Source organism: Nicotiana tomentosiformis, chromosome 2, assembly GCF_000390325.3.
Source record: "Nicotiana tomentosiformis chromosome 2, ASM39032v3, whole genome shotgun sequence".
NCBI classification, from domain to species: domain Eukaryota; kingdom Viridiplantae; phylum Streptophyta; class Magnoliopsida; order Solanales; family Solanaceae; genus Nicotiana; species Nicotiana tomentosiformis.
The window spans coordinates 72,993,740-73,065,828 of record NC_090813.1 but is presented as its reverse complement, the minus strand read 5'-3'; the positions used below and the strand labels follow the sequence as shown (position 1 = coordinate 73,065,828).

The following is a 72,089-nucleotide window of genomic DNA, read 5'->3' as shown; positions in this document are numbered from 1 at the left end:
TCCATCAATCCTTGTTCCAAGTATTCCAATCTTTTTGTTGACTTAGTGGCAATCTCCATCCATTCTTTTATCACCTCCATGTTCACTTTGTGTTGTTCCAAATGTTTTGCTTCAGACTCAGACACTCTTTTTCGCATTCTCTTATACTTAACTTGTGCCTCATCCACCTTATCTATGATCATGTCCTTTAAATTGACTCCTAGCTTGACGTCCCCTGCTACATCATCCTCTTACTATTAGATAGATAGTAGTACATATGACCGGTGTGATACCTGTCTGGCTCAATGGTTTCTCTTTCCACAATGATCTTTTGGTTCCACATATGTTGCGCCTCGAACTTAAACGGAATAACATCCCCTTTGAAATCCACCTTGTACTGGACCATGTTGGAAACCCAAGGTATGGCTTGTTTTATTCCCGCTTGCCTCATTACCCTTATGGGAGCATAAGGATAGATGCCTCGCAACCCGATTAGTAATAGATGAGTAGTCCCCCTTGACCTGATGATGAAATCACTGCTAGGAAACTATTCAAACATCCAATGTACCTGCTCGTCTGTCAGATTACTGAAGAAACGCACCCAACTTACAGCATTTCCAGGCTGTGCAAACCTGTCTGGGATAAATGTCATTTTCTTTGGATGATGGTTAGATATGTAGTCATTCAGTGGCCTTCATAGAAGCTCTTGATGGTATTCGCCTCTCTGAAAGTGTTCCAGCACCCATACTTGTAGTAACAGATTGCAACCCTCAAAGTGTCCAAATATCCACTTGCACCGATCTAAAGCGCGGTACATCTCATCTAAGATCATAGGGATGATGGTATAAATTTGTCCCTTGATGCCCTCCATGAAGGTTCTGGCGACCATAGCTAAGCGAGTGTGAATCATTTCTCCTTTCATTGGAAATATCAACAATCCCAAGAAGCAGACGACGAACATATAAACCCGGCAGTGCGTCCAACCCAAGGAAGTAATGGCGAGTTTATCATGATGAAGACAAAACGACTTGATATGCCCATAATTCTCGTAAAGGAATTCAAAAGGGATGTATAATTTCTTTAGACAGAGCATTTCGTCATTCATTTTAAAACCTATCATTTTCAGAAAATTGCGGAGAATGCGATTCTCTGGTACCAGTAATCCCGGACTATCCCATGGCAGCTTGGCAAAACCTCTTATTTCTTCTAGGAGAGGAGTCATTTCTATATTGCCAAATCGGAAAATAGCTCTCTTCTCATCCCAGAACATGGTAGCGGCCTCAATCAATTCTCTATTTGGTTGAATGTTTAGCAGGGATAGCAGGTCACCAAGTACTCTTCTTACATGATTTTTGTCGCAAGGTGCAAGGTCTTTCCACCAGTCAAGTAGCAAGGGTGGGATGTTTTGGACCATACCGAACCTGGGGATTTCATGCTTCATTTTCTGCAAACAAATAAAGTTATCTTTTTCCCCCTCCAGATTTGACTACTTACACAATAAGGATCAATACGTTGGCACATTTTCTCCAAGTAATGCACATAATATGATAGTGTCCATTGGGATTGTTGAAATCCTGTCGGACTTTGGACAAGGTTCATCTTAGCGGGTTGTTACGTTAATAACGCTTCAGCCCGTACTAGGTTTAGCAGCCAACATCTGCACGCAAGGTGCAGAAGTGTAGTATGAGTACAGTCGATCCCATGTACTCAATAACTAACAAACATAACCTTAGGTTGAAAGTAGTGACGAGCTTGTACCAAGGTCGGGTCCCAACTTCAATAACCAACAATAGTTCATAACAACATAAAACAAGTAATACCAGAAGTAACTCAACAATCAAATGCTCAACAAAAAACATGATTTCTGAAATAGTTCTGCCTTTCAAGTACTTCAATGAAAACCCAAATCGTTTACCAGAGTTACCAAAAATATGAATAAGTTTGAAAATAGTAATTTTCCCAAAATCCTTTCCATAATAAATAAGATGTTTCATTTTCTTTCTAGATAACCAGTGTAAAACAAATGCATCATTATGCCCATCTGTCAACATGTGTGAGAAATCATGAATGATGTGATACCGTACAACATGAGAAAAATACATCTCTATGCCTGTATGTCATGTGTGCATGTCAATGCAATGTATCTCAGAGATAAACTCATGTACTCACACTCTCAGAGTACTCAATCTCACTGTCTCGCATTCTCTCTCACTATGCTCAAGGCTCAGCACATTCAATCACTCAGTGTTGTACAATGCATGTTGCGGCGTGCAGCCCGATCCATATATGACCATAAGTCCTGTTGCGGCGTGCAATCCGATCCACATATATATAGTCGACTGTGCTCACTGGGGGTGTGCAGACTCCAGAGGGGCTCCTTCAGCCCAAGAGCTATATTGTTGCGGCGTGCAGCCCGATCCAATATTATTGCGGCGCGCAACGCGATCCAATATTGTTGCGGCGTGCAACGCGATCCAATAATATATATATATATATATATATATATATATATATATATATATATATATAGAGAGAGAGAGAGAGAGAGAGAGAGAGAGAGCAAAGGCTCGTTGCAGCGTGCAACCCGATCCATATAAAATATAATCAATATAATATGTTGCGGCATGCAGCCCAATCCTAAAATGTCACTCTCACTCAGGCCATCGGCCTCACTCAGTCATCAATCTCTTCAGTCTCACTCACGGGCTCACAATATCATGAAACTAGCCCGACAACAATGATATGATGTGTCAATAAATAATATCTGAGACTGAGATATGGTATGAATGCATGAATATGACTGAGTACGAAATATCAATGAAATCAGTGAGTTGACAATAAGAAACGACCACTATGGGTCCAAACAATATCGGCATAAAGCCTAAACATGATATCCAGCATGATTGACAGCTCAATTACTTTATCATATGGTGAAAACACAGATATCAACAAAATAGGGCCACTATTCAGTGCCATGGAAACAACAGAGTCCCAATTCACATGGTGCATGCCCGCACGCCCGTTACCTAGCATGTGCGTCACCTCAACACAAATCACATAACACGTATTTCGGGGTTTCATACCCTCAGCACTAAGATTAGAATAGTCATTTACATCGAACAAGCCAATTCCAACATAGAGCAAGCCAAGCGATGCTCCAAAATGCCATCTCGTGCATTCCAACCTCCAAACAGCTCAAAAAACTAACCAAAAACAACTCAAATACATCAAATAGTGCTAAAGGGACCAATCCCGATCGAAAAGATCAAATCTTGAATCAAAATCCCTAAATCGGCCAAGAGCCCATCCCAGGCCTGCATCTCGAAACCCGACAAAATTTATAAAAATCCAACAAACCATTCAATTACGAGTCCAACCATACTAGTTTCACTGAAATCCGACTCCAATTCAATGTTCAAAACTCAAAAATTCATATTATGAAACTTTAGGCCAAAACCCACAATTTCCTCTATAAAATGCACAATCCAATTACAAAAAACGAAGGTAGATTCATGATATAAGATCAAAAATGAGTAGATAACACTTACCCCAATCTACAAGATGAAAATTGCTCCAAGAATCGCCTCAATCCGAGCTTGGAAATGTTAAAATGAAGCCAAAATCGCGAACCCTTGTATTCATCATTCTGCCCAGCACTTTCGCACATGCGGCACATTAGCCGCTTCTGCGGCGTCGCATTTGCGACCAAAAACATGCTTCTGTGGAGAAGCACTGGAGGTCTGCCTTCGCACCTGCAGTAAAATACCCGCATCTGCGCAAACGCAGGTGCACGCCCACTTGTCGCTTCTGCGTTTCCAATCTACTCATGCGCTCAACTCACCGCATCTACGCCTTCATAGATGCGAAGCAATCTCCGTTTTTGCGGAACCCTGCTCCCAGCAATATTTCCGCTCATGTGACCCCTTTGTCGCTTCTGCGACCCGCGCACCTGTGCAAACCAGCCGCAGGTGCGGTCACACCAGATCCAGCAATAGCAACATTGAAGAAAATGATCCGAAATCAATCTAAAACACGCCCGAGACTCTCGGGACCCCGTCCGAATATACCAACAAGTTCCAATACGAACCTACTCGAGGCCTCAAAACACACATAACAATATCAAATCGATGAACCACACCTCAAATCGAAATCTATGAACTTTGAACTTTCAAATTCAATAACTCGTGTCGAAACATAGCATCAATCCGGAATGACTTCAAATTTTGTGCACAAGTCCCAAATAACATAACGAAGCTATTCCAAATTCCCGGAATCACAATCCGAATCCGATATAAAAAAGTCCACTCCCGGTCAAATATTTTAAAATTTCAACTTTCGCCATTTTGAGCCAAATTCTACTACGGACCTCTGAATCACAATCCGGACTTGCTCCTAAGTCCGAAATCACCCAACGGAGCTAATGGAATAATCAAAACTCCGTTCCGGGTTTAAATTCACAAGAAGCCAAACTTGGTCGACTCTTTCAAATTTAAAGCTTCTAGCTGAGAATCATTCTTTCAAATCAATTCTGAATAATCTAAAAACCAAAACCGACGATCCACATAAATTATATTACATCTTACGGAGATACTCATGCCCTCAAACAACCGAGCAAAGTGTAAATGCTCAAAACGACTAGTCGGGTCGTTACAATAACTCTGTTTGACTAGTCAACACCACCAAAGACCGGGTAAGGGCTCAAATTATCTCAAAGAGAAGGTGTTAGGCGCTCTTCGAGGTCCACAACTGTGGGTCCCGACCGAACTTTAAACTATATGAATTATGTGATCAAACTAGGTGAGTAAACAAAGATATGAAAGTTGAAAGTCTTATTATGACAAACACCAATATAAAAATATATCGTGAAACTATATGAATAATTGATACAAGTCTTAAAGATCACAAGGATTACGGCCTATAACTAAATCCTTTAGCAAGTATAAAGGGAAATGAGGGGTACTAAGATTTTTAGCCTAAAGGATCACCCCGTGCAACATAAATAATACTCTGCAACTTCCCTTAGGTAGGAGTTGCTCATATTTTTCAGCGGACACAGACTATAATCTCCAGCTACCCGATTACTATGTTGAAGTTGTTTACCTAAAAGCATTCTAATTCAATTCTAGGTCGTGCCTTATGCGTGCGCTACCCGTCCCATGCCTAAGGTCCAGGAGGCTTTGGACCTACTATTTGGTAGTTCTAGACACAACTCAGTTGCTCAATTGATAAAACTAGGCGATAAGCAAAAACAGATAGGACTGCATATACTTGCAATAAAAGGCTCAAGTAACCTCCACACATAAGCATGAAAAGCATGCAAATAGATTTCTGATTAGGCAACATATAACATAAAGACATATTGGAATCGTTAAGTTTATAGACATGATTTCTAGGTGATTCTAGATTCCATTATTAAAGGCAGTGCTATAATTACTTGGCTGATGTATAAACAAATTGGAGCGTTGCAAGTCCTATAGACATGATATCTAATCATTTGTGTAAATAGGCAATGAAGTCGTCGATAAGCATCCTATAGGCAGGTCTTATAACGATTGACAATTGGGCTTGATTTTATAACAGTTTATTCCTATAGACATGTCATCTAGGCGGGGAAGTGTAATGAGAACAACGAAATATTCGATTAAAAGATTAGAATCCTATAGTCATGATTTCTAGGTAGGCAGTACACTTAAAATAATAGAAGCAATTGTCCAATTGATTATTTGAAGTCCTATAGGCATGGCATCTAGGTCATAGTTATGCATCCTATAGGCATGTTGTCCAAATGTACAATAGTAATATAGGAATGCACGTTTTTGAATAATATGCAAGTGAGGTATGCATAACTCCCTATAGGCATGATCTCTATTAGTGTGTGACAGACCAAATAAGATAATAAGCAAGGTATGTTGAACGAAACAACAAATATAACACACAGATCCTATAGGCAAGTTTTTTACCCTTTCATGCAAATATTAGAATTCCCCAGCCCCCTTTTATTAATACCCCCATTATTCGTTTACAAATTATTACAGGCCCAAGAATGAAATAATAAATACTTGAAAATAACAAAATATAGGCTTAAACGAATACAAGCCCACTAAAGCAATTACAGGCCCAATACAAAAATAACCCTGAGATATCCCAGGCCTTCAATTGTCTTACTCTCCGGACAACTAGCAGGCCCAAACCACAGGCTCATAAGACAACTAGGGTGCACCTGAATCCAGTGCCCAAGTAAAACAACAAACATGGCCCATTTCCAAGCCCAATGAATAACTTACTGACCCAAATGAATGCTAAGTTTAGCTATGCATGTAACACAATACTCATAAAACAACTTAAATACTTAGTTCTTAGAGCTTTGACCATCAACAACTCTAGCCAAGACATATAAATAGGATCATGCTAAATGGAAAGGCACACAAGACACATATGAGGCAAGCTTATGCTTTGTAATTCCAGAAACATAGTTTGACAGTGACAAGGTTGAGCATCATAGGACAGCAAACTATTTCAAAGAGTTTTGAAGTAAAGCATGATCCAGAAACAACCTAAAGACCTTTAGATAATAGTCTAGTAGAATAATGATCAAGAAGCAGGTAGTGTACAGTCTTTATATGAAAGTTTTAACATGAGAACCTAATGAGAATGTGGTTGCAAACAGCATAGCAACATGCTAGTGGGCACAATTTGGCAAACATATCAGTTAGTTGATCATGAAATTTAACATGATAGATATTAACTATAGCACAAAGATTCTAAAGAACTCATAATAGGTAAAATAACAGGACAAGCAAACATGGGGATTCATGTCAGTCGACCTCACATGAGAGCAAACTACACATTGGTATTTATCCTAGAATCAATGCTAAGAGTGCAGGATTGACATGTCAAGGGATATAATCATCAAAGTTACCGATCACAGACAAACATGCTTTGCTACATATTAAGACAATGCTATAACATGGGAGAGTCAAGAATTACTTTGCAGGAAATAGTAAATTAGTAGGAGGAGATTCATTAAAGCAGATTCTGAGCAAACAATTCTTACAAAGATCCCAGAAATCTGAGGCATGAATGTGACCTCATAACAAACAAAGGACATGACATTAAGGCTAACATGAGCATGACCAATCATGCAAAACTTAAGAAGGCCAGAAGCTACTTGAATCAAATACGCAGAGTGAAGGTCTACTACACATATTCAAACCTATCAAGTTCGATACTAGAGATCATGAAACTGCAGAACATCATCGAAATAATAGAAATACATAAAGCATACAACAGTGTTGAGAGTTCACAAATAACAAAGAAGCTTAAGGCATGCTTGTCTAGAAATTCAAACAGTGTTAGCATACAGAATACACATACATGAACAAGTAGAGGAGTAATAGTTAAGGCTATAAAGGGTCAAGATTGCTAACCAGTTGTGAAGATAAACAAGCAAAAGAGTGAGTAACTCAGAATCTCAGCAGCGATAGCAAAAGAAAGACAACAGTGGGAACCCCAGATCCTAGTACGTCAGAGTTCATATGAGCTTCAGTGATCCCCGAGCAGTGCTCGCATTAGAGAGGTTAATAGAGAGAAAAAATAATATAGAAGGTGAAAGTGAGAGAATAACAGTAGTTGTTAAGCGATTAGAGTCTGTTCAAAGGGAATTAGGGGAGGGGTTTATATAGTGGTAAAATCAGGCGGATAAACAAGGAAAGAAATCAAGTAAACATGAACAAAAAGAGTAAAATCTCTCATGCAAATCAGTAAAGCAACCCGAAAGGAAAGAAATCAAACTCCAAACCTTAGTTAGGGGTTAAAAACTCAAAATCAGCCAACTGGTATGAAGAATCAAGCTATTCTTCGTGTATATGGACGAAATTTTGTCCAAATCTCCAAGATTGAGTTGAACAGGCCCGATTCTGAGAGATAGTACTTGCCAAGTTTAGGCAAGTACTAAGTAACACCATTGTCGCATAGATACAGATGCGGTAACACAAATAAGGAAGGTGAATCACAAGGAGATTCCATTGTCTAGCCGCAATGGGAGAGTGATTGGAGATGGGGCGGTTAGGGCTTCTCAGAGGAGAGTAAGGTCCTAGGGATTTTAGAGGTGGCAGGTGGATAAAAATGGGTTAGGGTTTTTAGGTGAAGGGATATAAAGAGACGGGTAGGTTTATTATGGGCCGTTGATCATTTGAGATCATCGGCTAGGATCAAAAAGGGAAGCGGGGCGGGTTACTTGACGGGTCATGACCGGTTATGTAAAGGAGGGTTTAGTTTGGGATGCTGAGAGGTGAGATGGGGTGGGCTTAATGTTTTAGGCCTTGCATTTGTCCGAAAAATTGGCCTGTTTTAGGCCAGCTCTTGAAACCCTTTTAAATTAATTTAAAATAAATTATTATAACGTCTAATAATTGGTAAAAATACTTTTTATGCTGTAAAAATATTTAAAAATAATAACTCAATTATAAAAATAAAAAAATGCTACTTTGGCATACATAATATAATAAATTTAATTATTTATAGAATATAGGTTATTATTGTAAAATTATGTAAATAGCTCAAACAATACAAATATAATTATGTGAAATGAAGTAAAATATTTTAAAACATGTACGTAAGTGTAAATAACAAATTTGAGTGATTAAGTCATCACAAAATAATTTGAAAGGGTAATTAATAAATAATCAAGTATTTTAAATGCAAAGAAATCAATTTTCAAACTATAAAAAAAATTATGGAAAGTTATAGAAAATACTTGTATAAGTCTTGTAAATTAAGTAATGATACAAAACGATATTTTGAAAGTATATATGCTCATTTGAAAAATATGAGGGCAAAATTGGGTATCAACAGGCAGTATATAGATGCATCTATGATTCGTGCCGCTCGACCCTCGACAGTGTACACATTATTCTGGATCGGGCCGAATGACCTCGGCAGAATCGTGCATTATATCACTAGTAGTCCGAATATTTACGAGCTAATCTTTTCACCGATACCCGGCATTTATATGGTATTCCGTATTTATTTGATATCGACCCTTGGCATGTTCTGAGCTTTTAAGGTAGAATATAATATTTAGAATTTATGCTTTGAAAGAAGGAATCAGAAGATTTGTAACTTACAGAATTACCCCATCATTTTTGTATACCTCATATCTGTTTATGTTTTATTCTATTGCTTTATTGGACCTTTAGTAAGTGTCGATGTCGACCCCTCGTCACTACTTCTTCGGGGTTAGACTAAATACTTACTAGGTACGCGTTGATTTATGTACTCATGCTACACTTTTGCAGTAAATGTGCAGGATCTGACTGGTTCATTTGATGATCACCTTGACGCGTAGGCGCACCTGTGGAGGAGACTTTATGTGAGCTGCATTCCAAGCTACGCATCGCAGTCCACCGAGTCTCCATTGTACTATTTATTTTATTCTGTCTTATTACATTCGGGACAGAATTGTCCTATTATTGCACTCCTTATAAATTGCTCATGCACTCATGACACCGGGTTTTAGGGGTTTCTACTGGTTGTTCGTTATTGTAGATCACGTAATTATTATCATTTTACCCCTGTAAATTCCATTTTAATCTATTTAATTAATGGAGATTATGATCTCGAAAGTAATAAAATGAGTAATTAAATAAATAAATCACAGTTGACTTACATGACGGCGGCATTAGATGCCATCACGACCTATGGTAGATTTTGGGTGGTGACAACTAAAGCCAAGCCAGCAAGTTGATTACAGCTTCTTGTAACTCTTTCATTCAAAAGCACCTATTTTTTAACAAGTCGATTTAGATAACATTTTAGTTCCATTTCTCCAAATTTTATTTCAAGATTAACCGGCATACAAAAGTTTTAACATCACTAATAATCTAATTAACCTTCCTGCGTGGACAATTCCTACTAGTCGATCTGACTAGATAAATACTTGTTGAACTCTATCTTTACATTAAATCAAATAATCTTAGTAATTAAAAATTAGTGTAAGAATATATATCACTAATTAATCATTGATCCCTAATTTCGCAGTGTCAACTAACTCGTGTTATTCCTCCTTATCTAACTCTTTCATAAGATGGTTAAGGTCTTTCTGTAAAATAACAAATTTCAAGGTCCAATACCTAATTTTGGAGCAATTGTCGTGGTAATTTTGGAAACACAATTACCCAGACCTTGTGAGCCATAATTGTAGGTTACTTGCTACTACAGAAAAATATAACTTGAGAACGAAAAAAATTAAGTCCATTATTGTGTACGAAGGAATTTAAGGTTTTGTGATGCCGAGATAGATTAATGTGTACGAAGGTAGTAAGCTCGACGCGGTAAAGACTTTTTTAGTTGAATAACGCACTGAGGAGTTGATGAAAACTTTTGGCAGAAGAAAGCAATTTTGCGGTCAATTTCGCGACCGCAGAACCATTACTCGGGTCGCATAATGTGATGACCCAAAAGGTCATCTTTAAATTTAAAAAATATTTCTGTGATCTAATACCTCGAAAAGTACTATTTATCATTCCTCGACTTGCGTGCACAGTCCGTATAATTTTTCGAAAAGTTTTTATGTGAAAAATAGATTAAAATATAAAATAGAGCCTTAAAACTCAACTGAGTTGACTTTGGTCAACATTTTGAGTAAACGGAATTTTGACAGTTCCTGTAGGTCCGTATCATGATTTGGGACTTGGGCATGTCCGGAATTTAATTTGGAGGTCCCTAGCTCAAGTTATGACTATTTAACTGAAACTAGTAATTTAAAGGCTAAAGATTTCCAAACGTTTGACCACGGATTTGACTTTTTGATATCGGAGTCGGAATCCGATTCCGAAAATTTGAAGTCATTCCGGGTTCATTTAACATGTTTCGGCACAAGTTTTGTAAATTGAAAAGTTTGAAACTCAAAAGTTCGAATCGAGGTGTGAATTGTAATTTCAATGTTATTTGATGTGATTTGAGACCCCGAGTAAGTCCGTGTTATGTTACAGGACTGGTTGGTATAATTGGACGAGGTTCTGAGGGGCTCGGATGAGTTTCGGACGAGTTTCGGACCATTTTTGTAAATATTGAAGGTCTGGTTCTGGTCTGTCGCACATGCGCAATTTTGGTCGCAGGTGCGAGGTCGCTTCTGTGGCTGAGAGACCACAAATGCGGAGGTCTCGCTTATGCGGTTTCCTTCGCGTTTCTGCATAATCGCATATGCGACGTGAAGGTCTGCAGATGTGGTCCTCTGCTGGGCAGCCTTGCTCTCAAATGCGAGCTTTGTCTCGCAAATGCGAGGCCGCAGGTGCGAAAATATAGCCCGCAGATGCAAAAATACTGGGTAGAATACATAAAATCAGGTTTTAGCCATTTTTATTCATTTTGAGTTTTGAGTCTCGGATTTTGGCGATTCCGAAGGGAATTTTTACGACTTTGAATTGGGTAAGTGTTCTATAACCAAAAATGATTATATTTCATAAATCCATGTCTATATTCATCATTAATTTTGGATTTAGACGGAAGAAAGTGAAATTTTTGTAAAACTTTCCAAAAACGAAAAATTTAGATTTGAAGACTCATTTGACATCGGAATTTAGTAATTTTTGTATGGTTGAACTCATCTTGGAATGGGTGTTCGAATTTCGTAAGTTTTTTCGATATTCGAGACGTGGGCCCCACTGTTGATTTTTAGATGAATTTCGGATTTTATTCCAGAAAATTAGTAAATTCATATGGAATTAATTCCTACGATTTGTATTGAGTATATTGAATTGTTTATGACTAGATTTGAGGATTTCAGATACGAATTTGCGAGGCAAAGGTTTATTGGATTCTTGAATGTTGTTACAAAGCGAGGTAAGTGTCGTGGTTAACCTTGACTTGAGGGAGTAGCACTTAATTGTCTATTTGCTACATGATTTAATATGCGGGTATAACGTATATGTGAGGTGACAAGTATTTATGCGTTGTGGTTGAGTCAAAACATGTGAGTGGAATTTGTTTATTGTGAATAATTGTCTATTTAATTAAGATATTCCTGCTTAACTTTATTATTGATTATTTAATCATTATTCGTGAAATTATTATTCATTTAATTATTGTTGAATATTTGGAAGGTGAAGTCGGTATTTGGTATTGAATTGATTGATAAGTGTATATCCCCACACTAAAAAAAACTCTTCCAAATTTATATTATTATTTTCATGATAAGGAAGAGTGTAAAAGCACGAAGAGTGTTGTCGTGTCATTTGTGAGTATAAAAGCATGAAGGGTGTTGTCGTGCCATTTGTGAGTGTAAGAGCACGAAGGGTGTTGTCGTACCATTTGAGAGTGTAAAAGCACAAAGGGTGATGCTGTGTCAAATGAGAGTAAAAGCACGAAGGGTGGTACCATTCCATTTCCATATTATCATTTGCTCACTTTATTGTTGATAAATTAATTGGCTGATAAGTGACACTTCTCCTGCTGAAATTATTATATCCTTCCCATTCGCATGTTCCCTCCCAAATTTATAAATTGTTATTTATTGTATTATTGTTACTTTGTATTTGTATATACTTGTACATGTGGTTTACATACGTGTCTTGTCATAGCTTTGCCACTACTTCGTCGAGGTTAGGCTCGGCACTTACCAGTACATGGGGTCGGTTGTACTGATACTGCACTCTTCACTTCTTGTGCAGATTTCAGAGTTGGTCCTAGCGGCGTACTGTAGATTTGCCCGGATACAGCTACCAGTGGAGACTTGAGGTATAACTGCACAGCATTCGCAGTTCTGAAGTCCCTTTTTATAGTATCTCAGCTGTGTATTATATTTCAAACAGCTTAAATTTGATTCAGACCTTTATTTGTAATATTCTAGAAGCTCGTGCACTTGTGACTCCAGTTCCGAGATGGTATTTAAACATCGCTATTATTATGGATTATTCACTATATTTTAGACAAGCATTTATTTTTTTTGTTATTAATTAGTTTAAAATTGTTTTAAAATGGCTAATATTATTCTAACGTTGGTTTGCCTAGCAAGTGAAATCTTAGGCGCCATCACGGTCCTGAAGGTGGGAATTTCGGGTCGTGACAGTTGGTATCAGAGCACTAGGTTACATAGGTCTCACGAGTCACGAGCAAGCTTAGTAGAGTCTGAAGGATCGGTACGGAGACGTCTGTACTTATCTCTCAGAGGCTATGAAGTTTAGGAACAATATCACTTCTTTCTTATCATGTCATACGATCTTATTCTATCATCGATAATTAAACCATTCTATTCTTATTCTCACGCAGATGGCAAGAACATGTAATACATCTACCGACGGACAGGGACCAGAGCCCCCGGTGACAACTATGGCCAGGGGTAGAGGTCGAGGCCGAGGTCGTGCTAGAGGCAGAGGCAGAGGTAGAGCTCAATCTAGAGCTTGAGCAACAACACCTGTTGTAGAACCTCAGGTGGATCTTCAGGAGGAGGTTCCCATTCAGACTATACCGGTTGGACCAGTTCAGATACTGAAAGAATTTATAGCTACTCCAGTGCTTCAGGACGCTCTAGTCCATTTGGTAAGTCTTATGGGGAGTGTGGCCCAGAATGGTACATTTTCAGTGGCACCAGCCGTCTCACAAGGTGTGGGAGGAGCGCAAACTCCCACTACTCCCGCTCCGGAGCAGATGGCTCCCTAGAATCAGGCTCCAGCAGCCACGCCAGTTGGGGTAGTTCAGCCAGTTGTTGCAGCACAGACCGATAATAAGCCCGTCATGTCTTCTGAGGGCTTATTGAGACTGGATAAGTTTACTAAGATTTTTCCAGTTCACTTCAGTGGTACACCTTCTGAGGACCCACAGGATTATCTTGACTGCTGCCTTGAGGTGATGCAGAGCATGGGTATAGTTGAGACCAATGGGGTTGATTTTACTGTATTTCAGATGACGGGTTCCGCCAGGAGGTGGTGGAAAGATTATACATTGACCAGATCAGTTGAATTGCCTGTATTGACCTGGGAACAGTTCTCACGGCTATTTCTAGAGAAGTTTCTCCCTATCACATTGAGAGAGGATTACCGCAAGCAATTTGAGCATCTACAGTAGGGCAGTATGACTGTTACTCAGTATGAATCCCGTTTTGTGGATTTAGCTCGTCATGCTCTCCTTTTACTACCCACTGAGGGAGAGAGAGTGAGGAGGTTTATTGAGGGACTCATTCACCCTATCAGGCTTCAGATGGCCAAGGAAGCCGGAAGTGAGATTTTCTTTCAGGCGGCTTCTAATGTTACGAGGAGGATCGAGATGGTTCTTGCACAGGAGAGAGGGCAGAGGTCTGATAAGAAGCCTCGTCAGTTCGGTGGTTTCCGTGGTGCCTCGTCCGGAGCCAAGGGTAATTTTGGTAAGGGTCATCCTCCCAGACCATTTCATTCAGCACTCCAGGCATCTCCCGGTGCTTCAGGGAGTCACGGTTCTATTATGCCTTACTCTGGGCAGCCAACATTTAGTACACATTCAGCTCCTATCAGTGCACCACCACTCTAGAGTCACTACATCGGTTATTCGGCTCGTTCGGGTCAGCAGTCACAATAATCGAGGTCCTGTTATACTTGTGGTGATCCGTGGCACATTTCTAGATTCTGCCCCATGTCTCAGAGCAGCATGCAGCAACAGGGCTCTAGTGCTATGGTTCCAGCACCAGTTGTTTCACCGCCTGCTCAGCCAGCTAGAGGTAGGGGTCAGGCAGCTAGAGGTGGAGGTCAGACCGTTAGAGGTGGAGGCCAGCCAGTTGGAGGCCGTCCCAGGGTCGCAATTCAGAGTGGTGAGGCCCATCACCGATTTTATACTTTTCTAGCTAGGCCTGAGGCCGAATCATCCAATGTCGTGATTACAAGTATTGTTCCAGTTTGCCATAGAGATGCTTCAGTTCTATTTGATCCAGGATCTACTTATTCCTATGTGTCCTCTTATTTTGCTTCATATCTGGTGATGCCTCGTGATTCTTTGAGTGCTCCTGTGTGTGTGTCCACTCCGGTGGGAGATTCTATTGCGGTAGATAATGTCTATCATTCATGTGGGGTTACTATTGGAAGTCTTGAGACTAGTGTGGATCTTCTACTTCTTGATATGGTAGATTTTGATGTCATCTTGGGAATGGATTGGTTGTCACCTTATCATGTTATATTGGATTGTCATGCCAAGATGGTGACCCTAGCCATGCTGGGGTTACCTCGGTTAGAGTGGAAAAGTGCTCCTGGTCATTCTACCAGCAGGGTTATTTCGTATATGAAGGTTCGGCGTATGGTCGAGAAAGGGTGTCTAGACTATTTGGCTTATATTCGCGATCTCAGTGCGGATGTTCCTTCTATGGACTCAGTACCAGTTGTTCGTGAATTTCCAGAAGTATTTCCTGCAGATTTGCCGGGAATGCCACCCGACAGAGATATTGACTTCTGTATTGATTTAGCTCCGGGCACTCAGCCCATTTCTATCCCACCATACCGTATGGCCCCGCCAGAGTTAAAAGAATTGAAGGAGAAGTTACAAGACTTACTTGATCAGGGATTCATTAGACCCAGTGTCTCGCTCTGGGGTGCACCCGTACTATTTGTAAAGAAGAAAGATGGTTCAATGCGAATGTGTATAGATTATCGGCAGTTAAATAAGGCTACTATCAAGAACAAGTATCCACTGCCAAGAATTGATGACTTATTCGATCAGCTTCAGGGTGCCAGGGTGTTTTCAAAGATCGACTTGAGGTCTGGATACCATCAGTTGAAGATTAGGGCATCTGATGTCCCTAAGACAGCTTTTCGGACTCGATATGGGCATTACGAATTCCTAGTGATGTCATTTGGGTTGACAAATGCCCCAGCAGTATTTATGGATTTGATGAATCGAGTGTTCAAGACCTATTTGGATTCTTTTGTGGTTGTATTTATTGATGATATCTTGATTTACTCCAGCAGTCGATAGGAGCATGAGCAACATCTTAGGAGTGTACTTCAGACTTTGAAGAATAATCAGTTATATGCTAAATTTTCAAAATGCGAGTTTTGGTTAAACTCAGTTACCTTTTTGGGGCATATTGTATCGGCAGAAGGCATAAAGGTGGATCCTAAGAAGATTGAGGTTGTTCAGAATTGGCCTAGACCCACTTCAGTTACAGAGATCCAGAGTTTCCTAGGTTTGGCAGGTTATTATCGTCGGTTCGTGGAGGGGTTTTCATCTATAGCAAGCCCATTGACCAGACTGACCCAGAAAGGTGTTCCATTCAGATGGTCAGATGAGTGTGAGTTGAGCTTTCATAAGCTCAATACTGCTCTGACTACGGCACCAGTATTGGTATTACCCACAGGTTCAGGATCTTATACGATATATTGTGATGCATCTCACATTGGTCTTGGTGCGGTATTAATGCAAGATGGCAGGGTGATTGCATACGCATCATGACAATTGAAAGTTCACGAGAAGAATATCCTGTTCATGACTTAGAATTGGAAGCCATTGTTCATGCGCTAAAGATTTGGAGGCATTACCTCTACGGTGTCTCGTGTGAGGTATTTACTGATCATCGTAGCCTCCAGTATCTATTCAAACAAAAATATCTTAATTTGAGGCAGAGAAGATGGTTGGAGTTGTTGAAAGACTATGATATCACTATTTTATATCACCTCGGAAAGGCCAATGTGGTGGCTGATGCTTTGAGTAGAAAGGTTGTGAGTATGGGCAGTCTTGTGTATATTCCAGTTGGTGAGAGATCATTAGTTACAGATGTTCATACTTTGGCTAATCAGTTCGTGAGGTTAGATATTTCGGAACCCAGTCGGGTTTTAGCTTGCACAGTCTCTCGGTCTTCTTTATATGAGCGCATCAGAGAGCAGCAGTATAATGATCCTCATTTATTTGTCCTTAAGGACACGGTGTGGCACGGTGATGCCAAACAGGTTGTTGTGGGGGGGAGATGGAGTTCTGTGAATACAAGGTCGTATTTGAGTGCCTAATGTGGATGGGCTTCGTGAATTAATTCTTGAAGAGGCACACAGTTCCAGGTATTCTATTCATCCAGGTGCTGCCAAAATGCATCAAGATTTATGGCAACATTATTGGTGGAGGAGAATGAAGAAAGATATAGTTGTTTATGTAGCTCAGTTTCTAAATTGTCAACAAGTCAATTACGAGCATCAGAGACCTAGTGGTTTACTTCAGAAGTTAAAAATTATTGAGTGGAAGTGGGAGCGTATCACTATGGATTTTGTTGTTGGGCTCCCACAGACTCAGAGAAAATTTGACCCAGTTTGGGTCATTGTGGACAGGTTGACCAAGTCAGCACATTTCATTCCAGTGGCAGTTACCTATTCTTCAGAGCGATTAGCTAAAATTTACATTCGTGAGATTGTCTGCCTTCACGGTGTGCCCGTGTCTATTATTTCAGATCGAGGTACGCATTTTACCTCACACTTTTGGAGAGTTATACAGCGTGAGTTAGGCACGGGGGTTGAGTTGAGCACAGCATTTCATCCACAGACAGACGGACAGTCAGAGCGCACTACTCAGATATTGGAAGATATGTTACGCGCTTATGTTATGGACTTTGGAGATTCTTGGGATCAGTTCTTTCCACTTGCGGAGTTTGCTTATAATAATAGCTACCAGTCGAGCATTCAAATGGCTCCATATGAGGTATTATACGGAAGGCGATGCCATTCGCCAGTTGGATGTTTCAACCGGGAAAGGTTCGGTTGTTGGGTACCGATTTGGTACAGGATGCCTTGGATAAGGTCAAGGTTATTCAGGATCGACTTCGCACAGCTTAGTCTAGGCAAAAGAGTTATGCCGACCGTAAAGTTCGTGGTATTGCATTCATGGTTGAAGAAAGAATATTACTCCGGGTTTCACCTATGAAAGGTGTAATGAGGTTCGGAAAGAAGGGCAAGTTAAGCCCTAGGTATATTGGACCCTTCAAAATTCTTGAAAGGGTGGGTGAAGTAGCCTACAGGCTTGCACTACCACCTAGTTTATCAGCAGTTCATCCGGTGTTCCATGTAGCTATGCTCCGGAAATATCATGGTGATCCATCTCATGTGTTAGATTTCAGCTCAGTCCAATTGGACAAGGATTTGACTTATGAGGAGGAGCCGGTAGCTATTCAAGCCCGACAGGTCTGACAGTTGAGGTTCGGGTACAATGGAGAGGTCAGACGATAGAAGCATCTACCTAGGAGTCCGAGTCGGACATGAGGAATAAATATCCACACCTTTTCACCATCTCAGATACTTCTTCTAATTCCGTTCGAGGACGAACGTTTGTTTTAGAGCTGGAGAATGTGATGACCCAAAAGGTCATATTTAAATTTAATAATTATTTATGTGATCTAAGACCTTGAAAAGCACTATTTATCATTCTTCGACTTGTGTACATAGTCCGTATAATTTTCCGAAAAGTTTTTATGTGAAAAATGGATTAAAATGTGAAATAGAGCCTTAAAACTTAACTAAGTTGACTTTGGTCAACATTTAAAGCAAACGGACCCGGATCAGTGTTTTGACAGTTCCGGTAGGTCCATATCATGATTTGGGACTTGGGCGTATACCCGAAATTTAATTTGGAGGTCCCTAGCTATAGTTACGACCATTTAACAGAAACTAGTAATTTAAAGGCTAAAGATTTTCAAACGTTTGACCACGGATTTGACTTTTTGATATCGGGGTCGAAATTCGATTTCGAAAATTTGAATAGCTCTGTTATGTCATTTATAACTTGTGTGCCAAATTTGAAGTCATTCCGGGTACATTTAATATATTTCGGTATAAGTTTTATAAATTGAAAAGTTTGAAACTCAAAAGTTCGAATCGAGGTGTGAAATGTAATTTCGATGTTATTTGATGTGATTTGAGACCCGGAGTAAGTCCGTGTTATATTACAAGACTGATTGGTATAATTGGACGAGGTCCCAAAGGGCTCGGGTGAGTTTCGGACGAGTTTCGGACCATTTTTGTAAAAATTGCAGGTCTGGTTCTGGTGTGTCGCACCTGCGCAATTTTTGGCCGCATGTGTGAGGTCGCTTTTGTGGCTGAGAGACCGCAAATGTGGAGGTCTCGCTTCTGTGGCTTCCTTCGCGCTTCTGCGTAGTCGCATCTGCGACGTGAAGGTCCGCAGATGCGGTCCTCTGCTGGGCAGCCTTGCTCCGCAAATACGAGCTTTGTCTCGCAGATGCGAGGCCACAGGTGCGAAAATATAGCCCGCAGATGCGAAAATGCTGGGCAGAATACATAAAATCGGGTTTTAACCATTTTTACTCATTTTTGAGTTTTGAGTCTCGGATTTTGGCGATTCCAAAGAGATATTTCATGACTTTGAATTGGGTAAGTGTTCTATAACCAAAAGTGATTATATTTCATAAATCCATGTATATATGCATCATTTATTTCGGATTTAAACGGAAAAAATTGGAATTTTTGTAAAACTTTCCAAAAATAAAAAATTTAGATTTGAAGGTCCATTTGACATCGGAATTTAGTAATTTTTGTATGGTTGTACTCATCTTGGAATGGGTGTTCGGATTTAGTAAGTTTTTTTGAGATTCGAGACGTGGTCCCCACTGTTGATATTTTAGATGAATTTCAGATTTTAATCTAGAAAATTAGTAAATTCATATGGAATTAATTCCTACGATTTGTATTGAGTATATTGAATTGTTTATGACTAGATTTAAGGATTTCGGACATGAATTCGCGAGGCAAAGGTTTATTGGATTCTTCAATATGGTTGCAAAGCGAGGTAAGTGCCGTGGTTAACCTTGACTTGAGGGAGTAGGACTTAATTGTCTATTTGCTACATGATTTAATATGCGGGTACAACGTATATGTGAGGTGACGAGTACTTATGCGTTGTGGTTGAGTCAAAGCATGTGAGTGGAATTTGTTTATTGTGAATAATTATCTATTTAATTAATATATTCCTGCTTAAGTTTATTATTGATTATTTGATCATTATTCGTGAAATTATTATTCATTTAATTATTGTTGAATATTTGGAAGGTGAAATCGGTATTTGGTATTGAATTGATTGATAAGTGTATATCCCCACACTAAAAAAAAACTCTTCCGAATTTATATTATTATTTTCATGATAAGGAAGAGTGTAAAAGAACGAAGGGTGTTGTCGTGCCATTTGTGAGTGTAAAAGCACGAAGGGTGTTGTCGTGCCATTTGTGAGTGTAAGAGCACGAAGGGTGTTGTCGTGCCATTTGAGAGTGTAAAAGCACGAAGGGTGATGCCGTGTCAAATGAGAGTAAAAGCACGAAGGGTGGTGCCGTGCCATTTCCATATTATCATTTGTTCATTTTATTGTTGATAAATTAATTGGCTGCTAAGTGACACTTCTCCTGCTGAAATTAATATATCCTTCCCTTTCGCATGTTCCCTCCCAATTTATAAATTGTTATTTGTTGTATTATTATTACTTTGTATTTGTATATACTTGTACATGTGGTTTACATACGTGTCTTGTCATAGTCTCGTCACTACTTCGTCGAGGTTAGGCTCGGCACTTACCAGTACATGGGGTCAGTTGTACTGATACTGCACTCTGCACTTCTTGTGCAGATTTCGGAGTTGGTCCCAGTGGCGTACTGTAGATTTGCCTGGATACAGCTACCAGTGGAGACTTGAGGTATAATTGCACAGTGTTCGCAGTTCTGAAGTCTCCTTCTATATTATCTCAGCTGTGTATTATTTTTCAAACAGCTTGAATTTTATTCAGACCTTTATTTGTAATATTCTAGAAACTCGTGCACTTGTGACTCCAGTTCTAGGATGGCATTTAGACATCGCTATTATTATGGATTATTTACTACATTTCAGACCTTAATTCCGCATTTGTTTCTTTGTTATTAATTTGTTTAAAATTATTTTAAAATGGCTAATATTATTCTAACGTTGGCTTGCCTAGCAAGTGAAATGTTAGGCGCCATCACAGTCCCGAAGGTGGAAATTTCGGGTTGTGACACATAATCATCGTGGAGTTGAGCAGAAAATTTGTTGAATTTTAAAGGTCGTTTATGCGGTCCATTATGCGATCGCATATCCATTTCACGGTCCGCACTTCCATCGCAGATTTTGTATGAAATATTTTGTTGGGTGATTCTACAGTCCATTCTGCGGCAGCATAACTGGCCTGCGGACCGCAAACCTAGCCACAGAGTGGTCCAGGGCAGCCCAGTTTTGGAGGACCATTTCGCGGTCCATTATGCGGACCGCATACCTGTTCTACGGTCCACTCTGCGGCTGCATAGCTGAGTTCGGAGGGTCCATTTTCTTATTTTTATAACCCGATCCCTTTTTATAAAAATGACCGTGGGGTTATTTTGGCTGGTCTAAACTGCCATTTTAGAGAGAGGGGAGTGTTCTAGAGAGAGGGGGAGGAAGCCCCAAGTGTTTTGTTCATCATCCTTGCCCAAGCTTTGAAATTCGACAAGAAAAACTCATAATGTCATCATCCAAGAGGTAAGGTTCTAGCCCTAACTTTCCATTTCGAGTTTGGGATAGAAGATGGGTAATTGATAAGTGGGATTTTGACTATTTATTAGCATCTTTCTGCTTCTGTTTTAGTCCGATAGTATTGATTTATGTTCCCAAAACTAATAAAAATATGGAAATTGCAAGAAAGTTGGAAGTTTTGTCTCCCTTGATGAAATCCAACTCAAAAATGAGTGTTGTGAATCACAAGGCAATAAAGGGCGAAGAATCAAATAAGTGCAGTTCCCAGAAGGATTACTGCGGCCGCAGAAGAAAGTGCGGACCGCAGAATTCCATCTGCGGCAGCAAACCAAGTGAAAGAAACCAACAGGACTTTGGCCAATGTGCGGACCACACATGATTTATGCGGCCGCAGAACAGGGTCTGCACTGACAAATGATTCCAAGTTCAGAGTGTGCAAAAGACCAAGTCCCGAAGCCTTGCTGAAGTGCGAACCGAACAAGAATTGTGCGGCCGCAGAAGATGCTTCGCAGCCGCAATCCAGAAATGTGTGGCTGTAGAATCCAAGCTCCTGCCAACTGAAGAAATTTGCGGACTGCACATGGAATTGTGCGGCCGCAGAACCTCCAGAGGGGCATTTTTATCAGTGAATTTTGGGCCACTATAAATAGACGAGTTTTATATTTTTAGGTCAAGTTTCAAAGTTTGAGTTGTTGTAGTCGTTACATTTTGCCATTTTAGGAATTTTGTGATTACTTTAGTGTTTAAACATTATATTTTATCATTTTTAAACTTTGATTATGGGTTTAATTAGCATTTCTTCCTTATTTTTTTCAATTTTCACTATGAGTAGCTAGACTCTTACTAGGGTTGTATCCCAACCCTAGTATGTAAATCTTATGGGTACTTAATTTAATACTTGTTTATGATTGAGTGTTGATTATTTCTATTATCTGAACCACTGTTTCAGTCGTAAATCACCATGCTATACTTTGTAAGTATTTCCAATGTATTTTGAGTTCTAACATATTCATGAGTTGAAATTATGTATTTCCCTTTTGGGGAAGAGTATGTTAAGAATAAATGGTGTGTCACTCGTTTATGATTTTAACTTGTGCTTCGATTGCTAATCACCTTGCTCCATTTATGTGGAAAAAAATACATTGTGTTTAAAGTCTTCATTACTAATGAACTTAGAGTTATGATTTCCAGAATATTCTATATGTTGGTGTTTATGATGATGACCAACGAAAGTAAAGAAATGAAAGTGTGGAATATGAGATACGGCCTATAACACCCCAAAGTTTTAACTTATATTTACATTCTCGATTGAGCATCTTTATAATAAATATAGATTTTACGTCGTACTTCCTAAACGTGAATTAAAAATTTCTTACTTTAGGTTGTGTTAATTTTTATGGTGTTGCTATGTGAAATACTTAATATTATTTTGATGAATTGCTATTAAATACATTAGATATTTAAGGTTTTGGACTGTCACCCTTTTTGTATTTATCCAAAGAAGAAAAGTTGGGCAACCACCTTTTGTTCATCCCCATCTATCCCTTAAGGACCTCCTCTCATAGTTCATTCTTTCGTGCCAAAGAAAACTCCTACCCTCTCTTCTTCTTATCACCTGAAATACTTCATGATAACCATCAGAATTTTCACTAAACCAACCAGCAAAACTCGTTCTTGGTGAAGCTCAAGTTGCTCCTCTCTTTTGTGGTAAGTTACTAAACCCGTTTTTACACTAGACAGCTATTAGTATTTTCTTCGTATCTTCTTGTATAGGAATATGTTTTAAGTGATCCAAGATTTTTTGGAAAGATATTTCATAGATCTATAACTATTATTCAGGCAGAAAAACCTGGTTTGTCTTTTATTTACCCAAAAATAGGTGATGAAGTACAGGGCAGGTGCTACACAGATTTTCTATTTTACAAACCCTCCATGTACTACTATTAGTAATTTGAGCATAATATTTTGTACAAAACTGATATGGGGTGATTCAAGATTTTCTAAAATGGTAAGATATATATCTACAACTGTAATGAAGACCACAAAGTCTAGTTTGTCCATTTTCATCTTCAAAACTGAGTCACAACACAAGACAGTGATACTAACCAGAATTTCTGTTTAGAATTTTTTTAGTAATTTACACCAATATCATATTTAGTTTGACATGTTATATCATTGAACTTATATAGATATTTGACTATGTAGTTAAGGTATATACATACCTTTGTAAAATCTAAGGGGGAGTGTTTGAGAAAGTGAATGGATTTGGTTTGTCTATGGCATAGACAATTCGAACGTCCTCAAGTTGTGGTTGAACTGTTTTGCGGTAAAACACCAAGGTTTGTATATAAACTTTGTATTCTTTTTAGTTGCTGGAATATTTTAAAATAACCTGATATTTTATTTTTATTGTCTTCAATTTATATCGTTGTATTCGTGTTATATCAAGTATTGTAAGATATTCGCTAAATCGCTCACTCGTACGAATTTGCTTGATCAGTTTGTATTCTTGTTGGGACTTTGTCCTTTTTGTGGAAGTGACTTTGTCACTCATCTTGGCATGCCTCTTGATTCGGATCTTTTGCCATCTTGACTTTGGATTTGTAGTTCGTCTTAAATTATGGAACTTGTCCGTGTTAAGTACGAACTAGGAAGCCATTTTTTATATGGTTCTTGATTCTCTTGACTATTGGGTTTTGACCCCACTTGATTTGGGGCTTTGGTCCATCTTGATATCTGATTATGCTTAGTGCGATGGCATGATGTACATATTGAGCGAAAAATGAATATTTGACAAACTCTCTTGGATTGATAGTATACGCTTTCTCGACTCTTGAATCTTGAACATTGTTATTGATATTTGGAAATACTTCAAGGTTTGATATTCGATAATTTTGATATATTTTATCACTTGTTTTAAATAATATTTAATTTGAGCTACCTATGACTGAAAAGGGGCATTAGAGAATTTAATGGCTCCCAGCCCAAAGTTTATACACCACTAAGCTTTATGCTTAGCGATAGTTGTTTTCTATCGTAAGTAATATACGGGATGAGATTTGAATACGGCCTTATGAAGTAGTCTTTTTTAGGAGCACTTATGAAGATCACATTTGTATAAGCACCTATATTTATAGTTTTGGGACTTGTACATGATCTATATGTCACACTCATGTACGTTATTTTGGAGGCTTATTGGATCTTAAGACCAAAATCTTGTAACTTGAATTTGATAATTTGTTTTGCTGTTTTAGGATGTGTTAATAACTCAAGTCTTGTAATATTCTTAATTTACATTGTCTTGTAAAATAATGTACAAAGGAGAAGACTAGTTTATTTTTTTTACTCGCTAGTTTAAAATTTATGTACAATATGAATAGACAGTGATGTTGAACGAAAAGTATAATTTTGTTAGGAAGTTGCTTAACGTGTTGATTATTCAAGAAGGGTTATATCACCTTATGTTTATATTTTGACATCTTATTTTATTTATTTTTTAAAATTATGAAGTGTATTTTTAAAAACAAAAATATTGCACTTTGAACATTTATCGCATGGGCCTATTTCCGCTACTAAACTATTCTGAATGTCTTTTTAGATTAATATCTTCTTAATATTGTAAGTAGTAAATTAGATTTATTTCGTAAGTAGCACTCTCCCAAAGGGGGTTGCTACACGGCCACCGTGCCATGAATGAAGAATTATGTGTATGGCCAATAGAGCCAATAAAATAATGATGTTCTGAGTGGTTGAAACCACTAATGAAACTATATATGGTATGAAAGGTTAAGAGGTAAATGAATTTATATTTATGTTTCCTTTGTGTGCAAAACAAAAAAAAAATATTCTTGGGAGTATCGTTAGTCACCGAGGAAGGGTAGGTTGAAACAACCTAACCCTGAAACTACACGTGCCAGTGTAGGTGTGATTGAGGGGTAAATCCTCATACTGATGTATTGAGATTGTTTTCCCTAAATGGGATGAGATTGATGTTATGAGATTATTTCCCCTTGATTGGGATGAGATTGTTGCTAACCTTGGATTAGATGTCGACTCACACGGCACATGTGGGGAGATGACCTAGTTGATCGGGTCGAGATCGGATGCCATGTTGTGCATATGGTGGTGTTGTGGTGGGATGTCCTGGGGTGAGATGGCTTAATTGATCGGGCTGAGATTGGACTCTGTGCTAAAAGTATGGTGGTATTATGATTGGATGTCTTTGGGTTAGATGGCTTAGCCGATCGGATCGTGATCGGACTCCGTGCTAAACACGGTGGCATATCAATGCTAAAGATCTCCCAACTTAAAAATAATGATATTTACTTGGAAAAAGGTTATCTCCTTCTTAACTTAATATTTTTATATTGTTTGAGGCTCTCATTGATCTTATGTTGTTTCTCCTTGTACTGTTATTCAATTATTTGAGAGGGTGTTTAGCCTTACATACTAGTACTATTCCATATGTATTAATATCCCTTTTGCCGGGGGAGCTGCATCTTTAATGGATGCAAGTGGTTTGTCAGCATGAAACTTTGATCTTCGTTAGCAGTTACCCTCTACTCAACAGGTTTTGAAGAGCCCGATTCTGTTCCGGACCTTATGTCACTTGAGATGGTACATAGTGTTTTGAGGTATAGCCAGGGCCTTATCGCCGGCACTTCCATATTACTCTTTTGTTATACTTAGAGGCTTCGTGGACGTGTTGTGGGTGGTGTACGATATTAGTTAATGAACTAGAAATGTTGGTATTTGGCAAACATGTTTTTCCTCGTAATTATGAATTTGTAGTATTTTGGAAATTGTAAAATGAATATCCTATGAGTAATGGAAAAGAATGTGGAGCACTTGACTTTTCTCATGTATATTTCTTGTGACTGATTCTTATATTGTTCATGGGTAAGGTTGGGTAGAAGGTATCAAATAGGCTTGCTACGCGCTCTCAGAGGTCGGGGCGTGACACATATACACTAAATATGAAGTTATTTTTTATCCTTATATTACAATTGTACTTTGCTTTTGTTTAGAAATAGTAAGTATAAATTGTCGTAGTTTAATTTCTGCACAACTTTATTCGCGAATTAAACCATCTTATTTTATTAGAAATAGTCCGGTCATTAATGTCCAAAAAACCAAAAACAATCTTTCTACAAAAACCCTTGGAATGTACATGAAAATCTCAACTAAATATTGAGGGAGAAATGTATGGTACAGTTGCTATCTTGAATCTCACCAAAAAAAACAGAGGAGGGTAACGAAAAAGTAGAAAAGAGGGAAAGTAACGGAAATAGTAAAAAAAAAAAAAAAAACATATAAAAAATAAAATATAAAAAAGAACTCGATGCCCAAAAAAGACATGCAATGGTTGTCTATAGGAAAATTATCGTAAAACACTATAGTTTGGAACCTAATAACTATAGTTTGCCTAATCATCATTTATAGTTACCATTTTATTACTATCAGCTTATATCGTATTCAAAAACGCAATAAATACAACTTGTGTCATGTGTATTAGTTCGCGCAACGAATACAACTTGTATCTACTGTATTCGTTCGCGCAATTGTATTCATTCACGTAACGAATACAACATGTATCAACGGTAACCAAGGCGAAATACAAGGGTGTATACAAAGGATGCAACGTGTATCGACTGTATTCGTATGGACTATATTTGTTCGCACAACGATACAATAGGCAAAATACATAAAAATAAAATGATCTTATTTAGAGTCAAACTCTAAGCAACTGAGCTACGAGAGCTTGTTGCTCTCTTGTTTCAGTTCAAAACGATTAATCTTTTGTTTCATAGATTTGCTATAAAATTTAAAGATAACTACAAATGATAAATTTGGTGAATGTATAGCTATGAATGATAAATACATTGTACGTATTTGATGTGTCGAATATTTTTTCCTTATCTATAATAACGAGTAAAGATCACTTTTAACCCACGGTCAAAATAATTTACATTCGGTAGTTGCAAAAGTGTATAAAAATTATATATTTTATATAATATATATATATATATATATATATATATATATATATATATATATATATGCTATTATTTTCAGAATCGCTATACAATGTTATTTTTCCTATAATAATGCCTTTAACTTTGTAATAATTCAACCCTTTGTTTGTGATATTTTATTTTTCATAACCGTTTGGGTTGAGTCACGAGGGAGTTCGGACATTTTCATATCAGTTTTTGATTGAAAATGGTCCGTGCACAGTTTCTGGGGCAATCGCGAACAAAGAATAGTGTGGTTCGGTTGAGCCTCGCATTTGCAGAGTGGAACTCGTGACTGCGAAAAGGTGGGGGTTTGGGCAGGTTCTCGTTCGTGGAATGAGTTCCCTGTGGTGATGTTAGTTTTCGCACGACTTCAACAATAAAAATATTTCGACACGACTAACCCTTTAAGTCACCAAAAAATTAAACGGCGACCTTTTTCTTCGTGGATACCTTTGGTAGGTTTCACATTGATATGTTCTTAGCAAAACTCTAATACAATGGGATAAATAAAAAACTCGAAAGAGAGAATAAGTGAAAATATTATCTCGCGCTTATTTATTTTCATATTTTACAGTTTACACAATACAAAGTACATACTTTCAATGTCGGACACTAAACTATTTTATTAATGTGAGAGTATGTAATTATCTAAGAACGTCAATGAATATTTAGAAACTTAATTATCTACTTGTATTGTGACATTAGGAATGCATCTCTCTCTTTTTTTAATTTCAATTATTTATAGTTTTAACAATGGAACTTTGCCTAATATTTTAGATATTAAACTACTAAAATCTTTATATCTATCAATAAATATTTAACAAAAAAAATTAAGGTAGTGTATTAAAATATATGGCTAATATTTTGTTAACTTGAAAACATCCTTACCAAGATGAATAAATATTACCAATTGATGTTTCTTGGGAAGAAAAATATATATTATATTTGAAAGAGAGTGGATCCTTATTTCTATATGATAATGATAATGTGGTTACTAAAGTAAAGCTTCTCCTTTAAACAATTCGTTCATTTATGCGAACACCTAAGCTTTACGTTATAGTTCTTGATTAACTAGCATTTAACTAATAGCTAGTGCATCTTGATTATTGATAATTGATAATTATTAATCTGTAGATATATAAATAAGGATAAAAGGTAGGGGAAACGAAAGTTTTAACATCACTAATAATTTGATCAATATTCGAGTCAATATAAAGAGGAAAGTCCCACAGAGAAGAGCTCGGCCCTTCCCCAGAAGGGCCGCTGCTTCCACTTCCTCAACAAGACGTTGGCGGTACTGAATTTGTACTCATTATCAGGAAGATATTAAAAGAGTCTGATATTGATCATAAAAAGGGCCGCTTCACATTACCGAAGAAGCAAGTGCTAATCGACAACTTTCTTAGCAATGAAGAACTCCAAGAGTTGGATCAGAATGCACTGCAAATGGTTGTCCGAAATATCAGGAGGGGAAGCTAATCAAATGCCAATGAGGATATATAACTCTGGGAAAAGCAAGGATCCTAATAAAGCTTTAACTTCAACGGGATGGAGGAAACTGGTTGAAGAAAATAATTTTAAAAATAGGTGACGAGGTAGAGCGAATGTAACGACCCGGCCGGTCGTTTTGAGTATTACAGCCCTGTTCCTTCATTTACTGCTCAATTTGTACTTTACAGTTGTTATATGACTTGCCGGGGTAATTGGTTCGGGTTTTTAAATGAATTGAGACACTTCTCATAATTGAAAACTTAAGTTGAAAAGGTTGACCGGATGTTGACTTATGTGTAAACGACCCCGGAATAGAGTTTTGATGATTTCAATAGCTCTGTATGGTGATTTTGGACTTAGGAGTGTGTCCGAAAAATTATTTGAAAGTCCGTAATGGAATTAGGCTTGAAATGGCGAAAGTTTATTTTTGGGAAGTTTGACCGGGGGTTGACTTTTTGATATCGGGGTCGGAATCCGATTCTGAAAATTGAAATAGGTCTGTTATGTCATTTATAACCTGTGTGCAAAATTTGAGGTCAATCGGACGTGATTTGATAAGTTCTGGCGTCGTTTGTAGAAATTGGAAGTTTCAAAGTTCATTAGGTTTGAATCTATGTGTGATTCATGTTTTTAGTATTGTGTGATGTGATTTGAGGTTTCGACTAAGTTCGTATGATATTTTAGGACTTGTTAATATGTTTGGTTGAGGTCCCGGGGGCCTCGGGTGGATTTCGGATGATTAACGGATCAAGTTTTGAAGTTGTAAGGTTGCTAAAGGATTTCCATCGGTGGTGTAATCGCACCTGCGGAGTAGGAACCGTAGGTGCGAGCCCGCAGAAACGGCCAAGGGAGAGGTGAGCAGAGGTCGCAGGTGCGAAGATTGTGTCGCACTTGCATGGCCGCAGAAACGAGCTGATGGGCGCAGATGCGGACTGGAGCGCATGTGCGATGAGATTTTCCGCACCTGTGATTACGCAGATGCGGTCCAAGGCTGGCAGAAGCGGAGGCAGTTGGGTAAGTGGATTCCGCAGAAGCAGATATTTAGCCGCAGAAGTGGAGATTTAGCCGCAGAAGCGAGTAAGGGAGCCGCAGGTGCGAAAGCACTGGGCAGTGTACAAAACAAAGGAGTTCCGACATTTTTGTCATGTTTGACATTTCAAGCACGGTTTTGGGCGATTTTTCAGAGAGAATTCACGGAAAATCTTGAGATAAGTCACTTGTGATCATTTTTAGTTAATAATAATGGATTATCATTGAGTATTTCTACTAGATAATATATTTTTGAGGTGAAATTAGAGGATTTGGGCCTAAGGATTTCAAAATAAGAATTTGAGATTTGGAGGTCGAGTTGAGGTCGGATTAAGGTAAAATTGGTATGGTTAGACTCGTGGTTGAATGGGCTTTCGGATTTTGTAACTTTTGTTGGGTTCCGAGACGTGGACCCCACGGGCGATTTTTGGGTGAAATTTTGGATTTTGGTGAAAAATTTATATTTTTATATGGAATTAATTCCTATAATTTGTATTGACTGAATCGAATTATTTATGACTAGATTCGAGACGTTTGGAGGCCGATTCGCGACGCAAAGTCATAGCGGAGTAAGAAATTACATGGTTTGAGGTAAGTAACACTTCTAAACTTGGTTCTGAGGGTATGAATCCCCGAATTTGGAGTTATACAAATTGTTTGGAGGTGACGCACACGATAGTTAACGAGCTTGTGGACGTGCACCATAGAAATTATGACTTGAATAAATTTTATGAAGTTGTAAAATTAAATAATCATATTATTATCCGAATATTTTTCACGTGTTATGAAAATTGAGCTGAGACTCGTATTAAAGAGCATGATTGGGCTATGCACCGATATTTTGGGACCCACAGGGTCGTGTTGCTATTCAATTTAATTATTTTAAAATGTACATTTCATACTCAGTCATGTTCATCCATTGTGAAGATATTTATGGGATCGGGGCTGCCCGCCTCCAGCAGTCCATATTAGCTTTATATATATTATTATTATATGGAACGAGGTTGCCCACCTGCAGCAGGCCTTATAGGCTTTATTATTATACGGATCGGGACTGCCCGTCTGCAGTAGGCCATATCGGCTTTATATCACGCTTGGGCTGAAGGAGCCTCTCCGAAGTCTGTACACACCCCTAGTGAGCGTAGATGATTATATATTCGGAATAGACTTCACAGGGCATGGACTTGCCTTACTTATTTATATTGTGATGAATTTTTTCTAGACATGGATCTTGTCCGTTTCATTTATATTTGGGGATAAATTACCCCCGGGCTGGATTGGCCTTATACGGTACTGAAAGTCTTGCTTGACTGAAAGCGCTCTTTGATGCCACTGTTGAAACTTGAATAGTTAAAATGTCTCGGGCCATCCTTGAAAGAATCAGAAAGTATTTTTCTTTGTCCTTCCACCATTCCAAAAGATTAAAGGAGCCGTCGGGATTAACTTCCTCAATTCCCTGCGATAAATAAATTTCAAGCTCATTTAGTTGTGAAAAATTACTACTATTAGAACCTTGAGAACCCCTAAACCCCGCTCAAGCATTAAGTGCTCTTACTCCCACAGTTCTTTTAGATGATTGAGAATCACAAGAAGGAGTTGTAATATTTGGTCTAGCATGATTTAATGCAACTTGATAAATATTAAAAATAGTTTGAGCATTTATTCTAATTGAGGCTATTGCTTCCGGAAGTTGAGACAATTCCTCATCTTCAAGTGTTAAACCATTATAAACAGTTTCATACCAAAAATGAGGACCTCCTAATTTCATACAAGGATTTAACAAAGCAGAAACATAATAAATAGGGGGAATATGGAAAAAATATTTTTTTAAACTTTTTTCTCATAAAATCAATAGCAAGTTTATAAATTTCCCCACCCTCTGAAAAATGAACAAACAAATTTGCAAGTTCTGTAATATAAACTAAACAGTTAGAAATAGTAGGATAATATTGCCCAGAAATTGATTTGAACCGATAACAGTATTAATTCCCGGTTGAAATTGATTTGAACCGATACTAGGGTCAACCTGACTAGGAGTAGGTAGACTTTTCCCCTCGGCCAAAGCTTTCAGACGAAGATATCTCACTCTATCTTGAGGGTGTTTCATTATGTGTCTAGCCAAAGTCCCCCACCCCCACCCCCTCCCGCGATCCAAAATATTTAAAAACTAACTTCGTGCCACAAGTTTTACACTTAGCCTTATTTTATGGAATTAGTTGAGTAAAAAATGGCCAGACGGTAGATGTTTCCGTCTATTTGCTAGGTTGTCTAGAAAAAGTAGGGGTAGTAACAGGAGTATCAGATGATGCATCATTTGGATTAGCAGGGTTGTCACTAAATGGGTTAACATCAGGAGTAGGACTATTTGGTGTATCATCATCCGGTTGAGTTTCATCAAAATCTATTTTCTCGTCATCATTTTCATCAATAGTTGGATTAGAATAAAAAGCATTCATTAATTCATGGTCTAATTGTTCTCCAGCTCTAATATTTTGGCAAAATTGACTTTCAGTAAATTGTAATAAACTATTATCGCTATCAAGAATAGCAGGTGTAGGACGGATATGAAGTTTGGTTCGGGGAGCCTGGGGTAGTGGAGGAGGAACAGATTGAGACTAGATTCGTCGTTCTTGGATTTTCCCTTATTTTTACCAAAAAGTTTTTTTAAGGAAACCATCTTAATTAATAAAGTAATTGATTAAGAGTTGGAACAAGTTTACCGAATTGACGAATAACTTGTTAAAAATTGATTATCGTTGAAGATTTTAATTCACCAACTTCACAATTGTTTCACAAATTGTAACAATAAAGTAAGCAATAGTAACAAATATAGAAGAAAATTAGAGAGAGATTGTGATAGATTGATGATTTTGTAAGAAAAAATGAAAGAATGAGGGGGTATTTATAGTTGAAAATAGGGAAAAAGTATAATTATAAAAAGTTTGGGATTAAAACAAAGTTGGGGGGTTAAATGGCTATTTTATAAATAGCCAACGGCTATTTTTGACAGCCCAACGGCTATATTTTTAAAAAAAAAATATAGCCGTTGGGACCGTTTGGCCCGCTAAGGGACCGGGCCAGTCCCGATCCCTGGCGGGCCAAATGGTCTCAGGCCTAGCGGGCCCAAAGCATAGGACTGGCCCACGAGACCGACCCAGGCCCACTAAAATCGGTCCAAACGATCTTGGCCCGTTTAGTCCGTTTGACCCGTTTGGCCTGCGGTCTCGGGCCGATCCCGGGCCTGGACTGGCCCACTTGTCAGCCTTAGCCACGCCTAAGTCCTCATTTTTTTTCACAAACTAGGTGAAGTGATGTCTTTGCTATGCACGGTCCCAACGTGTGACAATAAATTGTTTTTCAGTTTAACTAGAATATTCTCTTATAAAAGTTATATTGTAACAACTTGCTCAAACCTAATTGAAAAATATTTTATACTCAAAAGAGTGTTCATCGACAACAATTTTGTGTTAATTTCTAAAATTGTCGAAATTCAGTATATTAAAAGTATTACACTGAATCTCCCATTAAATTTGAAATGATCTATTCTAGTATTTAATACCACTCGCTACCCAATATCATTATCATCGCTAGACATTACTCCCATTATTTTATGCCATGTAAAGACATCTTTTGCTTTACGAATGTGTATATACATTCTTTATTCAAATACTTTAACTGTGTAAACATAATTTTGCTCAAGTAGAAGAAAAAAAAAGGGGAAAGTTCGATAAAAATTTGAACCACTTGCTAAGCGCCATATGAATCTCGGATTTCATTGCTGCAAAAATAATCATGCATATGCATGTTAGGTGGATAGTTACCGTGTGACTAGAGGCGCTATCACAATTTAAGTTTGATGGTTCATCTTTAAGTTCTTATAATTGAATTCATTGCATTTTTAATATTATATTGTGTTCAAAATTAAATATACTTCAAAATTTTAATAATTTTTCACACAAGTTTAGATCCACCAATTGGTACACTCATCTTGCCAAAATATTTTCCACGTGTTACAACTTTATTTGTCACCTATTTTGGTGAAGTAGGAAAAAGGACTTTAATTAGAATAATTGAAAACATTAAATGTGTAATAATATTTTCATCACTCATGTTTATCTTTCGTTCAACTTATTCTTTTCTTCCTTTGTTTTTTTTTCTTGAACGAAATAAGATCAAAACTACCCATGTTGTTTGGTAAATGATTTATATATACCCTCTGTCCAACTATTCGTCCAAAAAACGCACGGCATTATTTCTATTAATAAAATTGCCCCACGTCTAAAGGCAGAACCAGAGGGTCTTTAATTTAATGACGTGGCATTTTATTACTAGGCCACATAGCAAACTTGGGTTGAAACCAAACTTGGGTATGATACCCGCCCTATTTATTTGATCCCCCCCCCCCCCCCCATTATTTTCTTTCTTTCTTTTTGCTTTTTTTTTCCTTTCTCTTTCTTCCTTACTACCCAACACATCACTCTGTCAAAACTAAGCTAGATCTGCCATGGATATGGAGGCAAGGTCTAGTGAGAGGAAGAGAGGAAATGTAGAGAGAGAGAGATAGAGGATCGTACAGAGAGAATGTAAAATTGTATTTCTTTCTTCTTATCTACCGTGTACAAAAATGTGCTTAATATATACATATTAATAATATGTCCTAACTAGCCAACTAATGGATGTAACTAGAAGAGTGCATATTAAATAGCACAATATACAAATAACCTCAACTACACTTTATATCTCTACACACTCCCACCCGCCTAAACCGCAAAAAACTCCTCTTCCTAACCCCTCTTCCTCCATCACCACCACCGCCGGTGTTACCATCGGCCAATCGCTAACCGTTAGAAATACAGCATACCCCCACCTTTTTGCCTCGCTCTTTCTCTCATGTTGTTCACAACATAAACTCTCTCTCTCTCTCTCCCTCCCTCCCTCTCTCTCTCTATAGGGTGCTACTGACGATACTATTCCTCCACTACCAGCGCCGACCACCTGATCATTCTTATCGTAAATGGTAACCATTAGTGATAAGTAGTCATGAATATGACCAAAATCTTTCAGCTATGGTTCGGAAACACCGTTGATATTTTATTAGCTTGCTTTTGATGCTTTTTCCACCTCCATGCTATGTGATTTTATTGCAAAATAGGTGTTAAAATTTCATTGTTGCCGTAAGTCCAGCCATTTTCTAAAAAGAATGACATGCCCAAAAGTTGAAGGTAATGGATACGAAGAGGGTGATGGCAAGGGAAATGGAGGCGAGGCTAGGGTACCCAAGTGGCGGACGAAGGATTTAGTGATAACAGTGAGAAAAATATGGCCAATCGGTTGAAGATGGAGGTCCAACTATTTCGAGTCCAGAACCAAAATGTGGTTCTTTTGGACTCAAAGAACCAAAATATGTGGGGGGGGGGGGAACTGGTGACCATAATATATATATAACGCCTTTTTATAAAGCGTTATACTTTAACGGTTGTTTGCTCAGTTAAGTATAGTGCCCTTATTTAAGGCGTTATATTTGAACGCAAACGGGCGGGAATGTATAGTGTGCTAACTTAAGGCGCTATAGTATAACTCCCTTAACTAAGGCGCTATACTTACATAAATAATCGTCACTCCCCCTTCCCTAGCAAAATAGACCCCCCCCTCCCCCCCCCCCCATTGCTAACCAAAAAAATTCGAGTGGAGCTCACCGGTCCCATAAAAAGTGTAGATTCTCCGTCCCACATCGTATCTAAGGCGTTATCTCGTAGTGGGTTGCTTGTTTAGGCTCCAAATCACCAAATCCTCAACTTTCCAAAAATTTTAAATCGAGGTATTCCGGCTTATTTTATGTTAAAACTCATGCATAAAAAATGCCTATTAGTTGTCTTTACTGTGTTCTATGTTATTTCGTGATTGTTTTGCGATATGATTAATTTGTTATTTTTTATCCGGATTATATTATTAGTTTGGTAAAAATAATAGTAAAATAGAGAAATTGTTATTATTTGTTAAAAAAATATTAATTAGTTACTTTTTACTGTGGTATATATTTTTTCGTGATTGTTTTGTGATTAAATAAATTTATTATTTTTATCCGGTTTAGATTATTTATTTGCTAAAAGATTAGTAAATAGATAAATTATTATTTTAGAAATAATTAATCTTATTTAGATGTTATTGTTGTACATATATGAATATGTGATTTAAGTACCTGTTAAACCCAAAAATATCTCAAAAAAGCTGATAGTTCAAACACAATCTCTTTTCAAACATATAAAATAATAAAATAACATATAAAATATAAAATTATAATATAGAAAATGTATCAACCTAATTAACAATACAGTAAAAATATCGAATAAATTTTAATATTAAAGATATTACAATATATTTAAAGATGTTAAGCAATAAAAAAGAAAAATACTTTAATTAATATTATTTAATTTACAGTAGTCGTCATGGAGGTTCCGCATGTGCATCCCGGACCTGCCTCGCTAGAGCTACTGTTACTACAGGTCGAGCATAGGTCTTCGTACATATGGGAGGGGCAGTTATTGGCCCAGACTTTCTGTGCTAGAAGAGTAGACGATATGTGAGACTTTCTTTGGGTCCACTATCTTCATCCTCGTATAGTCAGACTCCTTGAGGATACGAGTTTCTATAGGATTATTGAGATCGGCTGGCTGCAGCTGGATTGATCGTTAATCACGGCTTTGATAGAGCGGTGGTGACCGGAGACGCACACATTTTATTTACCCATTGGCGAGGCTACTATCACGCTTCAGGACATGGAGGTTCTGTATGGGCTGCCGGTTGATGGACACTCTGTAGCTTTACCGCATGCTATTAGAGATTATACGGGATTGCAGTACCTGGAGATATTGCAGCGGCTCACCGGTTTTCAGCCAGTAGATGAGGCTGCATTGGTTGGGGCTAGTCGTCTGCAGTTGACGCCCGTCCGGCTGCATCTGGAGGCAATGCATACATATATTACGGATGATACACCAGATCTTCATATTAACCGATACACGAGGTTGTTGATGCTGCTTATGTTTGGAGGTATATTGTTCCCGTACACTTCGGGAAACCTAGTCAGCTTGAGATTTCTTCATCATCTTGAGCGACTAGATGATTTACATGATTATAGCTGGGGTGCAGATGTTCTTGGTTACTTGTACAGGCAGATATGATGGGCGAGCATGGGCACGCAGCGAGACATTACCGGATTTTTGCCGCTGATGCAGATGAAAACATAGTCAATTATTTTCATGATTATAACATACATAGTCGGTGAGGACGTGGTCCCCAACAAGGGGGCGTTAAGGCACCTGTTGAGGATGTTGGAGTTGATCAGTCGGGTGACCACCATGAGCCAGACCATGCTCCTAGAGATATGCCGTCATTCAGCCTTCAGCTTACTCCAGGGACTTCACAGGTGATCTCGTCAGCTCCATTGTTGATCGCGGGCACGACCATTACGCGATAGGAGTGGGATCAGTATTTTCCTGGTCCTCCAGAGCCATCGACGGTTGCTGATGATCGTCCGACACGAGATGTGGATAGTGGGCGCCGACTAAGTTATGGCTCATCATCGAGGGATCTTTTACAGTATTTGGTTCGTTTGTATTACTATTATTTATATTTATTTTTATCTCATTGATTAGTCATAAATATCTAAAGCATTTTTTTAAGGCATCATCCTCGCCCGTCACGGGGGCCACTTTGTGCGATACTGACATGCCTGAGACAGATGATTATATTCAGGGGTTCGTCGAGACCATGGTAAGAAAATTTAAATTTTTTTAGCTAATACGTACATTACTAATATATATTTCATATACTAAAATATCTTATTATTCTGTAGGTTACTGCTGGACCGACGGCCTCTTCTATCGAGCCTGCCAACCTTACTGACGATCATGATGCAGCGCATCCTCCGATAAAGAGAGGATGTGATGAGAATAATCCTGATAGTATAGCCGGGCGGGATGGGATACGTCTTAGGCCAGCAGCTGCTTTAAAGCATACAGGTTGTGGGACACATTGACTTTTTTTATTTTATGTACATATGACATTCAGTAAATCATAGCAACATTATTTATGGTTTACATTATATACGCATTATGTTTTTATTTCTCGGGTTCTTTGTTATTTTAATACTACGATACAAAAATAAACATAGCAACTTAACATAATTTAAATTCGGTACAACTAATGAAAATACATGACACGGAAAGCATAAAGATAAAATACTATACTCAAAGAACCAAAATGTGGTTTCTCCTGCACTGTCGCAAGTTGTCGTTGTAGTTTATGAATGGATTTTTACAAAATTCTTAACCTCTTTAAATAAGGAAAAAATCAGTCTGGGGTACAATTATTTGAGGTATAGCGCCTTAAATATGGGCGTTATACCCAGTTGAATTATTGTTATGTCAGTTAAGCCCAGAAGAATCATTGGTGAGTCACATAATATATATAGTGCGGTAAGTTAGGGTGTTATATATATAACGCCTTAAATAAGGGCGCTATACATAACTGGGCAAACGGCCATTAAGGTATAGTGCCTTATAAAAGGGCGTTATATATATTATGGTCACCAGTTTTTTTTTTCACACATTTTGGTTCTTTGAGTTCAAAAGAATCACATTTTGATTCCGGACTTATGTATCCCATACCATCTTTGATTTTTGGCATGTTCGTTTCCCTGAGATGAGGTTTAAGACTGGAGAAGAAGAAAGGGGGTGGTTAGGGGAGTGGGTCTGGTAACAAATACTAGGGCCAGATCCAGTTAATGGGTCGAAACTAAACTCAAATTTGATTTCTAAAAAACGTGTCACGTGGCCCAGTAGAAAATTACAACGCATTAATTTGAAGGCCCACCTGGTCATGAATTAGTTCTCTAAGTCATGAATTAGTTCATGACAAAAGACTTTGATCTTCTCTACATTAAAGAATTGATGTTCTCTAATAGCCAACTAAGAAAAGAATTAAGGGATCGTTTGGTTTGAATACCCCTTATGCTGAGATAAGTTATGTTGGGATTAGTTATGTTGGCATAAGTTATGTTGGATTATTTTTTATCCACTATTTGGTATGTTATATTAAAAATGACATTCATTGCATAATTTCTAAGAAGTTGTTTGTTTACAAAAATACCCTCTATCTTATTTAGCCTCCATCTTCTTGCTCCTTTATCCAATTGACATTTTAATTCTCACATCAACAAGTATTAAATAATTTTTTGAGGCTCTAGTTTTCCTTTGTTTGAAATATATCTACTGATTTCTTCTTCTAAATCTTCTTCCTAACTTTAATCCATGTTTCCTTCAGATGTAAGATAGCTAATTGCCATGTATAATACTACTGATTTCTTGGTCTTCTCAATTTTCATGGAATGTGTTGCGATTTGAAAAAAAAATCCACATTAGAGGTTCAAACCAAGATCCACAAGTTGTGAGAAAAGCAAAATGGAAGATTATATCAAAGTTGTTCTTCAATCACTACAACATAGCTTCTACATCCAAAGAAGAGAAGAAATCTTCCCCAAGAGCAAAGAAATTTGTAGCGGCATTGCTTTACCAATGTTGGGTAAAGAATGGGAAAAGTGATGTAGCAAAAGGGTTCGAGGCCCTTAGGGCTATTTTGGTGAATTTCGCTATTTTGCCGTGGGATAATAATCCCAGCATTAATTATCCCACTTCTCGAGAGGTATAAGTTATGTCAGTATTAATTTTAATATCGGAATAACTTATCTCAAGTTTGGTAATCAAACAAGATATAAAGTGGTATTAAATTTTTATACCAACACCATTTTTACTTATCCCTCCTACCAAACGACCACTAAAAAAATTTAAATTTGGAACTTGAGAGGATGGTTGATACTGATCCTCCCCATTCTACAGCGAAAATAACTACATGTCATTTTGTTCGTATTCTAAATTCAGTTAGGCATATTAATAAGAAACCTTCATTTTTAACGTTTTCTCTATCTGTCAGATTTTTCTTCATTACATTTGTTTTTGCTTAATAATTCATTGTAGACCCTACATTGAGAATATTCAGTAGAAAAAAAAAAAAAATGGACGAGGGCGGGCTAATATGAGTAGATTCAAATGCACCTTTTTGGAAGTAATACGTACATAGAAAAAATATTGAAGTATGCAAGAAAGATAATTTTTCTTCTGAGAAAATGGAAAATAGAACATTGAAAATTGTAAAGAAAATTAGCCATCAAGAGAGCACAATTTAAAAAAAGAAGCTAAAATTGAAAGTAGGACAATCTTGATCTATTCAGTAAACTTTCTTTTTCCGAATAGTGTCCGAACAGCTACACCTCAACTATTACACCATTGAAAACCTGCTACCTCCCACCCAACACAAGTACAAGATAATGCCTAACAACAAATAGAAAGAAATCACCTGACATTTTTTAATCTTTACTAAGTTTTGGAGCCCGGTCCCCACTACATGTTCATTGATCTTGTGTAGGTTATGTTTAAAAAACAAACCATTCTATATCTCAACTCAATACATAGGAGGAGATGATTTGTTATCTTGATTCCACAAAACTCTTCACTTCCTCTGTCACTTGGCCCAGGCAAGCAACAATAAAATTTATCATGATCATATGATAAATAATGGGAACCAATAACTACCCTACTAAAACACAAATCAAAATTGACAGATTAGCTAATATTTTCCCTATATAACTCAAAACCAATATTTAGAAACTACATTTACATTATGATTTGGGCAACGGCCCTTTTTGCGCGACATATTTCCCATATTTCTTCAACACCGCATCTTCTGAAGAAACATCCCATAGCTGCAAATGATAAGCAAAGACAAATTCTCAGTCATTTACAGCCCAAAAACCACAGAAACTAGAGCCGCAACAAACTAATCCTTTCAAAGAGAACACAACTTACCTGCAACTTCCCTTTAGAACCACCAATAGCAAGAAAAAAGGGGCAATCATCTGAGAAGGAAACAGAGAAGACAGCTCCCTGATAACAAAATAAAACGAAGTGGTCGTCATGATAGTACATCAATCAAAATGTATAACCGTCTAAAACCTTGTGTTCATGAAAGGTTGAAAGAAAAATATGTATCAAATAAATATTCAACCACAAAAATTTGCAAATCACATACGGCTTTTGGATTCCTTGATGCAATACAAGAAGGTTGATTGTTGCTCAGATCCCATAGTTTAACCTGCAGCACATTAATTAAATTAATCAGTGGAATAGCTCTCATCCCCCGGAATAAATCAAAACTAGGTACTAAGCAGCGAACAGAGACAACAAGAAAGTACCATCTTGTCCGTGGAACCAGTTGCAAGAAGCTGCCCAAAATACACGGGGAAAATGAGTACGGAAAAACGAATTAAAGGGTAACGCAAAAAAAAAGTTTCACATACATTTGGGACTAGAGGATTAAAGGACATCGAGGACACTGCTTTATCATGAGCATGGATGGTGAAACTTGGCTTTGTCGCAGAACTCGAATCAGAACTAGCAGCACGGATATCAAAACTAGTAACTGTACCATTCTCCAAGCTGACCTGAAAGTTTTACGGAACTCTATTCTGGTCAGCAATTCCTAATGTCCAATACACATCCAGATTAAAATCTCCAAGTAGATTTTAATACGGATTTATTCATCCTAACAAAAAAACTTTTAGGTCTCATACAGTTATAGGGAACAGAAATTTAGTGATTGGCCAAGGGGAAAAGATTACATGACAGATTGAATTTATCTAGTTTTTATTTTCATTTTAGTCCATAGGAACTAGGAAACAGATAAATACTTCTATTTTTCTGCATTAAATAAAATTAAGTGTCAATCAGCAAGCAAATAGATTATAGATAAACAAATATGCACATAATTTCAATGTCATCCCCCCCCCCCCTTTTTCCCCGATTCCATAGTATATTTACCTAACCAACAGACATAATGGCCCCATGTTGAGAAAATTATTCACAATCTCCACACTAACGATTCCCATAACAGAACTAAAGGTACTATCTAATCATGTAGCATACCAAACAAACAAAGCCTTGAAAAATAGATTGGGTAAGTCATAAACAGAGTGCAAGCACTGACCACAAATGAATGCTCAGAATGTGGATCCCAAGCCAAGCTTTCAACGTCAGCGGAAACTGGAAACTTATATCCACTGTGAGATGGATACCTCACATCCTTCTGCAAGACATGTTGAAAGTTGAATTAGCATCTTAAACTAAGAAGCTAATCCACAGTCCTAGCTTTCCAAAACAAAAAAGGGCAAAAAGGAAGAAGGAGAAAAGCTTTATCACCAAGCAAACTGTATGATCAAATGACCCACTCAGAAGAATCTGTGATGCAAATGGATTCCATGCAACTGCTTGAACCTGACAAAGCGGAGCAAGATGATGAATCTGCTTCTTTCATAATTTTGTAAGCAAGCTGCTGATTAATGTTTTACAAATAATTCAATTTTGATCAGATAGAATTTCAAAGAATAGTAAATGCATATTGTTTACTTTAACATGCAGAAGAGGTCTCCTACATAACAAAAGACTATAAGTGTATCGGGGGGTTTTCGGTCCTTGATACAAAACAATATGATGTTTAAACAACATGCTACAAAATTTTTGATTCTACCTTGTCAGTATGGTCGTTCATAGTGACAGTACAGCTTCTGGTATTCACATCCCAAACCTTGACTGATTGATCAGCACTAGCACTGGCAAGCATATTCCTGCGTAGAATGTTGGGACAAGACAACATATGAACTTTGACTATACCTCTCTAACGCAATCATACACTGATCAATCAGTGAACAATCAGAAATCCATACCTATATTCCTTGTTCCAAGCGAGACCAAGTACTGAATCGGAGTGGCTATCCTTTTTGTATTTGATGGTTTTCTACAAGTAAGAAAAAAAAAAGTTTTTTTTTAGAATTAGGTAAATGGCGCATAAGAAGTAAGTTTTGGGTTCACACAATTATCAAATCGTAAAGACCATCCACCATGCAAACTATCATTCCTTTTCTTTCATTTTCTAAAGAATGAGGTTTTAACACTGGTATTTGGTATGTGTTAAATAACTCTCACAAAATTGACCAGATTTGCTGCCATGACAGAAAAACAACAAAATGGTTATTTAAAGGTAGTTTCTCTTTTTTCTTTTGATGGGTGAAGAGGTAGTTTCTCTTCAAACCATATCATTGGTTAATTTAATTTTTAATATAGAAACTAATAATGCCAATAATCGACTCCTCGGCACATATACGCTTGCCCTGCATCGCATGCATAGTGTAGAGTAGAGGCGCAGAGAGTGAGTTAACCAAGAACATGTCAGTTGAACTGAAGTCCAAGCCCTTCAGACATCCAATAACAGAAATCGAAAACTAATACACTGCAGTTCCAACTAGCTGCTTGAATACTCAGACAAGCCTCTTATACATTAGAGCCTAACAATATCAAGAACATCACCACCTCAAGTTGCTCACATGGCCATCAATTAGAGCCTCTTAGACTACTAATATGGATAGTTCCTACCTCATAATATCAAGCATGAAAATACAGTACTATTGTGAAGATCGGGCAAGCCCAACAATCCATGCATTAATGAGTTACACTGCAGCATGGAGACACCAATCGTTGAATTATACGCAGTCAACTCTTTAACAATTTAGTAGGGTATCCCGCAAAAAAAAGGTCCACATTGGCGTTGAGGTATACGCAGCCCTTGTTTCCTTTGTACGGGAGAGAAGGAAATTTATTAACAGCATCATATATAAGTGGAAGATGACAGCCCTACATACATGAAGGAAGAAGGAAATTGGGACTACTAGAGATAAAAGCCTAACAATGACCATCAGTGATAGCCAAGTGTTGAAATTAACCTACTACTTTATTCTAAGGCTGACAAGTGGGCCGGTCTAGGCCCGGGACCGGCCCGGGACCGCGGGCCAGGACCGTTTGGACCGGTTTTAGTGGGCCTGGGCCGGTCCCTATGCTTTGGGCCCACCAGACCCGGGACCATTTGGCCCGCCAGGGACCGGGACCGGACCGGTCCCTTAGCGGGCCAAACGGTCCCAACGGCTATTTTTTTTATTTAAAAAAAATACGTTGGCTATTTATAAAATAGCCATTTAACCCAACCCCCAACTTTGCTTTAATCCCAAACTTTTTATAATTACACTTTTTTCCTATTTTCAACTATAAATACCCCTCATTCTTTCATTTTTTCTTACAAAATCATCAATCTATCACAATCTCTCTCTAATTTTCTTCTATAATTGCTACTATTGCTTACTTTATTGTTACAATTTGTGAAACAATTGTGAAGTTGGTGAATTGAAGTCTTCAACGATAATCAATTTTCAACAAGTTGTTCGTCAATTCGGTAAACTCGTTCCAACTCTTAAGTTTTAATATTATAATTTTGTTTGTTTTATTTATTTTCTATTACTTTATTAATTAAGATGGCTTCCTTAAAATAACTTTTTAGTAAAAATAAGGGAAAATCCAAGAGTGACGAATCTAGTGCTCAATCTGTTCCACCTCCACTACCCCGGGCTCCCCGAACCAAACTCCATATCCGTCCTACACCTGCTATTCTTGATAGCGATAATAGTTTATTACAATTTACTGAAAGTCAATTTTGCCATAATATTAGAGCTGGTGAACAATTAGACCATGAATTAATGAATGCTCTTTATTCTAATCCAACTATTGATGAAAATGATGACGAGGAAATAGATTTTGATGAAACTTAACCGGATGATGATACACCAACTAGTCTTGCTCCTTATGTTAACCCAACTAGTGATAAACCTGCTAATCCAAATGATGCTCCATCTGATACTCCTGTTACTACCCCTACTTTTTCTAGACAACCTAGCAAACGGACGGAAACATCTCCCATTTGGCCATTTTTTACTCGACTAATTCCAGAAAATAAGGCTAAGTGTAAAACTTGTGGCACGAAGTTAGTTTTTAAATATTTTGGATCGCGGGGGGACGGGAACTTTGGCTAGACACATAATGAAACACCCTCAAGATAGAGTGAGATATCTTCGTCTGAAAGCTTTGGCCGAGGGGAAAAGTCTACCTACTCCTAGTCAGGTTGACCTTAGTACTGGTTCAAATCAATTTCAACCGGGAATTAACACTGTTACCGGTGGTATTTTATATTATGATCCAAAAAAAGATCGGAAAGAATTGGCAAAAATGGTAACTGTTATGTGTTTACCCTATAATTTTCCTTCTGACCCTAACTTTGTGCATTATATTAGAAAAAATTTTAATCCTACTTATAAAGGTTTTCCTCGCACAACCGTAAAGAGCGATATTTATAAATATAAACATGAATATGAACAATATTTGCGCTATTTATTTACTCATATAAATTGTCGTGTTGCTATTACAACTGATATTGGTAGAAGTGGTAACGACTGTGATTACCTTACTGTTACCAGTCATTGAATTGATGAGGATTGGATAATGCAAAAGCGCATTATTTCTTATAGAATAATTAATTCACGTCACACAGGGTTGTTTATTGCTAGCACAGTTACAGATATTTGTAGATATTTTTGCATTAGTGATAAAATAATGTCAATTTCAATGGATAATGCTACTAGTAACACAAATGCTATAGCCTTTCTTACCACTACGCTAAATCCTGCATTTAGTGATATTTTTCATGTTAGATGTATTTGTCATATTTACCATTTAATTGTGGGTGATGGTATGAAAATTTTAAATATTGAAATTGAAAAGGTTAAAATGGCTCTTAACTGGCTTTTTTATTCAAACCGTAGAAGTAGACTTAGAGAATATTTTAAAAGATGCGATGAATTTGGCCTAAGAGAAAGAAAGGTTCCTAAACCTTGTCCAACTAGATGGAATTACATGTATGAAAGTTTGGTTGTTGCATATGAATATAGAAACCCCATAAACTCAACATTTAATGCACATGTAAGTGATGATGATGAGCACCTTACAAATGGGGATTGGGCTAATGTTAAAATACTTGTAGATTTTTTAGAAAAATTTCATATTGCTACAAATAAATTTTCTGGGCAATATTATCCTACTATTTCTAACTGTTTAGTTTATATTGCAGAACTTGCAAATTTGTTTGCTCATTTTTCAAAGGGTGGGGAAATTTATAAACTTGCTATTGATTCTATGAGAAAAAAGTTTAAAAAATATTTTTTCCCTATTCCCCCTATTTATGATGTTTCTGCTTTGTTAAATCCTTGTATGAAATTAGGAGGCCCTCATTTGTGGTATGAAACTGTTTATAATAGTTTAGCACTTGAAGATAAGGAATTGTCTCAACTTCCGGAAGCAATAGCCTCAATTAGAATAAATGCTCAAACTATTTTTAATACTTATCAAGTTGCATTAAATCATGCTAGACCAAATGTTCCAACTCATTCTTCTTCTGATTCTCAATCATCTAAAAGAACTGCGGGAGTAAGAGCACTTAGTGCTTGGGCGGGGTTTAGGGGTTCTCAAGGTTCTAGTAGTAGTGATTTTTCACAACTAAATGAGCTTGAAGTTTATTTGTCGCAGGGAATTGAGGAAGTGAATCCTGACGGCTCCTTTAATCTTTTGGAATGGTGAAAGGATAAAGAAAAACACTTTCCGGTTCTTTCAAGGATGGCCCGAGACATTTTAACTATTCAAGCTTCAACAGTGGCATCAAAGAGCGCTTTCAGTCAAGCAAGACTTCAACTAGGTGATTATAGAGCGTCTATGAGGAAGAGCTTGGAAAAATCAGTACTTTTCAGAGATTGGATCCGGTCGGAAAGAAGAAATTTTGGACTTGCTGAATCACAACCAGATGAAGACGAAACTTACAAAGAAATGCTAGCTGAACTTGCGGAGGATGTTGCTTCGCCCGGAAGTGGCGATGACCAAGCTACTTTTCCGCCGCCACCAACGGAAATTCCTCCGGACCTTGATAAATTTATGAAGTTTGTAAGAGATACCATGTAACTTGTATGAACAAAAATTAATATGTATTATGTAACTTGTATTTTGGCACATCTTGATTAGTTTCTTTTTCTTTTCAATGGTGGCATTAGCACCTTGTTGTGCTCATTCCATAGGGGGATGAAGACTAAGAAAGATATTGCCATATTTTTTAATGCTATAATAAAATTACAAGGCATTGCTTTGAACATCTCTTTACAATATTTTCGTCTTTAGACTTTAAATTTGAATTAAAAACAACAACAACAAACCCAGTTTGATCCCAACAGGTAGGTTCTGGGGAGGGTAGTCTGTACGCAGACCTTAAAAAATATTTAAAAATTTAGGTCACAATTTTATAATAAATTTTACAAGGCATTGCCTTAGATATTATTTTAACATCCTTTTGTCTCTAATTTCTATTTAATTTTTTTTTTTAAATCCGTTGGACCCACTTAGCCCATTTAGCCCGCGGGGCGGGACCGTTTAGCCCGGTACCAAACGGTCCCGGTCCCGGGCCGGTCCTTACAAAAAGACTGTTTAGCCCGGGACCGTTTGGCCCGTTTAATTTGGGACCGGCCCGGGACCGGGACCGTTTGGACCGGCCCACTTAGCCCGTTTAGGCCCGGGACCGGCCCACTTGCCACCCTTACTTTATTCAACAGAGAAACCAGGAAACTAGTCCACATGTTTTCTACCTTAACATATAAAACTAATTTCAGCTGAACAAGCTGACTTAGCATACAAGACCATTCCAATTGAAAGTTGGATTAAAGATTACCTTCTTCCCCTTTTTCTTTATGTCAGCGATTCCACCTAATACAGCAGCTGGTTGCACCTCATCCAACTACAAAGAATGAAGATAGTGCGATACGATCAGTAGTGAGTCGGGAGTTCATCAAGATCAGTGTGCAGCCACTTACTATGTCTAGGTCCCAAATTTCAATTGCTAGTTCCATTGAGCCCACAGCTATGAAGTTCCCTATCAACATATAACTCATTTATTAACATGAGCAAAGGAAGTACACCATCAAATATACAAAGATCAACTATTATAAATCTAAGATCAAACTGCATTAAATAGATTCATTGTGCCTAATTTCGGTGGTAAAATGGGTAAAAGAAAAGAAAAAATACTGAGGAGAAAAGAGTGAAACAATGGAAGAGCATATAGCCCGATCGCAAATTAATGTTTGCGGATGGTTTTGAAAGGTTTGCCTTCTAAACAAGTGTGTAGTGCTGGTGGCTGCCATTCTACCAAACGCTACAGGCCAGGAAAAAGGTAAGCAGGGTGAGAGAAATGCAACTTAAATAGACTTTATCATAGCATTTTTATTAAAAGGTCATCTTATATGGCAAATGAATCTCTTAGCTTAATACTAATTATAAAAAAGCAGTACTCCTATATCATAGTGAGCAGCATAATTTCTTTAGCCTCTGAAATTATTGAAATCTACCAAGGTAAGGAAGCACAGGGAAGCGCCGATGCCAAGGGCTTTAGAGCAAAATCAACTAAAGAGTGGGCTTTTAGTGAAGAACAAGTGCTAATGAACAATTGCCAAAAAAATGATGTCAATGATTAGAGCATGTCCAAACAATTATTATCTGGACAAGAGAAATGAAAAACATAGATAACGAAGTGAAATATAGGAAGTAAAAATGATGTCAAAGAATTGCTTCTGAAAGTTATATATGTTCAACAACCACTAAGAGAAAAAACTTCAGTAGCAAGCTCAACTTCAAGCAGAACCTTACCTTTCCCCTCGTCACTTTTAATAGGGCAATCGAGCCATGCTGTGCAGAGAGGAAACGCAGGAATAATAATCTCATGATGAACATACATGTTTACAGTACCATCTGATAAAACTTCCAAAATCCAAATCTGCTGGCACGGATGAACGTTACAAAATTAAAGGTGGCCAAATGAAATTACCAGGGGCATACAGATGAAAGTATAATTAAGTCTGAAGTTAGTTTTACTTGCCTCAAGATGACTGACATCATCATCATTGCTTGCACAAACTATAATAGAATCATCAGGCTTTATTGTCATATCCTCATCCTCCTCTGAGTCACTGTCCTGAGAGAAGAATTTCATCCGTAAGTAAAATGGAAAATACTTCAAAGGAGCCAACGTGAGGGACTGAGGGAAAACAAATGGTCATTCTGCAACCTTATCCTTGAGATATGGGTCCATGTCATTACTTGGGTAGTACAAGTCTTTGAGTCCCGAACCGAAAAGCTCAATGCCTGACAACACCAAACACATGCAATGAGAGAGAGAGAGATGCAAACTGAATCAAAATCCATTTAAAATTTGACAATTAGGAATAAAAGTGGGAACAGCTTTCCAAGTAAAAACTGATATGTCATAGTGGAGACTAAGCTAGTCCCTGGGTGCCAGTAGAGGCGGATTTAGGATTTAGTTTCATGGGTTCAACCTCTAAGTTTTTTAGCATTGAACCCATTGTATTCTTAAAATTATGGGTTAAGACATGTTATTTGTTGCAATATTAATGAATTTTTATCCATATATTTATGCTCTGCGTAGAAAATAATGGGTTCAGATGAACACGGTGCCCGAGTGCTTCATCAGTTACGCTATATATAATAATGAAGGGAAAAAAAAAGTATTCAACCCAAGTGAACATATCAGCTAATAGGGTTATTGAGTTACCATCCTCCTCATCATCGTAGTTTTCCATCTTCAATTCCTTTAAACCATTTGTTATGTTATCAGTTTCTGGAGAGACATCTTTTGTAGCTTTTCCAAGTGCATTAGCAGCTGCTAATGCAACAGCAACTTCATCATCCTCGTTTTCCTTGGATTCATCAACATTCATATCTTCTTCAGCTTCCTCATTATCACTATCTTCACTGCAAGGAAAATAAAGCAACAGACTTTCAAGAGTAAGGCAAAGCAACGATTACACAAAAGGAAGTTTCAAGTTCGGTTCCAATACAATACAAACAATACAATAACTAGTAACTACGCCTCAGTCCCAAACAAAATTGGGGTCGACAATATGAATACTTACTTCTTTCTTTAAGCTCAACTCAAATAATAAAATAGTAGTAATAATATTAAAAGTTCTCCAACAAATTTAAAGCTTTTTCTTCCATTGTGCAATCTCTTTGGCTAAGTCTGCATTGATTCCAACGACTTGATGTTCTTTCGAGATAACTTCTTTCTATGTGATTTTAGGTCTACCTTGTTCCATTTCTAACACCTTCACTGACCATAGTTTCAAACCTAAGGACCAGTACATCTTTAGGGCGATGCAAGACATGATAACAGTATCAAGTTCAGTTCCAATTACCAAATATTCTAGGTCTTAAATAGGTCAATATCATTTATTTTTAGGCATACCAAAAAAAACTTGCAAGAAAAAAAAAACAATAATACCTTTTATCAAGGAGGCCACACTTCAAAAGCTCCTCGATTTCTTCCTTTGAAGGGGGCTCAACCGCGGCTGGAACTGCCTTGGCAACCCCTTTGGGAACCCACGAAATAGCTGCTATCATTTTTTACACTGCGCGGCTCTACGGTAAGGCAGGCGAAACACTTGCCTTAGACCCCAAATATTTAAGGCCCCAAAAATATATATTTTATAATTATATAGGGAGTATTAGTTAATGAAATATTTCAAATTTTTATATTTTAAAAATTTTGGTTGAGATAGGTTTGAGTGAGTTACTCCCTCGAGTCCACTTTATTTATCTTTTTGTTATTTTTACATATGTTAAAATATTTGTTTTTTAATATTAATTAGCAATTAAATTAACTGTATTAATATTTACTATCTCTTCACGTTTTTTTCATATTTATATTTGCATAATGCTATTTTGGGATTTGGGATGTGATGATTAGCAACTCCAAGAACCGAAGCAACCAGTAGAACTCATTGAAAACTTTGTGAGCATCAAAGACAAGACTATTTTAAATTTTCAGCAAGAAATCTCAGAACTATAAAATGGAGCCAAAAAATTTCAATATTTCTTCTCCAATTTTATTTTATAAAAATAATTAACATGAATTGTAAGAGATGAAATGTTCATTAGATTTTATAAGTAGTAGTACGTGGACTACTAGAGAAGTGAAACGCCAATCTGAGATGGATGAATCCAATTGCATTGGAAAATAAACATAAGACATACTCCAACGCCGTTTATATTAAGGGCAAATTTGCAAATAAATAATTAATTCAATCTTGAAATATGAAAAAATCAAATATTTTGGACCACAAAAAAAAGCCAAAAAATCAGATAAAGTGGACGGAGGGAGTAATATGATAAATCTTTTCTGTCATTAAATTAAACAATATATTTACCTTTTTATCTATTTTACTTTTCTTCTATGTATACTTTTTTTTCATGTTTCTCACGATTTTACTTTCTAATTTTAATTGAGATTCTCTAAATTAGCTATTCTTTTTGGCACATTCGTACATCAAAAAGCAAGTTCTTTTGTGTCTCATTTTTTAACAAAGGAAATTTTCAAGGTAAGTGTTACATGTTAAAAAATAACTCGGTGAGTAATGCGCTAACCCCTTTATCATTTTCACTTAATACCATATCTTTGTATAGATGAGAATTTAATATCGTGACATGCGCCTATCCGACACATCATGCTTATATGATGCGCTCTCACATTAGGCCTTTTTAGAGTCTTGTTATTCTATGAATTTTATGAAAAAAAGTTCAAGGGTCTTTTGATATATTTTAATTTTAGCCACCAATTTTATTGAGACCATTGTCGCACGAACATATTGTTCAACCAACTTCATTCGCATTTGTTAACTGAATGGCCCATTCGATGTCGTTCTTGTCATTGTTGTTTTATCTTAATTGAACTCTATAAAATTTAACTGAGAATATCAAGAATTAATGGGTGGCTCAAGAGGGAGGCTAGTAAAACCTTGAAGATTTTGAGGCCCAAAAATAATTTAGTAGTGAATTTTATGATTTTATTTTAGCTTAGACAATATTAAAATTTGTAGAAAAATAAAAAGTATACAAATTTTGTAAAAAGGAAAGAAAAAGAGATTGTCTATTATTTAACAGTAAAATACTTTAGAACCTTGAATTAGACTACTTATATTTTCATATTGGTAAATATAATTTTTTACAACGATATCAAAGGAAATTTGCAAATACATGTCTAATATTTTATTTATTCAAATCATTATTTACTAATATAAATAATATTATTATGTAGAGTTAAAGGCTTTATATCATTTAAGAATATTATATTATAACAACAAGCACGAAAAAATTGTAATAATAGTTTTTTTTCATATGTATGTATGCATACATATACGAATTCTAGCATAAAAAATACAAGGCCTTTTATTAAAATTTAACTTTAGGTCACTAATTTTATTGAGCCATCATTGTCCACAAGCAAAGCAAAAATTGAAAAATCAAAATAATCTGAAATTTTACAATTTTTTCTATAAATACAAAAAATGAACTTTGTAATGGAACTTTAGTAAAGAAAGTAATAAAGCTATAGTTGAATATTCACTGGAGGTTGTGCGTCGTCGGTTAACGGCACCGGTATTGGAGTTGCAAGATTCTTTTTACAAAACGTGATAAACGATGAGTTAGTTATATGAATTTATAAAGAGAGGGTATTTTAAAAGTAAAGAGAAGTTTCTTAGGGTATATTTGCTACAATAATGAGCAAAATCTCACTACTATGATTCGGGGCAAGCCGCGATAGATTTTGGGCATGAAAAGGAGCGTTTGTGTCCGCTTATACTTTGAATTAAAATCTTTACAAAATTAACCGACCGGATTTACTGTTAATTTTTTCTAAATGGGTTGTAAAGTAACTAAAGTACTAAACTCTTGTGTTTTATTTGTTTGTCTATTTAACAGTAGTTGCTCTTTGTACCGACGATCTATAACTTCAATTAAAAAACCCAAGCCTCGCCCGCGGACAGGCCCTTGACTACATCTTTCTTCACTAATTTAGCCATTTTTACCGGCGATTTAGGTTCCAACCACCTAGTTTCTAGATGAATTTTTCAGCCATCGATCCATTTGACTTCTTAACTTTTACGTATATTATTGGTTTGAGATTAATTTAAATGAGAAATTATGGTCGGTTCAGATTCGTATAACCGAACTGAACTTGTTTTGGACTGAAGCGTATTAGTTGTTGTAACGAAAATCTACTTTTTCTAACAACTTATGCTTTTAATTGAGATGGTACACAATTTAAAATGGCATGCAAGAGGTTCTCGGTTCAAAGTCCGAGCAGGATGCGATTTATAAAATGTATTCCTTGAATGTGCTCCGTAAAACACATTCCTAAAATGTGATTTGTAAAACACATTTAACGAATATGATTGTAAACTGAATGCGATTTGTAACGCGTTTTGAAATATGTGATATGTAAAACGCATTCATAAGGGAATAAATGCGCATTTCACGAACGCAATTTGCAAACTCATTTCATGAACTATTTTATATCTCCTCAATAATGACAAAAGACTGCTCTTAAAAGCAAACTTGCTCCTATATACGATACCATACCACATAATTTTGTTTTCCTTCCTGCTTAAGCCACTAGTTCGGATGGAAATCCTAATCAGGTATAACATAGATATTCGTCTAAAATAGCTCCGACGCATCCAACTTAGCGAAACAATATTCCATTCTTTTCGATTCCGCATTGGCGACGAGTGATTTGTAAAATGCATTTAACAAACGTGACGTAAAAATGCTTTTCCATAGTATGATTTGTGAACACACATCAAATTAAGTTTTTAAGTCGCACTAGATATGTTGTTATTGTTGTTGTTGTTGTTATATTCTCGATTTTGTGACCAAATTACCATCTGCAATGCCTTGTAAGAGTTAAAAAGAGAAATATATATTTTTAGCCTCTCTTCAAATAATAGCCGATTATATATATATATATATATATATATATATATATAATATTTTATATATTATTTTGGCCAATGCAATTATTTTTAGGACTAACTAGTTTTAAAAACTAGATATTGTATAAGAGTGTTCAAAGCTACATGGTGCCATTTCTTCTTTGTAAAGAGAGCATGTTGGGCCCAAATGTAGTGGGCTTATAAGGCTAGCCACAGACTGATAATTGAAAAATAATAAGCATTTATAAAGTCATTGAAAAATAACCATTATCTTACTGCAATAGAGATTGGGGCACCCGTATATGAACTTCCAGCATATTATGCTGGATCATTATATTATGCTGAACTCCAGTATATTATGATAAAAGTTTACATGTAAAAATTCGAACTCTAATATATTATGCTAGAATATTTTCTGTATTTTGAACAGTATTTTCGTTCAAATTTATTTTATGTGAAAATTGGCTAAATTTTGATTAATTTTGAAACTGTGCTTATTTTTTAATTATCGGTAAATCTGGCTATTTTTCGATTCCATATCCATTTTCTATTTTTCTTCTTCCTCCATATCAAGTATCAACACAACCACAAAACCCGTATAACAATGGCGGGAGTTTGAATTACAGCCCCCCAAAAAAATAAAAAATCAGTGTCAGCTATCAATTCGAGTCAAAAAATGGAAAATCCAAGTCACAGTGATGTTGATTCTCTTCGCAGGTTTCTTATTTTTAAATTTCTCAATTTCAAGCTACAGTAATTTATTTGTGCTTATTTAATGATATTTGTTTTTTGTTTTGAATATTATGGTTATAATAGGAATATTCAAGAGTTTAGAGATATTCAAAGAAGCTGTATTGAAGATCCAGAGTCATGCGGTTTAGAATTGAAGAAATTACTGGAAGATTCTGCACTTCAGTTTGAGGTACAAAAAAAAGAAGAAGAGAATTTTGGAGATTCTCGAACTTTATAGCACTTTGTTTTTATTTTTCACTGCTTTATGGATAGTTTGTAAATATTCAAATTTTAGTTAAAAATGAATTTATTGTATTAACATTTGCGTGATTTAGCTCCAGAAGTTGGTCAGGTTAAATTGACTAGTTGAGCATACTCGTTTATCATTTTGATATATTAGAATAGAATTTGCAGTTATCTTATATAACTTGTTTTCCCTGCTCTCACGGGGAAGTTATTTTCCTGATTTTTAAGGAACTTGTTTTCCTATAGAAAATATTCCGACCAATCAAATATGAGAAAATTTGAAAATATTTTTTGAAGAATATTTTCTTCCATACCAAGCACACCCAAAATATCTAAAGAATTTAAGTTATGACAGTGTAAAAAATATTTATATAGGTCACTTTAAAGCTATGTTGCTCGGACTCTTTAAAAGTGCTGCCGCACCCATGCCGTATCCTCCAAAAATGCACTAAATTTGGAAGATCCGACACATACCCAACAACATTTTTGAAAAGTCCGAGTAACATAGCTTTAAAGGACATTGCAGGTAATTCTATTAACAAGTATTGATTGTTAAACTAGCATAAAAGGTGATTAACCTATTACAACAGGTTAAATTATACTGGTGGTGTAAAAATTCCTTTATACTGTCAGTGTATATAGCTAAAAGAAAAATAAATTAACTGTTTTCAGTTGTGCCTTTGGTTGAGGAAAATGTTCTGGATTATTTTCCACTGTTAGTTGGATATATCTTTGAGTGGTGTAGGTTGAAAACAATGTCTAAGAGTTATCGAAACAAGTAACATGGAGTACGAGTTGGGATATTTGGAAAGGAAAATGACTCTTGTCATAAGCTAAAGAAGCCATTTTCCACTTTTATGTGGAAATTATTTTCATTGAAGAAAATATTTTTCACTATTTACGATAACCAAACAATGAAAAATGATTTCATCAAACAAGACATTATTAACGATACCAAACACGTTAGCTCCGAAAATTATCAATTTGACTCTGGATAAGGGACAATGAATGAATAAATTGGGACCAAGAGAGGTTCTTTTTAAATTTGATTTTTTTTCTTTGACGGCCTGAAATGTTCACTATATTTTTCTGTCAATGTCGTGTTTGTTCTCTGTGTATGCTTTTGCAGGCAAAGTGGAACATATATTGTATGATGCTTCAGAAGTTAGCTTCTCTTCTGATCAGGATATAGGTAGAAGAAAAGCTTTTATATCTTTTTTTTGCTCCATGTGTGTGTGTTGGTGTCTATGTATTACACACACACATATATGTTTGGCAGGAGCTTTATTATACACACAGACACACACACATATATCTTTGGAGGGAGCTTTATCTTCCATTTAAACCTCGTTTTTGCAACTTCAGATGAATTTTGGGAATATTTGAAGAATGAGCTAAGCACAGAGGAGGCTAAAAATGCAAAAATAGCAGATGAAATTGAGGAGCTTTCAAGGGAATATGTTGAAGGTGCTGAGGATTCCTGGTGGTTTTGGAAAGTTCAGATATATGTGGGACTAAGACGTTGCCTGAGCTCTGATTTTGATATGTTTTCTTTTTCTGTAGGTTATAGCAAATTGGGGAACGGGATTGAAGGCTTAAGTTGTTCTTTGGAGCTTATTGAATCACAGGTTTGTTACTGTTTATCCCCTGATGCTACTTGTACATAAACTGAGTTTGTTGATTAGGGAGGGCTTGAGGGGGATTGCTTGCAGGTATAATAGACACATTTACTTGGTTCCTTAACAACTGGACATGCTATAGTTTTATGGTATCTGTCTGTCTTGTTCGTGTAGCTGATTGAACTAAAGTGTTAAAGATGAAATACCAAATAAACTGCAGGTGGGTGGAAGAATGTAAACTGTGACAATTTCTAACTCTTCCGTGTGATCTAATTCTCTATTGAAGTTGTTATTAATTATGGTAGTGCATAAGATTTTGATAACTTTTCAAGCTTGTTTGGCAGTAATGGACTTCATTCTGTTGCACGCTTACCGTATCTTCCATGTATAGGGAGCACATAAGCACAAAGTTTTCATGATGTTGCTTCTGTGAAGATACGAAGAGGGATCATCATGCTCTTATTTGGTGACAGTGGAAAAATTTGGTAGTTTCATTGATAAGAAAAGACGTGCAAAAGTTTGGTGATACTTAGAAATGAATATTATTTTCCTCACTAGCCTCATGTAAATTCTATGAATGTGGTTAGATGTCTGAAAACATAGGGAGGTGTTGTGGAAGATAGCATGTGTTATGTTTTGGGAGCATTTTTCTCCGCATGATTAATAGTGGGTGAATGGACTATGGAACAAACATTAAGAAGCAGGGACTTGAAAAATTCTTAGCTTTTCCTGCCCATTTGTTTTGTTTAATATCTCTTATTTTGGCTGGAAGTAAGTTCAATCGTTGTGTTTATTTTCTTAAGAGGATGAGTGAGTAAGGAAGTTTGTGTTTGCCTTTTGTTTGGTAGTGAGTCGGCTCTGCAGTTTCAAGTTCTACGTGAAGAATATTGTGGCAAGAAACTTAAATTTGACCAACGGCTAATGAATTGCATAATTGGAACTTGCATCTTCTTTATGGGGTCTCACTTCTTTCAGTTGCAATCCTTACATAATTCTACTGTGTGTTCTTTTCATTTGAAAAATAATGGTAAGTTGTCAATCATGGAATCCTTTTAAGTGGAAGATTAGCATGTATACTTTTGCTATACTGCTGAAGCAGTTAGTTTTGATAAAATTACCAATAGAGAAAGTTTCACTTTTATCAGAAGTTGAGTTTTACTTGCTTGGTGAACAATTTCTTGCCCTTTTCTATCTTTTTCTCTTTTACTTGTCCAAGTCTTATGTTCAATCTTATCATGCTTCTCTGTGTCTTAGCTCTCCTAACTTTGTTCAAATGCTCGTCATTGTTATACTTATTGTATTTTATGTTATATGTATTAGGGACTTGAACGTGGAAGAGTACTGGCAAATTTTGCTTGTTCTACACCTGGAGAAGATAAAGGAAACTTGTCAAATGCATCTGCAGAATATAACTTTAAGGTTCTTACATCTTTTCCGTATTGCAAGACAACTTAGAGTCGCTAGATATCATTATCTTAATGCAATTTTGACCTTACAATTTGAGCGCTCTCTTATTGAGAAATAACAGTTATCTTGCTGTCAGTTGCTGATGCATCAATGATTTTTAATGTATTGGTGGTCTCAAGTATCACATTGTATAACAACCTTTCTACTGTGAACTGCCAAAGCATATTTGCTGTTGCTCCGTTATTTCTTTAAAAGAAAACTGAAGGATACCCCTACTGTATCATTGTTTCTCCTTTTAATGTAGATCTTAGAATTAGGTAATCAGCTTGAGAAGAGCAACATGAATTTGAAGTCATTGCAAGATCTCGAGAGTACTTTCAACAGGTATTTTCCAAAATAGACTCTGCATAGCTCTCTGTACTCTCTCTTATCTAACGTTGGTGCATTTAATTTACGGTATGATCAGGTTTGAGGCTACATAGGAGTTTGAAGATGCATGTTCTGGTCTTAAGATAGTTGAATTTGAGGGGAACTGCATCAGATTATCTTTGACAACTTCTATGCCAAACTTAGAAAGCTTGCTGCAGTACCAAAAGATTGTTGATGGTGTTGAACCACCAGAGCAAAATCATGAGTTGTTAATTGAACTGATGGATGGAACCATGGAGCTAAAACATGTTGAGGTATAGTTTATCAGCACTATGTGACATAAAAATTATGAGTAACTCATTTTTCTTTCCACTGACAAGATGATGTTTCAAAAGAGTACAAAGTGGCATAACTTTATACGTATGAAATGCTAGCATGTCACCGAAAACAAATCTAAAAATACATTTAACTTTCTCCGGACAGGACGTTGGCTCAAAATGGATTTATTAACCTTCTTCATATCTGCCACAAATTAGAATACTTGTCCACTTTTTGATACATGGGCTACATACATTCTGTAGCAACTAGCAAACAGTCAAAAGCCTAAATATGCCTGGTGTTGAAGTATCGAAACACCTTAGGCTAAGACAATTGGATTTGTTCTTACGAAGAGTATGTTAGATGAGATACAACAAGCCATATGCAGAAATTGAAAACTCGATCATTCCGTGTTATCCATTTTATTTGAGTGCTTAAAAGAATGGGAGGGTTTATAAGTCATATAATCTGTTGATATCATCAAGATAATTTAACATAGTTTGTTTACTTAGTTTTTAAGTTATCAAATCATATTGGTTATAAAATATATTATAGAACTTAACCACAAAATTCATAAAATCCTTGAGTTACCCCTACACAAGTTAAAATATTTCAAGTCTACAACCGAAATTCCTCGAGAAGAAAACCAAGACTTAAGAGGCAGGCTTTTCAGCTAGCCGTTACCTCTGGAGTTTTGGGTTGTAGGACTCCATAACCAGTTTTCACATACAGACAGAGACTTATGACAGAACACTGACCTAGCTATCCCCCCCCCCCCCAAACCCATAAACAAAACAAATGGGTACTAGTAACTAGCGTACAGAAGACTCTTCCAATTCTAAATTCAAGGAGTACAAGGGCAAAACTGAAAAAGAAAGAATTAAAGATAAAAGAGAAAGCTGATGCGTACTGTTTCAAATTATCTGTGCCTTAATTGACTTTAATCACAAATTAATTGAAATGGAAAAGCCATTGGAATGCAGTGCTGTCTCCTTTATAACCATTTAGAGGACTAAGGATGTTACTATTACATGAAAACGAAGGTCATTGGAAACTTGTACGACGCATGGTTAGATGTGCAAAGTTAACATGCCCCCTCCTGCCCTCTGCATGTGAAGCATTTAGCCATCTGTACAAAATCTTTATTTCTTGAACATGATATACCCCTTTTGTCCTAATCCTCATTCTGACCCCATTAAAATGGCCCCCACATTTATGATTCGTGTTTTTATTTTTATTTTTTTGTTCATAATACTATAGAATATGCCTCTTCCAATTCCCTATAAGTGTAATCCATTTCCCCTACACTCTCCTACTCAGAACTCAGTTCACAAAGACCATTTGGCAAAATGGCTGCCTTTGGGGTCATTCTAGTTTTAGTACTTAGCTCATTTACAGTTCTTGGCCAAAATGAAGGCATTGTAACTTCAGAACTAGCTCCTCATTCCCTTGTTAGCTTCCCACCTGTTGAAACCCCTAAGCCTCATAATGGTGGCCATCACCACCACCACCACCACAACCACAAGCACTCCCAAGCCGCAGCTTCTTCTCCTTCTCACTCTTCACCAACACCCTCATCACCACCAGTCAAACTACCGTCTCCGCCTGTTAACCCACTAACTCCACCTGCTCATTCGCCTAGTAAACCACCAACTCCGCCTGCTCATCCACCAGTTAAACCACCATCTCCTCTTCCAACCAGGAAGTTTGTTGGTGTAAGAGGAGTTGTTTACTGCAAATCTTGCAAGTACAGGGGGGTTGACACTCTCTTGGGAGCTTCTCCAATTCAGGGTCCCTTCTCTTTTTAACTATTCTTTTTTTTTTCATTGTATATGACACTTTATTTTATATGTGCTGTAAACGATATATAGTTTTCCCTTATTTTTTATATGAACTTGTTTGAGTGTACATAAAATTTAAAAATAAAATATTTTAAAAAGGATATTAGTACCACATAAAATGAAACAAATATGTTATAAGACTACTATTCATTTAACTTTTGAACCTACCATTTTATCTTAACGACATCTTCTAGTAAAAAAAATGTCATCACATTATTGAATCACAAGTCGTAGAAGTATTTCAGTTTGTCTTTTTCAAATTTAATGGCTTGGTCTAACTCCGTCATGAGAAATGGAACAAAAAAAAGCAAATGAGGACCATTTTAATTTTTCCTTAATGTATTAGGCTGATGGATCTTTTTATGGTGCAGGAGCTGTGGTGAAGCTGGCATGCAACAACACAAAGTACCACCTAACAGCCCTAGGCACAACAGACAAGAATGGTTTCTTCTTCATCCAACCAAAATGGCTGACCACAGCAGGTTACCATAAGTGCAAGGTGTTCTTAGCAAAATCACCAAAACCAGAGTGCAGTGTCCCAACAAATTTCCACAATGGACAAGCTGGAGCCATGTTGAACCCTGCACCACTGCCACCACCAGCTCCAATGACATCAAAGCCAGTGGATTCTGAGACAGGGGTTAAGCTCTTTAATGTGGGACCTTTTGCTTTTGAGCCCTCAAAGAATCTGCCGTGCAAGCAGTAGTGAGATACTGTGTTGAGTGTTCATTATCTAAGCCAGTATTTTGATTGTTTGGGAACTGGGAAAGTGATAAGCTATAGTAGTACTAGAATGTTGGGAACTGGGGACTGTGTTTTGAGACTTTCAATTCTTGTTGTTACTTTTGCTTTTCTTGTTTTTGTGAATTTTATTTTTTAATGATGATGTAGTAGTGTTAGGCTGTTTGCTTTGATGGTGGTTTGGTCTGTCATCTCTGGCTTGGTTGGTTTTATGATACAATTAACATTGAACAAATAATATTAGGAGTATTTAACTTAGCATTTCTTTAAAAAGAAAATATTCCTCCTACACATAGGAGCAGACACAGCATGATGCGACTTTTAATGCGTGTAAGATCTGATGTTTAAGGCTTTTTACCTTTATGCCTAAGCATTAGTTTCCAGAAACATGTCGCCATATTTTGCAACAAAATAAAGAAAAAGGGAAAAAACAATAAGTGAAAATCAAAAGCGGTGTAAAAAGTAATCTTGAGCTAACCTCTGCATGACCAACATCGCTGCAGGTTTTAACACAATTTTGTAAATCTTTGGAAAAAGTTACATGTACATATCCTTCACCTTATTCGATAAAATTAGATGACCACCTTCACATTGATTTGATCATTGAGATTCAATAATCAGGAGGAGAATTTATTCTTTAACGTACGTCTACTGTCGTGATTATCAAATGACGATTTTTATTGTAAAGTTGGTTAAATGAAGAAAGAAAATGTAAGTAGCAGTAAAAATGGGTAACACACTTTGTTTTCTCTGAAACGGATAACACTTCATTGTTTGTTTATGTTATTCCCGTCAATATTCCTGTATTTGTAAATATTAATTCTGCAAAATATAAGTTAACGTAATGAAACAATAATAATAAATTCGAGCTCACTGAATTCACAGTGTTTCCTTAAGGAATTTAATCCCCTCCTAGTACCCAAGGTAATGGATTATTTCCTCCCAGGATAGAACGAATAACACACTGGTGTAGCGGTACTTCAAACCCCAGTGTTTCGGCGAACACAAAATTCGGTAGCAAATCACACTTACAGTTGCTTTGTTTGAAGTTAAAAAAACAATGCAGAACGAAGGAGTATATACTCAGAAAAACGTATGGAAGTTCTGAGAGGAAGGAGTGCAATGTATAGCCAATTTGTTGAGCGAATTGTATGTTGAGTTTTTTTTTGTATCTTTCTTCAACATTTGCTGCTCATATATATAGCAGCCAAGAAGGAGTGCAAGACCAAACGTCCACCCTTCATGGTGGAGCAAGCATTACATGTTTGTGGAGCAAGCACTTCATGTTTGTGGAGCAAGCACTTCATGGTGGGAAGACCATTATCCGGCTGCCAAATTATCAATACACGGATTGGAAAATATCCGTTTACAAATACGGATAATCTTACGTTAATATTTACTATTAACAAATAAATTTGGTCCAAAAAATTAATCAATCAATCGATCATTTGACCAAATCCAAATCCAAATCCAAATCCAAATCCGAAGCCGAAGCCGAAGCCGTAGCCGAAGCCGAGCCGAGCGAGCGACGACGACGACGGCGCGAGGCTTGCTTTCTTCTTAACTCTTTAAGAGCTACAAGAAGAGCAATTATATATATACCCACCAAAAATGTCTTCCACTTCCAATATGGGACAATGTCTCATTGTTAAGAGGGGAAAACTTAAAATTTTACTCAAAATTTCATTTTCCCTCCATTTCCCATTCACCCTCATTTTAAGAATATTACATCTTAAAAAATAAAACCTCAACAATCCCCCACATGAATGGGGAATGGCTATATCACGGAAGTATGCATGAAAAACTGTGTGATTTACAAGCAAGGATTAATTGCATCTGGATAAGTAGGTTTCCCTTTGAACTTTCCGTAGTAAACTTATGTCGGATATACTCGGTCAATCGGTAGATTTGATATCTTTGAACCGTCGATCTTTGGTGTATACCTAGACAACCATAAGTCACACAATCAACCCTTAACCGTCTTTGGTTCTCATTGTTGTGTTCGTTTCAGCCATGAACACCGCCTGGTTTCATAAGTGCGTAGAGAACTGGCCTTACAAAGTTCTCCTTGAAGCGGCTCACACTTCACACTTAAATAGGTGATTCCTAAACGTGTCATCCTGTAGATACACTATTTGATATACCCCGTATCAAATTTAGAAATCATTAAAAAGCCTTAATGCTTTATCCTTGGTACTGAACATTGTCTCATCACGAGAATGGACTAAAATTTTATTTGACAATGTTGAACCGTCATTAATGACTTTGTTTGATCTCTTTGAACCTAGATCTTGGGATCTCCAGTCTTCTAGGTAGAGTTACCGCCACAATGACTTGTTCTCGGCCATAGCCCCATTCCCCTTGATGATTTCTCAACTACCTCTCTAGTTAGGCCTTTTGTAAGTGGATCCGACACATTATCACTTGACTTTACATAGTCAATTGTGATAATTCCTCTAGAGAGTAATTGCCTAACGGTTTTATGTCTTCGTCGTATATGACGAGATTTACCGTTATACATGACGCTCCCAGCCCTTCCAATTGCCGCTTGACTATCACAATGTATGCATATTGGTGCCAACGGTTTGGGCCAAAATGGAATGTCTTCCAAGAAATTCCGGAGCCATTCAGCTTCTTCACCGGCTTTATCTAAGGCTATGAATTCAGCCTCCATTGTAGAGCGGGCAATACATGTTTGTTTGGACGACTTCCAAGATACCGCTCCTCCACCAATAGTGAATACATATCCACTCGTGGACTTAGAATCAGTTGAACCGGTGATCCAATTTGCATCACAGTATCCCTCAATCACCGCAGGGAAATTACTGTAGTGCAATTCAAAGTTCTGGGTATGTTCTAAATATCCCAAAACTCGTTTCATTGCCATCCAATGAGATTGGCCTGGATTGCTCGTATATCGACTCAGTTTACTTATAGCACAAGCTATGTCTGGTCGTGTACAATTCATGATATACATTAAGCATCCCAATACACGAGCATAATCCAATTGTGATATGCTTTGGCCTTTGTTCTTTGCTAATGCAAGATTCACGTCAATTGGAGTCTTTGCAACTTTAAAGCCCAAGTGCTTGAATTTTTCAAGTACTGTCTTAATATAATGAGATTGTGACAATGCCAGACCTTGAGGAGTCTTATTGATCTTAATTCCCAGAATTAAATCAGCAACTCCCAAGTCTTTCATATCAAACTTGCTATTGAGCATACGCTTAGTAGCATTTATGTTGGCAATGTCATTACTCATTATCAACATATCATCCACATATAGGCAAACAATGACTATGTGATTTGGAACATTTTTAATGTACACGCATTTATCACATTCATTTATCTTAAAACCATTTGACAACATTGTTTGGTCAAATTTCGCATGCCATTGTTTGGGTGCTTGTTTTAGTCCGTAAAGAGACTTAACAAGTCTACATACCTTCTTTTCTTTACCTGGAACCACAAACCCTTCAGGTTGTTCCATGTAAATTTCTTCCTCCAACTCTCCATTTAAGAAGGCCGTCTTAACATCCATTTGATGAATTTCAAGACCATACACTGCAGCTAATGCTACTAACATCCGTATGGACGTAATTCTTGTAACTGGAGAGTATGTATCAAAGTAGTCTAGACCTTCTCGTTGTCTATACCCTTTGACTACGAGCCTTGCCTTGAATTTATCAATAGTGCCATCATCTTTGATTTTTCTCTTAAAAATCCATTTAGAACCCAAAGGTTTATTTCCAGGAGGAAGATCAACCAATTCCCATGTATGGTTGTTCAATATGGATTCTATTTCACTATTGACTTCCTCTTTCCAAAACAATGATTCCGAAGAAGTCATAGCTTCTTTAAATGTTTGAGACTCATTCTCCAATAAGAAAGTCACAAAATCTGGTCCAAATGAAGTAGACGTTCTTTGACGTTTACTACGTCTTGGATTCTCCTGATTACATGTACTTTCTTTTGTTTCTTCCCGAGGTCGTTTAGATCCTTCACCAAACGACTCACATTCCTTTTTATACGGATATATATTTTCAAAAAACTCAGCATTATCTGATTCTATAACCGTATTATTATGAATGTCGGGATTTTCTGATTTATGAACCAGAAATCGATATGCTTTACTATTTGTCGCATATCCTATGAAAACACAATCAACGGTTTTCGGTCCTATCTTTACCCTTTTGGGTTTAGGAACTTGCACTTTTGCCAAACACCCCCACACTTTAAAATAATTCAAGTTGGGCTTCCTTCCTTTCCATTGTTCATAAGGAATGGATTGTGTTTTGCTATGGGGCACTCGATTTAATATTCGATTAGCCGTAAGAATGGCTTCCCTCCACAAGTTCTGTGGCAAACCAGAACTTATCAACAACGCATTCATCATCTCCTTTAATGTGCGATTCTTTCTTTCCGCAATCCCATTAGATTGGGGCGTGTAAGGGGCTGTTGTTTGATGAATAATTCCATATTCTAAACATATTTCTTCAAAAGGAGATTCATATTCACCACCCCTATCACTTCTTATCATTTTTACTTTCTTGTTAAGTTGCGTTTCAACTTCATTTTTGTATTGCCTGAATGCGTCTATTGCTTCATCTTTACTATTCAGTAAGTAAACATAGCAATATCGAGTACCATCGTCAATAAAAGTTATGAAATACTTCTTTCCACCGCGAGATGGTATTGACTTCATGTCACAAATATCTGTGTGAATTAAGTCTAAAGGATTTGAATTCCTTTCAACTGACTTATAAGGATGTTTAACATACTTAGATTCCACACATATTTGACATTTTGATTTTTCGCATTCAAACTTGGGCAGTACTTCCAAGTTAATCATTTTCCGCAAGGTTTTATAATTGACATGACCCAAACGTACATGCCATAAATCATTTGACTCAAGTAAGTAAGAAGAAGCTGAAATATTATTATTATTTTCAACAACCATTACATTTAGGTTGAAAAGGCCCTCGGTGAGGTAACCTTTTCCCACAAATATTTCATTCTTACTAATTACAACCTTGTTGGATACAAAAACACACTTAAAACCGTGCTTAACAAGAAGTCCAGTAGAGACTAAATTCTTTCTCATTTCGGGAACATGAAGGACATTGTTCAAAGTCATGACCTTGCCAGAAGTCATTTTTAGAAATACCTTCCCATATCCTTCAACTTTTGCTGTTGAAGCATTTCCCATATAAACTGTCTCTCCGGGTTCAGCAAGAGCATAGGTAGCAAAAGCCTCTCTAACTGCACAAACATGGCGAGTGGCTCCTGAATCAAACCACCACAGTTTAGGATTTCCCACCAAGTTACATTCAGAGAGCATGGCACACAAGTTATCAACATCATCATGGTTTACTACCATGTTTGCTTGACCCCTTTTCTTGTCTTTCTTCGGAGCACGACACTCCGTAGATTTGTGTCCGGTTTTCCCACAGTTGTAGCAGTTTCCACTGAACCGCTTCTTGCTTGGGTTGTATTTCGGACCAGAAGCCTTCTTCCTCTTTTTGTTAGCTTCAACAATATTTGCTCCCATTATTGTTGAATTTCCACGGCCTCTCCTTTCAGCAGCTTTATTGTCCTCTTCGATTCTCAACCGAACAATGAGATCTTCAAGGGACATTTCCTTTCGTTTGTGTTTCAAATAATTTTTGAAGTCCTTCCACAACGGAGGCAACTTCTCAATCATTGCTGCTACTTGGAATGCTTCGTTGATTACAAGACCTTCAGCAAGTAGATCATGAATAATCACTTGCAATTCCTAGACTTGAGTAATAACAGACTTGCTATCTATCATTTTGTAGTCCAGAAATTTTGCGGCAACGAATTTCTTCATCCCGGCATCTTCAGTCTTATATTTCTTTTCAAGTGCATTCCACAATTCTTTGGATGTCTCCATGCTACTGTATACATTATACAGATTATCATCCAGTCCGCTAAGAATATAATTCTTGCATAAAAAATCAGAATGCTTCCACGCTTCAATCACGAGAAAGCGTTCATTATCTGGAGTTTTATCCGGCAGATCAGGAACATCTTCGTAGTTAAGTAGAAGAACATCTTCTGCTGCCAGCGTTTGAAATCAATCCCGGAAAATTTTCCGGGTTTTTCTGCCGGTGCCAACGCCGGTGTTCGGCTTGTCGTTGCGTTGGCAGTCGCCATCGGAACAGCTTGGTTTTCGTTTTCAGTCATCATCTTTTTCAGAAAAGAATGACACAAACAAACGTTTAATACACGTTTTCAAACTGGAGTAAAAATCACGTAGATTTTAATATCCAACAAAACGCCACGAAGGCTTAACTCTCCAAAACGGGAGTACACAAACCACAAAGGTTTTAGTTTGCAGAATAATAAGAATAACACAAGTACAGAAATAAATATTAAATTCCTTAAGATTGTTATTCCCGTCAATATTCCTGTATTTGTAAATATTAATTCTGCAAAATATAAGTTAACGTAATGAAACAATAATAATAAATTCGAGCCCACTGAATTCACAGTGTTTCCTTAAGGAATTTAATCCCCTCCTAGTACCCAAGGTAATGGATTATTTCCTCCCAGGATAGAACGAATAACACACTGGTGTAGCGGTACTTCAAACCCCAGTGTTTCGGCGAACACAAAGTTCGGTAGCAAATCACACTTACAGTTGCTTTGTTTGAAGTTAAAAAAACAATGCAGAACGAAGGAGTATATACTCAGAAAAACGTATGGAAGTTCTGAGAGGAAGGAGTGCAATGTATAGCCAATTTGTTGAGCGAATTGTATGTTGAGTTTTTTTTTTTCTTTCTTCAACATTTGCTGCTCATATATATAGCAGCCAAGAAGGAGTGCAAGACCAAACGTCCACCCTTCATGGTGGAGCAAGCATTACATGTTTGTGGAGCAAGCACTTCATGTTTGTGGAGCAAGCACTTCATGGTGGGAAGACCATTATCCGGCTGCCAAATTATCAATACACGGATTGGAAAATATCCGTTTACAAATACGGATAATCTTACGTTAATATTTACTATTAACAAATAAATTTGATCCAAAAAATTAATCAATCAATCGATCATTTGACCAAATCCAAATCCAAATCCAAATCCGAATCCGAAGCCGAAGCCGAAGCCGTAGCCGAAGCCGAGCCGAGCGAGCGACGACGACGACGGCGCGAGGCTTGCTTTCTTCTTAACTCTTTAAGAGCTACAAGAAGAGCAATTATATATATACCCACCAAAAATGTCTTCCACTTCCAATATGGGACAATGTCTCATTGTTAAGAGGGGAAACTTAAAATTTTACTCAAAATTTCATTTTCCCTCCATTTCCCATTCACCCTCATTTTAAGAATATTACATCTTAAAAAATAAAACCTCAACAATCCCCCACATGAATGGGGAATGGCTATATCACGGAGGTATGCATGAAAAACTGTGTGATTTACAAGCAAGGATTAATTGCATCTGGATAAGTAGGTTTCCCTTTGAACTTTCCGTAGTAAACTTATGTCGGATATACTCGGTCAATCGGTATATTTGATATCTTTGAACCGTCGATCTTTGGTGTATACCTAGACAACCATAAGTCACACAATCAACCCTTAACCGTCTTTGGTTCTCATTGTTGTGTTCGTTTCAGCCATGAACACCGCCTGGTTTCATAAGTGCGTAGAGAACTGGCCTTACAAAGTTCTCCTTGAAGCGGCTCACACTTCACACTTAAATAGGTGATTCCTAAACGTGTCATCCTGTAGATACACTATTTGATATACCCCGTATCAAATTTAGAAATCATTAAAAAGCCTTAATGCTTTATCCTTGGTACTGAACATTGTCTCATCACGAGAATGGACTAAAATTTTATTTGACAATGTTGAACCGTCATTAATGACTTTGTTTGATCTCTTTGAACCTAGATCTTGGGATCTCCAGTCTTCTAGGTAGAGTTACCGCCACAATGACTTGTTCTCGGCCATAGCCCCATTCCCCTTGATGATTTCTCAACTACCTCTCTAGTTAGGCCTTTTGTAAGTGGATCCGACACATTATCACTTGACTTTACATAGTCAATTGTGATAATTCCTCTAGAGAGTAATTGCCTAACGGTTTTATGTCTTCGTCGTATATGACGAGATTTACCGTTATACATGACGCTCCCAGCCCTTCCAATTGCCGCTTGACTATCACAATGTATGCATATTGGTGCCAACGGTTTGGGCCAAAATGGAATGTCTTCCAAGAAATTCCGGAGCCATTCAGCTTCTTCACCGGCTTTATCTAAGGCTATGAATTCAGCCTCCATTGTAGAGCGGGCAATACATGTTTGTTTGGACGACTTCCAAGATACCGCTCCTCCACCAATAGTGAATACATATCCACTCGTGGACTTAGAATCAGTTGAACCGGTGATCCAATTTGCATCACAGTATCCCTCAATCACCGCAGGGAAATTACTGTAGTGCAATTCAAAGTTCTGGGTATGTTCTAAATATCCCAAAACTCGTTTCATTGCCATCCAATGAGATTGGCCTGGATTGCTCGTATATCGACTCAGTTTACTTATAGCACAAGCTATGTCTGGTCGTGTACAATTCATGATATACATTAAGCATCCCAATACACGAGCATAATCCAATTGTGATATGCTTTGGCCTTTGTTCTTTGCTAATGCAAGATTCACGTCAATTGGAGTCTTTGCAACTTTAAAGCCCAAGTGCTTGAATTTTTCAAGTACTGTCTTAATATAATGAGATTGTGACAATGCCAGACCTTGAGGAGTCTTATTGATCTTAATTCCCAGAATTAAATCAGCAACTCCCAAGTCTTTCATATCAAACTTGCTATTGAGCATACGCTTAGTAGCATTTATGTTGGCAATGTCATTACTCATTATCAACATATCATCCACATATAGGCAAACAATGACTATGTGATTTGGAACATTTTTAATGTACACGCATTTATCACATTCATTTATCTTAAAACCATTTGACAACATTGTTTGGTCAAATTTCGCATGCCATTGTTTGGGTGCTTGTTTTAGTCCGTAAAGAGACTTAACAAGTCTACATACCTTCTTTTCTTTACCTGGAACCACAAACCCTTCAGGTTGTTCCATGTAAATTTCTTCCTCCAACTCTCCATTTAAGAAGGCCGTCTTAACATCCATTTGATGAATTTCAAGACCATACACTGCAGCTAATGCTACTAACATCCGTATGGACGTAATTCTTGTAACTGGAGAGTATGTATCAAAGTAGTCTAGACCTTCTCGTTGTCTATACCCTTTGACTACGAGCCTTGCCTTGAATTTATCAATAGTGCCATCATCTTTGATTTTTCTCTTAAAAATCCATTTAGAACCCAAAGGTTTATTTCCAGGAGGAAGATCAACCAATTCCCATGTATGGTTGTTCAATATGGATTCTATTTCACTATTGACTTCCTCTTTCCAAAACAATGATTCCGAAGAAGTCATAGCTTCTTTAAATGTTTGAGACTCATTCTCCAATAAGAAAGTCACAAAATCTGGTCCAAATGAAGTAGACGTTCTTTGACGTTTACTACGTCTTGGATTCTCCTGATTACATGTACTTTCTTTTGTTTCTTCCCGAGGTCGTTTAGATCCTTCACCAAACGACTCACATTCCTTTTTATACGGATATATATTTTCAAAAAACTCAGCATTATCTGATTCTATAACCGTATTATTATGAATGTCGGGATTTTCTGATTTATGAACCAGAAATCGATATGCTTTACTATTTGTCGCATATCCTATGAAAACACAATCAACGGTTTTCGGTCCTATCTTTACCCTTTTGGGTTTAGGAACTTGCACTTTTGCCAAACACCCCCACACTTTAAAATAATTCAAGTTGGGCTTCCTTCCTTTCCATTGTTCATAAGGAATGGATTGTGTTTTGCTATGGGGCACTCGATTTAATATTCGATTAGCCGTAAGAATGGCTTCCCTCCACAAGTTCTGTGGCAAACCAGAACTTATCAACAACGCATTCATCATCTCCTTTAATGTGCGATTCTTTCTTTCCGCAATCCCATTAGATTGGGGCGTGTAAGGGGCTGTTGTTTGATGAATAATTCCATATTCTAAACATATTTCTTCAAAAGGAGATTCATATTCACCACCCCTATCACTTCTTATCATTTTTACTTTCTTGTTAAGTTGCGTTTCAACTTCATTTTTGTATTGCCTGAATGCGTCTATTGCTTCATCTTTACTATTCAGTAAGTAAACATAGCAATATCGAGTACCATCGTCAATAAAAGTTATGAAATACTTCTTTCCACCGCGAGATGGTATTGACTTCATGTCACAAATATCTGTGTGAATTAAGTCTAAAGGATTTGAATTCCTTTCAACTGACTTATAAGGATGTTTAACATACTTAGATTCCACACATATTTGACATTTTGATTTTTCGCATTCAAACTTGGGCAGTACTTCCAAGTTAATCATTTTTCGCAAGGTTTTATAATTGACATGACCCAAACGTACATGCCATAAATCATTTGACTCAAGTAAGTAAGAAGAAGCTGAAATATTATTATTATTTTCAACAACCATTACATTTAGGTTGAAAAGGCCCTCGGTGAGGTAACCTTTTCCCACAAATATTTCATTCTTACTAATTACAACCTTGTTGGATACAAAAACGCACTTAAAACCGTGCTTAACAAGAAGTCCAGTAGAGACTAAATTCTTTCTCATTTCGGGAACATGAAGGACATTGTTCAAAGTCATGACCTTGCCAGAAGTCATTTTTAGAAATACCTTCCCATATCCTTCAACTTTTGCTGTTGAAGCATTTCCCATATAAACTGTCTCTCCGGGTTCAGCAAGAGCATAGGTAGCAAAAGCCTCTCTAACTGCACAAACATGGCGAGTGGCTCCTGAATCAAACCACCACAGTTTAGGATTTCCCACCAAGTTACATTCAGAGAGCATGGCACACAAGT

At 37.1% G+C, this 72,089-nt stretch overlaps 3 protein-coding genes and 1 long non-coding RNA gene across 6 annotated transcripts; 3 read left to right on the top strand and 1 right to left on the bottom strand.

Moving 5' to 3' along the window:
- Positions 1-36,747: 36,747 nt before the first annotated feature.
- Positions 36,748-37,149, top strand: LOC138905063 (protein MAIN-LIKE 2-like). The gene has a single exon (XM_070193565.1). It carries the CDS (start codon positions 36,748-36,750, stop codon positions 37,147-37,149), a length of 402 nt encoding a protein of 133 aa, XP_070049666.1.
- Positions 37,150-37,586: 437 nt separating this feature from the next.
- On the top strand, positions 37,587-38,096 carry LOC138904832 (uncharacterized). The gene is made up of 2 exons (XR_011413479.1): positions 37,587-37,741; positions 37,824-38,096. It is a non-coding gene; the product is annotated as an uncharacterized lncRNA (long non-coding RNA).
- Positions 38,097-40,206: 2,110 nt separating this feature from the next.
- LOC104100205 (uncharacterized WD repeat-containing protein C17D11.16-like) lies at positions 40,207-50,524 on the bottom strand. The gene is made up of 16 exons (XM_009607386.4): positions 50,348-50,524; positions 49,619-49,818; positions 49,115-49,191; positions 48,926-49,021; positions 48,697-48,823; positions 47,865-47,923; positions 47,723-47,788; positions 42,804-42,874; positions 42,608-42,704; positions 42,280-42,354; positions 42,068-42,166; positions 41,382-41,525; positions 41,277-41,306; positions 41,114-41,176; positions 40,891-40,968; positions 40,207-40,787 (listed from the first exon to the last, which is right to left on the bottom strand). The coding sequence occupies exons 1-16, from the start codon at positions 50,464-50,466 to the stop codon at positions 40,704-40,706; spliced, it is 1,485 nt and encodes a 494-aa protein (XP_009605681.1). The 5' UTR covers positions 50,467-50,524; the 3' UTR covers positions 40,207-40,703.
- Positions 50,525-54,766: 4,242 nt separating this feature from the next.
- Positions 54,767-61,283, top strand: LOC104100221 (non-classical arabinogalactan protein 30-like). 3 transcript variants are annotated; one of them, XM_009607408.4, is made up of 7 exons: positions 54,767-56,007; positions 56,181-56,282; positions 56,379-56,443; positions 57,755-57,853; positions 58,146-58,225; positions 58,308-58,524; positions 60,741-60,892. In XM_009607408.4, the coding sequence occupies exons 1-6, from the start codon at positions 55,911-55,913 to the stop codon at positions 58,321-58,323; spliced, it is 459 nt and encodes a 152-aa protein (XP_009605703.1). In that variant the 5' UTR covers positions 54,767-55,910; the 3' UTR covers positions 58,324-58,524; positions 60,741-60,892. The 3 variants fall into 3 exon arrangements, with proteins under 3 accessions (XP_009605703.1, XP_018627654.1, XP_009605693.1); XM_018772138.2 differs by lacking the exon at positions 54,767-56,007 and having other exon boundaries at positions 56,014-56,282; XM_009607398.4 differs by lacking the exons at positions 54,767-56,007; positions 56,181-56,282; positions 56,379-56,443; ... (1 more) ...; positions 58,146-58,225; positions 58,308-58,524 and adding an exon at positions 59,790-60,319 and having other exon boundaries at positions 60,741-61,283.
- The last annotated feature ends 10,806 nt before the right edge of the window (positions 61,284-72,089 follow it).

Bases quoted from the DNA above. Each gene is read 5' to 3' on its own strand.
- LOC104100221 (XM_009607398.4), top strand. From the start codon at position 59,878: ATGGCTGCCTTTGGGGTCATTCTAGTTTTAGTACTTAGCTCATTTACA. The intron at 60,320-60,740 runs GTCCCTTCTCTT...TTTATGGTGCAG, and splicing joins GGGAGCTTCTCCAATTCAGG to GAGCTGTGGTGAAGCTGGCA.
- LOC104100205 (XM_009607386.4), bottom strand. From the start codon at position 50,466: ATGATAGCAGCTATTTCGTGGGTTCCCAAAGGGGTTGCCAAGGCAGTT. The intron at 49,022-49,114 runs GTTGCAGAATGA...TTCTTCTCTCAG, and splicing joins ACCCATATCTCAAGGATAAG to GACAGTGACTCAGAGGAGGA. The intron at 42,705-42,803 runs GTATGGATTTCT...CATTCTACGCAG, and splicing joins GCTTGGAACAAGGAATATAG to GAATATGCTTGCCAGTGCTA.
- LOC138905063 (XM_070193565.1), top strand. From the start codon at position 36,748: ATGGAGGTTCTGTATGGGCTGCCGGTTGATGGACACTCTGTAGCTTTA.